The sequence below is a fragment of the Amblyraja radiata genome, chromosome 1 (assembly GCF_010909765.2).
Source record: "Amblyraja radiata isolate CabotCenter1 chromosome 1, sAmbRad1.1.pri, whole genome shotgun sequence".
NCBI lineage: Eukaryota > Metazoa > Chordata > Chondrichthyes > Rajiformes > Rajidae > Amblyraja > Amblyraja radiata.
The window spans coordinates 89,708,851-89,770,496 of record NC_045956.1 but is presented as its reverse complement, the minus strand read 5'-3'; the positions used below and the strand labels follow the sequence as shown (position 1 = coordinate 89,770,496).

The following is a 61,646-nucleotide window of genomic DNA, read 5'->3' as shown; positions in this document are numbered from 1 at the left end:
AGGAGAGAGAGAGAGAGAGAGAGAGAGAGAAAAAAAAAAAAAAAAAAAAAAAAAAACATAGGTGAGTGCAGAAGGCTCCCATCACCATCGGGAGTAAGTTGATATTTGGCACTTTGGACTTTTAACATCTGTGTCCTGTGTATTTGTAAACATGAATTAAAACTATAAAATTAATTAAGTTGAAACATTTCCAATTAATATTATCTTTATTTAGTTGACTAATGTTCATTCTTACCCATTACATTTGGATACACAGATATGATGCATAGTGCAAGATCAGCACCAACATAAACACACGACAGGGCATTTTATTCAATCAACAATCAACAATCAGTGTGCAATACATTTTTCCACTAGCTTTTTGTTATTTGCAGCAGTTTTGCATTCATTGTGCATCATTAAACTGAAGCCAAACCTCACTTGAACTGAAGCTACTATTTAGTGATACCTTTTTTTACTTTAGTCCATAGTCCATGGATACGCATAGCACTGTGGCTGAAAACTAATTGAAAATTCTTATGATTTGTAACATTTATTTTCACAGAGTGTTTGAAATAAGGCAAAATTGTGCAAGTTATTGTAGCTGTGTTGTTTTTCAAGTGGATACATATTTGCAAAATTTGCAAAAGAATGTAAATTATTAAATGAATGTTCAAATTTACTGAAGAGCAAACAAATATTAGAGCTGAAAAAATCTTGAAAATCAAATAACTCCGATAAATTTGTGGTAATAAATTAACATCTTGATTACTTTATCTGCTTGATAAAGTAATCTGCTTTATCTGCTTGATAAGAACAAATGAAATAGGAGCATGGCCCTTCGAGTCTGCATCATCATTCATTAAGATCACGGCTGATCTGATACTGCAGCACCATTTTGCAGCAACCTTCTCACAACCTTTAATTCCCATAGTGTCCAAAAATCTATCATTCAGTCAGCCAGCATGGAAACAGATTCTTCAGCCCATGGATTCACGCTGATTGCCATTGCCACTCATTGAGAATAATACTACACTATTCCCATTTTAATCTCCCCATATAGGCATCCACTCCCTTCATATTCTGCCGCACACCTGCACATGAGGGGCAAGTCACCGTAGCCATTAATTGACCAACTTGGGGGGGGGGGGGGGAGGGAGAACCATGTGGTTGCATGGAGGACATCCAAACACAAACACACAGCAGTCAGGTCGCTGGAGCTGTGAGGTAGCAGTCCTTTGGGAATGGAGAATTTCAAAGGTTGTAGGAAAGAACTGCTGGTTTAAACCGAAGGTAGACACAAAATGCTGGAGTAACTCAGCGGAGCAGGCAGCATCTCTGGAGAGAAGGAATAGGTGACGTTTCGGGTCGAGACCCTTCTTCAGACTGATGTCAGTGGAGTGGGCGGGACAGAGATAGAATGTAGTCAGAGATAGTAAGAATGGTGGGAGAACTGGGAAGGGGGAAGGTATGGAGAGAGAAAGCGGGCTATCTGAAGTTAGAAAAGTCAATGTTCATACTGCTGGGGTGTAAGCTACCATAGCAAAATATAAGGTGCTGTTCCTCCAATTTGCACTGGGTCTCACTCTGAAAATGGAGGAATGGGAGGGGGAGTTGAAGTGCTGAGCCACTGGGAGATCAGGTAGGTTAAGATGGACTGAGCGGAGATGTTCAGCGAAATGATCGCCGAGCCTACGCTTGGTCCCGTCGATGTATTGAAGTTGACACCTGGAACAGCGAATAAGTAGATGAGGTTGGAGGAGGTGTATCCACTGTTCCAGGTGTCAACTCCCCCTCCCATTCCCAATCTGACCTTTCTGTCCTGGGTCTCCTCCATTGTCAGAGTGAGGCCCAGCGCAAATTGGAGAAACAGCACCTCACATTTCACTTGGGTAGCTTACACCCCAGCTGTATGAACATTGACTTCTCTAACTTCAGATGGCACTTGCTTTCCCTCTCTCTCCATCCCCTCCCCCTTCCCAGTTCTCCCACCAGTCTTCAGAGATAGAATGTAGTCGGAGAAAGTAATGCCCCTGCCCACTTAGGAAACCTGAACAGAAACCGCTGGAGACTTTGTGCCCCACCCAAGGTTTCCGTGCGGTTCCCGGAGGTTGCAGGTGGTTGCCGGAGGTTGCAGGTAGTGAAAGCAGGTAGGGAGACTGTAAAAATCCTCCGGGAACCGCACGGAAACCTTGGGTGGGGCGCAAAGTCTCCAGAGGTTTCCGTTCAGGTTTCCTATGTGGGACAGGGGCATTACTTTCTCCGACTACATTCTATCTCTGACCCGCCCCTTTCCCCACCTCAGACATCAGTTTGAAGAAAGGTCTCGAAACGTAACCCATTCCTTCACTCCAGAGATGCTGCCTGACCCGCTGAGGTACTCCAGCATTTTGTGTCTACCTTCGATTTAAACCAGCATCTGCAGTTCTTTTCTACAAGCTTTGGAATTCTCCATCCCCAGAGGACATTGGAGACCCAGAGCTTGTGTTTATTTAAACTATAGACCAATAGCGGCACAATAACACAGCAGTGCCCGCACTCACTTGCAAGAGAATATCACATCACCGAATGCGTTAAAGATTCACCATCTCGTCGGCTAAATTGAGCCAATTTATCATTTTCTCGTCGATTAGGTATTTCCGATTCAATTTGGTGCAACTGCCAATCACTGTTAACATGTTGAAGTGGGGTCGGGGGAGGAGGTGGTCGCCTCAAATTTGCTAAAAGGAACATGTTTTAACAGAGCGAGGAAAAACAAATTCAGATTCCCGAATGCTCACCCTCTAAGTTAAATTTGAAATTTGAGGAATTTTCTGTGTTGCAAATTTTAATATATATTTTCTGAAATTAAAATAAACCTGGCGGGCACTCCAGTCACATCTCCTTTTCATAGTTACAAGGTCCAGGTAAGTTTTTAAACATGTAGTTATAAATTAATAATGTAGTAATAAACCCTGGAGGAGAGCGGGTCACAAAATCAATACACAGTCAGTCAGTCACTCACTCCCCCAGGGCATGAGGTAAAGCAGCGGGCAAGGGCAAGGGCAAGGGCAACGAGACCCGTCCTGTCAGAAGTGGATATTTTTAAACTCTCGGGAGCCCGCACATTCAATAAATAATTCATTGGACCCTGGGCTGTAATTACTGGCTGATGTCAGCGCTTTCGCCCAAACAGCGCACGGTGCAGAAAGTGGAGGCGCACGGCGGTGTATGGTGAGATCTACCTTTTTAAATGGCCGAGTGTGAGATCGCGTCAAAGGCCAAAAAATGTGTACTCTGGACAGGAGCTTTGTCTTGCTTTCCATGGTCATTGGGATTAGCTTGTTATCCGGTAAAGTGATCGGAAAAGCACCGAAATGTCCTTCTCGATGCAGCTGCACCAAAGATACAATCATGTGTATCGGAACTTCATCTGTCCCAAGGATTACTGCCAGCGATGTAACGTCCCTGTAAGTAACCAGAACCGACCACTCTATATACTTTGTTTATTATTACTGGGAAAGAAATGACAGTCCTTATTATCTCAGCTGTCGGACAATCCTGTTTCAAACGAAACCCGAATGCAGACATGGGAAATAAAGTTTAAATTGAAAGGCAAGCGACAGAGATTGTTTATATTATTGTGTAACTATATTCTACTGCAGTGTGTAACATGGATACAATACTGGTGCATTCAAGACGCTACAGAGAAGAATGCTGAGCGGATCATTTCAGCTCCACAGTACCTTGCAGTCAGCGTACAGCATCGGCCGGCAGTGCAGAATAATCCACCACGGCGTTTTGCGCTTTAAAGGGGTTTTATTTTTTCGCAACGCGTTAACGTTATGAAATTAGGCAGCAGAACGTTTTCTGTTAATTTTCGCTCTTCTGACCCCCCCCCCCCCCAAAAAAAACCCAGCAGCACGATGCCCGGGGGGAACAGCTGCCGCCCCCCCCCCCCTATTTGTTTCATTGGCATCTAATTTTTAAAAATATTGTTTTATTTCAATTAACACATTTGTGGTTTTAAGCAAGAAAATAGAACATTCAAATTTATTCCAAGATTACAAAATATTAAAATTTAAGTTGGGATGTATTGAGAGAGCGTAAATATTTTAGAAAGAGATAGTTGAGCAAAACTGGGTGAAGTATACGAGGGCTTTCGCTGAACAAAAGTAGTCGTATTGTTCGCGGCCTTGAATAAAATAAAGCACATGGTGTAAAAAATGAATACTGAAGAGAATCGATGCCAACTTTGCGGTCAAATCGCGGGCAATCTACATTACCAACGAATGCATCACGGTTTGTTTTAAACTTCTATCTGTAGGAGTTTGGTGAATGGAAGTTACCGCGTAATAACAGAAGGGATGTTTTCAAGCTTACCGTTTTTGCAACTTCTGTGAGTATGTGTGTGTTTCTCGTTGGACTGGATGGATAAACGCCGACACACTCTCCTTGGGCAAACCAACACGAACCTCTGGCAAAATTGTTAAACCGACTAACAAAATGTGCCGAATTATCAAAACAATGTGCAACTCCTAAAAGCTGTGAATATGTGATACGCATTAGTCACAAAATATGTATAAAATGCCGTTTCAAAAAATTAGAATTGACTTTAGTCAAAATATCATTATTGCGATGAACAGATTTGAGATCCATTCCCGGGCGGTTATCATTTTGTAGTTATGTAGAAACAAAGAACTGCAATGAAAACACAAAGTGCCGGAGTAACAGCGGGTCAGGCAGCATCCCAGGAGAACATGGATAAGTGTTCAAAAGGGAACTGCAGATGCTGGAATATCGAAGGTACACAAAATTGCTGGGGAAACTCAGCGGGTGCAGCAGCATCTATGGAGCGAAGGAAATAGGCGACGTTTCGGGCCGAAACCCTTCTTCAGGATGGATAAGTGACGCTTCGGGTCGGAATCCGCTGAGTTACTCCAGCGTTTTGTGTCACAGATGCTGCTGCACCCGCTGAGTTTCTCCAGCATTTTTGTGTACCTTATACAAAGATGGCTTAGTGAAATGAAGGATGGCGGGAACCCACAGATAAATGCGTTCGAATGAAATCCCACTGACGAATCACGATTCAATAAATATTTTAATAGTTAATATTATTCGTACTCGGAAACGTCCCAAGAATTCTTAAACCATTCTTGGCTGAATGGATCATTGACCTCGCTACCGCTGTAAGATCCATAGCACTTGGATGCATTGAGCTAATTCCCATTATCTTTGAGATCGGAGGCCGCTGCCAACCAGTTGTCCAAAGCTTTAGTGGATACAGGGCAACAATATGCTTGTTGATAGGTTGTAGCCATTAGCGAACCTCAATAAGCCAATTTTGACACTATTAACACAACAATATACACAATTGCTTGTACACAATTTTGTATATTAGTATTAACATTACATCCCCCACCCTACTACCCATGATTAAATGTTAGTTTTAAAAGGAACTAGACTAAGTGGGTCCCACATGGGAGGACTGGTCCCCCTATGCATCCCATTCCCCAATGCAATATTCCACCATGGTGTGGGAGAGGGGGTGGGTGGGTGGGGTGGGAGGAAGGGGGACGAACGAGGAAGGGTAAAGGAGGGGTGTGAGTGTGTGGGGGTAGGGGGTTATGTGGGTTGGAGGGAGAGGGGGGAAGGGGGGTGTGTGGGGGGGTGAGTGGTGCGTGGGGGGAGGGACTCCACTCAGCGGCCATTTGCCGCAGCACCACACAGCATCTCCCAGCTCCACACATCGGCTTCCTCGACTCCACACAGCGGCTTCCTCGACTCCACACAGCGGCTTCCTCGACTCCACACAGCGGCTTCCCCAACTCCAATCTTGCGGTCTCAATCTGCACGGCTTGTGGACTCGGCCCCGCCACCGGGGATTTATTCTCCAGTGGGTGTTACCTTCATGGTGCCTGACAGGCGAGAAGACCAATCTGCTGATCTCATGATTTGTTAAACCTTCTTAACTTTTGTAATCTTCCACCAATCGGAACAAAACTTGGAGCAGAGGAGAACAATGAGTAAGGTGGTGAAAATATCCTAGCGATATAGGGTACGGTTCTTGCGCAAATTAAAAAAAAAGCAAACCGGAAGAGGACAAGGTGAGAGTTTTAGTAATAGTATAGATAGAAGATAGAAGATATATATAGAGAAGATAGATAGATAGAAGATTATAAGTAGGACATGTGGAGGGAGCATTGGCTGTAAAAATATTGAATTTTCCCAAGGTTGCATTATTTTCATTTTAATTAAGTCTTAATCATTGCTCAGCATAATTTTGACGTGCAGATATGCAGCAATACATGTTTCATCAGTGGGGATGTACAAGAAGACAGATCAATAACGGGGAATATTAAGAGACATTTATTATATTCATCCTAATATCCCAGATCTTTTGTGATTCAACAGTCTCATCCTGTGACTGCACCATTGATCAGGGTGAACAATTAAATGAGAACATAGGTTCATATGATTGGTACAGGTTATTAAAACCCATTAATATATTCCATTGATCAACTTAAATCGTGGCTCATCTATACCTTGGCTCGTATACCTCCCTTTGCTCTATATCCTATGTTACTCATATCCAGCAAAATAATCTATAAATCTTAAACATAGAATATCGGTGCAGGAGGCCATTTGGCCCTTCGAGCCTGCACCACCATTCATTGTGATCATGGCTGATCATCCACAATCAGTAACCTGTGCCTGCCTTCTCCCCATATCCCCTGATTCCGCTAGCCCCTAGAATTCTATCTAACTCTCTGTTAAATTCATCCAGTGAATTGGCCTCTACTGCCTTCTGTGGCAGAGAATTCCACAATTTCACCTGTTTCTGGGTGAAAATGTTTTTTCTCATCTCAGTTTTAAATGACCTCCCCTTTATTCTTAGACTGTGGCCCCTGGTTCTGGACTCCCCTATCATTGGAAACATGTTTCCTGTATCTAGCTTGTCCAGTCCTTTTATCTATAGAAATAAAAGTCTCATCTTCACCACTTCCTGTTTGCACTGCGCTTTGATTTTAGAAACATCGCTACCACATATGGCTGTGATTTTTTGGCCATCTTACTCCGCTGCTGGAGTCCTCCTCCGCTGCCCAGGCCCCGAGGATTTTTCCCATCAATGAAAAATAAAATACTTATTAGTGTTTAAAAAATCTTGAGATTCCCTCTCCTGTCAATCACTGCCATGAAGGCCACGCCCCTTCCGGTGGGAGGGGGAGGGATTATAAAACCGAGAAGTGTGGGCGTGGCTCAATCTGTCTGCAAGATGGCAAGGGAGAGGTCACGACTCTCTGTCTGTGCTGGGAAACTGCAGAACACTGCGAGTATGCAATGTACTTGAATAAATGATTTGTTAGCCCTTAATGAAAATGAAATGAGTTGTTTGGCCTGCCCTGTGCTTGAAAATGCAATGGCAATGGAAATGAAGTTAAAATGCAATCAGCTGTTTGGCTTGAGCCTGCCCTGTGCTTGAAAGTACAATGGCAATGGAAATGAAGTGAAAATGCAATCAGCTGTTTGGCTTGGGCCTGCCCTGTGCTTGAAATTGCAATGGCAATGGAAATGAAGTGAAAATGCAATCAGTTGTTTGGCTTGAGCCTGCCCTGTGCTTGAAAGTGCAATGGCTATGGAAATTAAGTGAAAATGCAATCAGCTGTTTGGCTTGGCCTGGCCTGTGCTTGAATCTGCAATGGCAGTGGGAGTGAAATGAAAATGCAATGAGCTATTCGGCCTGCCCTGTGCTTGAAAAACTGCAATGCAATTGGAAATGAAATGAAATGAGTTGTTTGGCCTGCCTGAAACCACAAATTTCGGCCCACAAAGCCCCTATTAGCTGAGAAACCAATCCCTTTTGCCCAAAATGCCCATATTAGCCCGGGAGGAGCATTTGGGCCCAAAAGGTCCATGCCCGGCCAGGAAAAGTCCACAAAAAGTGCCTTTCACTGAGATTTCACTCAGAAGAGCCCCTTCGGCCCATCAGAAAGTATTTCCCCTGCAAGTATTAAACCTCATCCCAGTATTTTTATCCCTCCCTTCATTTGTTCCCTGTGAGATCCAGGCCAGGATAGACTTTCCTCCTTCATTGCTGTGATCTGCAAAAAAGGAGAAATATGTCTAAAATTGATTCTCCACCCTCCTCCCCTTCTCTCTCACAGAGTCTCTCACCTGTTTTGGGCAGAATTTCTGCCAGTTTCTGAGCTGCCAGCCCACCAGGCGTGAGTGACTGAGCTGCCTGCCCACCAGGCCTGAGTGACTGAGCTGCCAGCCCAAGAATCCATTTGTCCCACAATGACCATACTAGCCCTCTGGAAACAAGTCCCTTCGTCCCACAACACCCATACTAGCGCTCCAGAAAGCCCCCCCCCCCCCCCACTGGTCAGCAATATTGGAATTGGTGGAGAGGTGAAATATTGCATTGGGGGACCAGCCCTCCCGTGTGAAACTGGGACCCAACGGGTCCCACTTAGTCTAGTAATTTTATACGTTTCTATAAGAAAAAGCTAAGTAGTTTAAATCTAAGCTTCAAACATCTTAGCGTGGTGGAATGCAAAACCATGTTTATAGAACTCATTGTCATAATGTAACCCTTGAGCCATGCTAACTCAATGGTGAATTTACATTGCGATGGTATGTTGTTCCCTGACTTCTCACCAAAAATTCTCTTTTCCCACCCAACCATTGTTTCTGGTTGGGAATGTAACACAATTATAAATACATGTATCCTCTGAACTAATAGATCCCGTGCAAATGATTTTTAAAAATCCATTCAATACAACTCTGTTGAAATAAGTCACTCACGTTGCAGTCTTCTTTTTATTACTTTTTGTGTCTTTGTACTTGTTTTTAACAATGCAAGTCATAACTGATTTACCCGTCAAAAACCCATGCTGACCGTCTTGAGCTAAATGTGAGCCAAGAATTTGTCAATGACTATATATCTTGAATGCAACAATAAATTGCTGCACTTGGAGTAGCAACAACAAATTTAAGTATATCATAGTGACTTCCCTTCCTTCTTAATAGATGTTGCCAATTGTATTAAATTGTAAATAAATGTTCTCTGTTTCCTCTCTTTACTGTAATACTTGGCTCGGTTTCCTCCCAAACTCCAAAGAGTACAGGTTTGTAGGTTAATTGGCTTCAGTAAAATTCGAAATGTTGGCAAGTGTGTAGGATAGTGCTAGTGTAGGAGTGATTGCAGGTCGACAGGAACTCGGTGGGCCGGAGGTCCTGTTTCCACGCTGTATCTCTAAACTCCAAAAGACCAAAGTCTACTTAATGTTTCTTCTATTTACTTCTTCTATCTACTTCTATGTTTCTAATGAGAATTTGTTATAAAATTAATGTTGAGTGTATTTGACTGAAATACACCACAATATCAGATATGTAATTCATATTTGCCTAATGCTTTTATATTACTGCCAAAGATTAAAACACTGCCATTTCCAATATCAAACATCCGCTTCCATCTTTCTCCGATCAGGTAAACCAAAGTCTGATGTATTCCATGCCAGCAACTTGCATCATCCTCAGAAGTTCACTTACTATTGCATTTCATATTAAATATCATGTGACTACTTTCAGGCGAGACCAAGCTCAGGCTTGGCGATCGTTTTGCTGAACACCTCTGCTCAGTCCACATTAACCTATCTGATCTCCCAGTTGCTCAGCAATTTAACTCCCTCACCCATTCCTAATCTGACCTTTCTGACCTGGGCCTCCTCCATTGTCGGAGTGAGGCCCAGTGCAAATTGGAGGAACAGCACCTCATACATGTATTTCGCTTGGGTAGCATACATTCCAGCGGTATGAACATTGACTTCTCTAACTTCAAATAGCCATTGCTTTGCCTCTCTCTCCATCCCCTCCCCCTTCCCAGTTCTCCCACCAGTCTGACCATCTCCAGCTACATTCTATCTCTGTTCCGCCCACTCCCCTGACATCAGTCTGAAGAAGGGTCTCGACCCGGAACATCACCCATTCTCTCCAGAGATGCTGCCTGTCCCGCTGAGTTACTCCAGCATTTTGTGTCCACTGTCAGAGGAGTTACTGATTTAGAGAGAGTTTTGTGCTATATCTCTCTGGAGTTATGTACTACTGTCAGAAGGCCCAGAGTTATTCCATATATATTCTTCAAAGTTAAGGGCAATTTCAATTCCATTAATCCACTTTTGATTCATAAAAACAGGCCTCATTATTGAAGCATTAAATTGTTTCACCATCAGAATGATAAGGGCAGTAAAACATTTTGATTTTACTTCTAACGATAGAACACAGTGCCTGGTAGGAACAGTGTTCAAGAAGGAACTGCAGATGCTGGAAGATCGAAGGTACACAAAAATGCTGGAGAAACTCAGCGGGTGCAGCAGCATCTATGGAGCGAAGGTGTTCCATCAGTCTGAAGAAGGGTTTCGGCCTGAAACGTCGCCTATTTCCTTCGCTCCATAGATGCTGCTGCACCCGCTGAGTTTCTCCAGCATTTATGTGTACCTGGTAGGAACATCTTTTTTTAAAGAAAAGTTTTTTTAAGGCAGAGATAGATAGATTCTTGATTAGTACAGGTGTCAGAGGTTATGGGGAGAAGGCAGGAGAATGTGGTTTGGGGGGAGATTTAGATCAGCCATGATTGAATGGTGGAGGAGACTTGATGGACCGAATGGCCTAATTCCACTCCCATCACATGACCTTATTTTGTGTTCATAGAAAAATAGAAACATAGAAAATAGGTGCAGGAGTAGGCCATTCGGCCCTTCGAGCCTGCACCGCCATTCGATATGATCATGGCTGATCATCCAACTCAGTATCCTGCACCTGCCTTCTCTCCATACCCCCTGATCCCTTTAGCCACAAGGGCCACATCTAACTCTTAAATATAGCCAACGAACTGGCCTCAACTACCTTCTGTGGCAGAGAATTCCAGAGATTCACCGCTCTCTGTGTGAAAAATGTTTTCCTCATCTCGGTCCTCGGTTCAGTGTTAACTTCAATTGCAAAAATAGTGTCACTTATTTAAATTCTATTTTTTTTTTGCAGGGAACCAAATTGATGCTATCCTAATCTTATAGCACTAAAAAGGCAGAACTGTCAGATGGGTAGTTTTCATCATTATTTACTGATGGATATTGTAGCAATGATCTTTTTACAGAGTACTAGAACATGAATTATATATCTATATCAATTAAAAAAAACACAGAACTATATATTTTTTAATGCTCAACTAAATGTTTATCGCCACCTCGACAAATACCATTTCATTTTTTTTTTGCAGTTTCCAGAAATGACTTCAGGCACCAGCACACACAATGGAGTCAGGTTTTGGCTGTAATTCTTAAATGCAATCAATACTAGTAAAAGCTCAGAGTTCACCAATCTTTGCTGCTGGCAGAACAGTGTTTCAATCTTTCTGAAATGCTTTGGGTGTTCTGTCAAATTCAAGTATGCTAATGGCACAGTGTACTATTGTAGCATGTTGCTGATCCACATCAAACATCAAATGGGACATGATGGATTTTTAATTCAAACTTCTATCTTTATTAGAGAATAAAACAGAATAAATAGAAGTAAAATAAAAGTATCACTTACAGTATAAACAATATACATATCATAAAAATGAAAATGCAAAAAAGAATTTTGGAAAACAAACAATTGACATAAAGTGTGAGTTTCTAAATTTATGTGAATTGTTAAGTAATTTTTTATAAGAATTAGGAACAACAGTAGGCCACATGCCCCTCAACACTGTGTAGGAAGGAACTGCAGATGCTGGTTTATACTGAAGATAGACACAAAGTGCTGGAGTAACTCAGAGGGTCAGGCAGCATCTCTGGAGAAAAAGGACAGGTGATGTTTCAGGTCTGAAGAAGGGTTGCAGCCCGAAACATCACCCATCCTATTTCTCCAGAGGTGTTGCTTGACCCGCTGAGTTACTCCAGCACTTTGTGCCCCACAACACTGTTCTGGCATTAATGATCTGATCATTAGGCTCTACACCGCCCAGTCACCACCTTCCTTGATTTTGGCACAAATCTACCTATCTCAGCCTTATGTAAGTGTAGGGGCTCCTGCATTCATATTTCCTTGAGGTGGATTCACAACCCGTTAATGCAACCAACAGTAAACCCTTTTCACATAAATGCCATAGCTCTTCATCATTGGACTTCAATTGGATTTTATGTTGGTGACTTTCTTCAAGCTATTCCCAAAATGATTTGCTTTGCATTAATCATAGTCCCATGTAATATTAAAACTTTCTGAACCCAAACCATCTTTCTTCTGTTGGACATTGCTTTGTTAACTGTGTTTCCTAGGAAAGGTGGAAAATATAATTATTCAATTGCAGTCCTTTTTGTGACAGTTATGGAACATGCTTTTCTCTCTCATATTATGCCACTAGCCAACCCACAATTTTGAGTACAGGCTTTGATATGGAGCATCCATTGGTAATCTTGATGCCTATTAGAAAATACTGTTTTATCTTCTGCTTGCTTGAAACCCACCTGTCTGCCTGTTCCAACTTCAGTTCTAATTATAAGCATGGATTTCAGGACGTACACAACTTTAATACTCTCCTTTGGCAAAAAAGCATTCCTAATCTATATACTTTTAAAACTCTGTGTGTGTGTGTGTGTGTGTGTGTGCATTTTGCCTTTGAAACGTATCTCCTCGAAAACCAGATGTAAAAACGTGGAGATTTTTACAATTTCGGTAGGGATTTAACCTGAGTGCAGAAATCCACTCCTTGGTCAATTATTTCCCCAGATTTTGAATAAAATTGTTCACAAAACTCAATTTTTAAAATATAAACGCCGCTCACCAGCTGCTGACGTCACAATGCCCACATGCCTATCAATCCAGGCCCACCTGTGTCCTGGCCCCGCCCCCCCACCGCTGTAGATTAAAGGCACAGAAAAATCGATAAAGTTCTGCAGAACAAAGATTCTACAGCTGCATTCCGCTATAGCTTCTTTGTTCAACAGATCTCAGGGCAGCGACTCCTCACGCGCTGAACTTCTCCTCATAAGTTCCGCTGAACTTTCTCCTCACAGCCGGCGCAGCTCACAAAGCCCCGCCCGCCTGCGCGCCCCTTCCATGCCCTGCGCGCTCATTCCAGCTGTGGGTTTCATAGAGTCAGAAGCCAGTGCTTCTTTACTGTGAACGCTCTCTCCTGGGCGAACACGCCTTGCGTTAGCAACTTTAAAGGGCTGTTGTCAGCTGGCAGTTATCAACGGCTGCGGGCGTCACGAGGCCGAGTTACGTCAACACCCTCCTGCCCTCACTTCACCCCTCCCCTACCCCCTTCCCTCCACCGCATCCCCTCCCCACCCTCCCTCCCCCTCCCTCCCCCCCCATTCCCCCTTCCCTACCCCCTCTCAGCCCCCCTCTCTCCCTTTCTCCCTCCCTCTCCTCCCATCTTTCTCACCCCTCCTCCCCCACCCTCACCCACCCTCCCTCTCCTCCTCCCCTCCACTCCCTCTGTCTCTTGCCCTTCTGTCTCTGCCCCTTTCTCTCTGTCTCCCCATACTCTCTCTGCTCTCACTCTCTCCCCCCCCCCCCCTCCCTCTCTAGACACACGTGCGAGTTGGGGGGCTATGCGTCAGTGGATAGGGCGGTTATGGGGTAAAAGGAGCAAATTAATAATATTAATATAACATCAAGGGGGGTGGTTAGCATGTGTGCGGGGGGGGGGGGTAGTTAGTGTGTGTGATGCTGCATGCCGCCCCCCCCCCCAGCCCCCCCCTCCCCTGCAACCACACGTTGGGGGAACAGACCCAACGGGTCTGCACTTGGTCTAGTCCTTCTATAAAAATGTATTGATTATATTATATAAATTAAATCTGTCAGCTTTTCTTGTTTGGATGCTGTTGCATTGAAAATTATTCATAATACAAATGTAACAGCATAATTTCCATAATAGCACTGCTGGTTTTTATTTCAGGCTGCTGAATTCAGATTCAGTTACATCAATAAACAGTGATGCCTTTGCTGAGCTGCCACATCTTGAGTATTTGTAAGTTCCTCTCGTTTTGCATTTTCTATTCTCTTCATCAATTTACAAATGAGATTGGTCAACCATTTGAACTAACTAAATGTCTTCATGTCTACAGATTCATTGAAAGCAACAAAATTGAGTCGATATCAAGGCATGCTTTTCGAGGACTCAAAAATTTGATCCATCTGTGAGTCTTCGTGTTGTTGCCCTTGTCAAGTTATTGTCAAATCACCACAGTTCTTGAATTCTTATGTCTATAGAAACACGTCACACATAAAATCTAGTCATTTCTCAGAAGGTATTTAAACTAATGAAGTAATGCTTTAAAATGAATTCTTTCTTTTCAGTTCTTTGGCCAACAATGGAATCAGATCCTTACCAAGGGATGTCTTCATTGACTTGGATTCCTTGATTGAACTGTAAGCTTCTCACACTTTTTAGCAATACTTTAATTATTCAGTACAATGAACTGGAACATGTTTCATATGCTATTCCACAAAAGTGTACAACATTTAGTTATAAATTAATCATTTATTTCCAAATGTTATACAACGAACTTACAGAAAATCAATTTGTATACTTTGCAAGAATACATTTGGGCACAGAAAAAATGTGCTTAAATCACTGTACTGATATGAATGTGCTTCTTATGATCTTTGCTTACATGTATGCCTTGCAGAAAAGTTGTATCAAATATTATAACATAAAGATTGATCTTTTAGTTCTCTTTACTTAGATCTAAATCAGAACAACAAATTTGTAAAAAAAAAAAAACCAGTATAGTGCTGGGATATTTGCCGCTGAAACATGCATTTACAGCTTTATGATTTCATAACACGATAAAGTAACTGTACTTCGCTAGACTGCATTTGCAAGAAACATAAAACAAAATTTCAATGTCAAAGACTTAAGTAAGGTTTCTTTATCAATTGTTTTTGTTGAAAAAGAAGGGAAGAAATGGCACAGTTGTGCTTTTCCAAAAATAGTGTCAAGAACAGGGTGAAATGTTGACTACATTTGTGAAAATGAATGATGTGTTATATTAACTGCAATATGTTCTCATTGATGTCTGTTGCTGACGAAAGGTTAATAGGAAAAACTGGTGTGCACATCAGAAGTTAATGACATTAGTAAAGTCCAAACATTATAACTTTAGTTATTTCTATTTATACCACCTATCACTCGAACTGGAGGCACACCTTAGTTTCTTCTGCATTGATTTCTACCTCACAAATTAATTTGACAGCCTAAAGATCACAAATGGTATCAGAGATCACACGTATAGGTAATGTAAATCTACTTGGGCTGAGTAAGTTAAACTCGGATAGTCAGGTAATGAAGTAGACATTAATTTGTCATAAACCTTTCCAGTATTCACCACTAATAATGTTCAATATTATGTATCCATTTGCCAAGTTCACATCCCTCTTCTCAAACATGATTCCATTTAAATAGATTCCACAGTGTCCCTATTCCCTAGTCTATCTAAACTTAATTGATTAAATGCTATACAGAGTTAGAATATGCAGCTGACATTTAAAAATAAATCTCAGACTTGACCACATACAGAAATGATTAATAGAAATCATTCTTTCATTTGAGGTTGCATTTCATATTTTTGGAAATAAATAATGTGGAATCAAATCTGATTAATTCAGAAGAGGAAAATAGTTTATTTAGTTCTAAATGTAAAAGAGTTCCTTAAATACAAATTTGATGCATTTGATCCGGTAGAAAAGTGAAAGAGCAAATTTCTTCTATGTTTGAGCTCCTCCAATTCAGGGGATCTTCTGCTGGGCTACACTTCAGCCTATACCTTACCTCCACCAGCACCTTCCACCCCAGAAACACATAGCATATTCTCAGCCTCTCAATTACTTTCAAGAATTAGTGCGTGTGAGATCACCATTGGAGTCATCCGTCATGTGTGTAATGTTCCAGTTTTCACGTTGGTGATACTAGATTTCCTCACATTGAATGAGTCATTAGTGCTGGATTTACAGCTTACGTATCAATTGCTGGGTTTATTGGCACACACTGTTGTTGATGTGGAAGTCATTTAGCGATTAGGAGCATCCAATGAACTGAAGAATGCCTCAACTTCCTAGGATATGTCCTACTTGACTGTTAACCTTGCAGAAACCACAATTTGTTCCGATTTTCCAAACATCTAAGATGGCGCCTGCCTGCGGCATGTTGCCAGCGGCACAACTTCAAATCGAATGGAGGGGAATCCCCGACTTCGCGGTGGCACGCGGGTACAGTAAGTACTGTACCTGTAAACACCGGGGAGGCCTTCATGGAGTCCGGAATCGAGGCCGTTGGGCAGGATCTCCCAGCAACAACGGAGCTAGAGGCCGACTATAAGGGAATTCACGATCTCAGGGGAATCCCCGACCTCGCGGAGACTCCCAAGTACTGTACCTTTAAACACCGAGGAGGGCTTCATGGAGTATGGAAACGTGGCCGTCGGGCAGGACTACAAATAAGACTGAAGCGGAGGGGACTTTGGCCCCCTCTCCCTACTATCCTACTGGCCAACGTACAATCACTAGAAAACAAAGTGGAGGACTTAAGGGCAAGGCTGCTTTACCAAAGGGAGCTGAGGGAATTCTCTGTGTACTGTTTCACAGAGACATGGTTCACCCCCAGCTCCCCAGACTCAGCGGTCCAGCCTGAAGGGTTCTCCAACCACACGCAGGCATCTGGGAAAGGGAGAGGAAGGGGCGTCTGCCTCATGGTCAACTCTGCATGGTGCTCAGACATGGCAGTCCTATCCAACTCCTGCTCTCCACACCTCGAACATCTGGTGGTGAAGTGCTGTCCCTTCTACCTACCGAGGGAATTCTCCTCCATCATCCTGACTGCGGTCTACATCACACCTCAGGCAGACGTCCGTCTGGCACTGGAGGAGCTGCACGCCTTGGTCAACAAACATCAGACAGTTTACCCCGAGGCATTTACCACCGTAGCCGGGGACTTCAACAAGGCCAACCTTAAGAAATCACTCCCTAACTTCCACCAACATGTCTCCTGCAGCACTAGAGGACCAAACACCCTCGACTATTGCTACACCACCATCAAGGATGCCTATCACTCTATCCCTCGCCCTCACTTTGGTAAATCCGACCATACTGCTTCTTCCTGCCTACAGGCAGCAATTGAAGAGCGCACCCCCAGATGTGAGGACTGTACAGAGCTGGTCGGGGGAGTTGGGGGGGGGGGGGGGGGGGCAGAGGAACTGCTCCAAGACTGATTGGAGTCTGTAGACTGGGCAATGTTCAGGGACTTACAATACACAATACAATACCGTTTATTGTCATTTGAACCTCAAATGAAGTTCAAACGAAATTTGGTTTCTGCAGTCATACAACAAGAAAAGAACCAAGACACACACCAACACAATTTACACAGACATCCATCACAGTGAATCTCCTCCTCAAAATGATGGAAGGTAAATTCTTGTCTCTCCTCTGCTCTCCATTCTTCTCCCGATGTCAAAGCCCCCGGCGGGCGATGGTAAGTCCCGCAGCCATTAAGGCCGCGCCGGGCGATGCAAGGCCGCGCTCCGGGTCTTGATGTTGGAACTCCTGGCGGGCGTTAGCAAGTCCCGCGGCCATTAAAGCCGCGCCGGGCGATGTAAGGCCCCACTCCAGGTCATTTTCAACCCCACAGTTCGGGCGGGAGAAGTTGCCGTTGCGGGAACTCCGAAAAGCAGTCTCCCACCAGGGACCCGCGAGCTCCCGATGTTACCGTCCACCGGGCCTGCGGCTGGAGCCTCCGAAGCTCTGAAATCGGGCCGCAGCCGCGCACCACCGCAGCTCTCCACGCTCTGAAGCCGGCCAGCCGACCATGAGGCCAGATGGTAGGTCCGCAGGCTCCGCGACTGGAGCCCCCAGATCGTTCCGGTTGGAAGCCGCTCCACGGTGCTAGGCCCCAATGACAATGGAGATCCGACAGGGAAAAGGTTGGGTCCCCTGTACAGGGAAGAGATTTAAAAGTTTCCACCACCCCCCACGCATACACAGTTAAAAACAATTTTTTTTAAATTAATTTTTTTTTTTTAAAACCCACTACAAACTACACTCAACAGGACAAATTTTTTTTTAAAAGGCAGACAGACGGCAGAGGCCGCTGCAACGTCCATCGCGCCGCCCACATATGCAACGGACCTGATTGAATACGCTACAGTCGCTACAGACTTCATAAAGAAATGTGTGGAGGACTGCATCCTAACAAAAACCTTCCGAGTGTTTCCTAACCAGAAGCCTTGGATGAACCATGAGATCCGCATTCTTCTGAAGACCAGATCCCGGACATTCAGGTCTGGAGATACAGAGGTCTACAAGAAGTCCAGATACGACCTTGCTAAGGCCATCAAAAAGGCCAAAAGTGATCTGCTCCAACCTGGAGGATGAGACGGATGTTCGGCAACTGTGGCAGGGCTTGAATGCAATCACCTCCTATAAGGCGAAATCATGAGGCTGCTCAAATGTCAGCGAAGCATCACTCCCTGACGAGCTCAATGCGTTTTACGCACACGTTGATAGGGAGAACACTGATGTGCTTTCCCGATCCCCCATTCGCCGTGATGGTATTTCGGTCACAGTCACAGAGGCCAACGTCAGAAGATCCTTCAGCGGGGTGAACCATCGGAAAGCACCTGGACTTGATGGTATACCCGGGCGTGTTTTAAAAATCTGAGCGGCCAACTGGCTGGAGTTTTTACGGACATTTTCAACCTCTCAATTCTGAGGTCTAAGGTTCCCACCTGCATTAAAAGGGCATCAATAATACCAGTGCCCAAGAAGAGCAAGGTGACGTGCCTCAATGACTATTGACCAGTGGCACAAACGTCTGTGGTGATGAAGTACTTTGAGAGTGCATTGAGAGACTAGGTAGTGCATGTCGGCACAAACGATGTCGGAAAGAAGGGGATGAATATTCTGCAGCGTGACTTTAGAGAGCTCGGAAAAATGCTGAAAAGCAGGACCTCCAGGGTTGTTATCTCCGGTTTGCTTCCAGTTCCTCGTGCTGGCGAGAGCAGGAACAGGGAGATACGGGACCTGAACGAGTGGCTGAGGAACTGGTGCACGGGGCAGGGATTTAGATTCTTAGATCACTGGGATCTGTTTTGGGGTAAGGGGGAACTGTACAAAAGGGACGGATTGCATCTTAACAGGTGTGGGACCAGCATTCTGGCAGGCAGGTTTGCCACTGCTACACGGGTGGTTTTAAACTGAATAAGGGGGGTGGGGTGTTGAATGGGCTAGTGGAGGATGGAGTTAAAGGGAAAGGGTTTCTTAAATGTGTGAGCGTAGAGACAGAGGGGTGTAAAATGAGGGTAGAAGCAATAGGTAGCAAGGTGAAAAGTAAAAGTGTCAGGCCGGAAAATCCAGGGCAAAAATCAAAAAGGGCCACTTTTCAACAAAATTGTATAAGGGGTAAGAGTGTTGTAAAAACAAGCCTGAAGGCTTTGTGTCTCAATGCAAGGAGCATTCGTAATAAGGTGGATGAGTTGAATGTGCAGATAGCTATTAATGACTATGATATAGTTGGGATCACGGAGACATGGCTCCAGGGTGACCAAGGCTGGGAGCTGAACATCCAGGGATATTCAATATTCAGGAGGGATAGAGAGAAAGGAAAAGGAGGTGGGGTAGCGTTGCTGATTAGAGAGGAGATTAACGCAATGGAAAGGAAGGACATTAGTTTGCAGGATGTGGAATCGGTATGGGTAGAGCTGCGAAACACTAAGGGGCAGAAAACGCTGGTGGGTGTTGTGTACAGGCCACCTAACAGTAGTAGTGAAGTTGGAGATGGTATCAAACAGGAAATTAGAAATGCGTGCGACAAAGGCAAAACCGTTATAATGGGTGACTTCAATCTACATATAGATTGGGTGAATCAAATTGGCAGGGGTGCTGAGGAAGAGGATTTTTTGGAATGTATGCGGGATAGTTATCTAAATCAACATGTAGAGGAACCAACGAGAGAGCAGGCTATTTTAGACTGGGTATTGAGTAATGAGGAAGGGTTAGTTAGCAGTCTTGTTGTACGTGCCCCCTTGGGCAAGAGTGACCATTATATGGTTGAGTTCTTCATTAGGATGGAGAGTGACATTGTTAATTCAGAAACAATGGTTCTGAACTTAAAGAAAGGTAACTTTGAGGGTATGAGACGTGAATTGGCCAAGATTGACTGGCAATTAATTCTAAAAGGGTTGATGGTGGATATGCAATGGAAGACATTTAAAGACTGCATGGATGAACTACAAAAAATTGTTCATCCCAGTTTGGCAAAAGAATAAATCAGGGAAGGTAGTGCATCCGTGGATAACAAGGGAAATCAGGGATAGTATCAAAGCGAAGGATGATGCTTACAAATTAGCCAGAAAAAGCAGCATACCGGAGGACTGGGAGAAATTCAGAGACCAGCAGAGGAGGACAAAGGGCTTAATTAGGAAAGGAAAAATAGATTATGAAAGAAAACTGGCAGGGAACATAAAAACTGACTGCAAAAGTTTTTATAGATATGTGAAAAGAAAGAGATTAGTTAAAACAAATGTAGGTCCCTTGCAGTCAGAAACGGGTGAGTTGATCATGGGGAACAAGGATATGGCGGACCAATTGAATAACTACTTTGCTTCCGTCTTCACTAAGGAAGACATAAATAATCTGCCGGAAATAGCAGGGGACCGCGGGTCAAAGGAGTTGGAGGAATTGAGTGAAATCGAGGTTAGCCGGGAAGTGGTGTTGGGTAAATTAAATGGATTAAAGGCCGATAAATCCCCAGGGCCAGATAGGCTGCATCCCAGAGTACTTAAGGAAGTAGCTCCAGAAATAGTGGATGCATTAGTAATAATCTTTCAAAACTCTTTAGATTCTGGAGTAGTTCCTGAGGATTGGCGGGTAGCAAACGTAACCCCACTTTTTAAGAAGGGAGGGAGAGAGAAAACGGGGAATTACAGACCAGTTAGTCTAACATCGGTAGTGGGGAAACTGCTAGAGTCAGTTATTAAAGATGGGATAGCAGCACATTTGGAAAGTGGTGAAATCATTGGACAAAGTCAGCATGGATTTACAAAAGGTAAATCATGTCTGACGAATCTTATAGAATTTTTCGAGGATGTAACTAGTAGCGTGGATAGGGGAGAACCGGTGGATGTGGTGTATCTGGACTTCCAGAAGGCTTTCGACAAGGTCCCACATAAGAGATTAGTTTACAAACTTAAAGCACACGGCATTGGGGGTTCAGTATTGATGTGGATAGAGAACTGGCTGGCAAACAGGAAGCAAAGAGTAGGAGTAAACGGGTCCTTTTCACAATGGCAGGCAGTGACTAGTGGGGTACCGCAAGGCTCAGTGCTGGGACCCCAGCTATTTACAATATATATTAATGATCTGGATGAGGGAATTGAAGGCAATATCTCCAAGTTTGCAGATGACACTAAGCTGGGGGGCAGTGTTAGCTGTGAGGAGGATGCTAGGAGACTGCAAGGTGACTTGGATAGGCTGGGTGAGTGGGCAAATGTTTGGCAGATGCAGTATAATGTGGATAAATGTGAGGTTATCCATTTTGGTGGCAAAAACAGGAAAGCAGACTATTATCGAAATGGTGGCCGACTAGGAAAAGGGGAGATGCAGCGAGACCTGGGTGTCATGGTACACCAGTCATTGAAAGTGGGCATGCAGGTGCAGCAGGCAGTGAAGAAAGCGAATGGTATGTTAGCTTTCATAGCAAAAGGATTTGAGTATAGGAGCAGGGAGGTTCTACTGCAGTTGTACAGGGTCTTGGTGAGACCACACCTGGAGTATTGCGTACAGTTTTGGTCTCCAAATCTGAGGAAGGACATTATTGCCATAGAGGGAGTGCAGAGAAGGTTCACCAGACTGATTCCTGGGATGTCAGGACTGTCTTATGAAGAAAGACTGGATAGACTTGGTTTATACTCTCTAGAATTTAGGAGATTGAGAGGGGATCTTATAGAAACTTACAAAATTCTTAAGGGGTTGGACAGGCTAGATGCAGGAAGATTGCTCCCGATGTTGGGGAAGTTCAGGACAAGGGGTCACAGCTTAAGGATAAGGGGGAAATCCTTTAAAACCGAGATGAGAAGAACTTTTTTCACACAGAGAGTGGTGAATCTCTGGAACTCCCTGCCACAGAGGGTAGTCGAGGCCAGTTCATTGGCTATATTTAAGAGGGAGTTAGATGTGGCCCTTGTGGCTAAGGGGATCAGAGGGTATGGAGAGAAGGCAGGTACGGGATACTGAGTTGGATGATCAGCCATGATCATATTGAATGGCGGTGCAGGCTCGAAGGGCCGAATGGCCTACTCCTGCACCTAATTTCTATGTTTCTATGTTTCTATGAGAGGCTGAACATGGCGCAAATCAACTCACACCTCGACAAAAACCTGGACCCACTGCAGTTCGCTTACCGCCACAACAGATCTACGGTGGATGCGACCTTGCTGGTTCTCCACTCCGCTCTGGACCACTTGGACAACAAAAACTAATTTCAGGCTGTTATTCATTGACTACCGCTCAGCATTTAATACCATCATCCCGTCCAAGCCGGTTACCAAGCTCTCAGAACTGGGTCTCTGCGCATCCCTCTGCAATTGGATCCTCGATTTCCTCATCCACAGACCACAGTCTGTCCGTATTGGTGGAAATGTGTCATCCTTGATAACAATCAGCACGGGAGCATGCTCAGCCCCCTGCTGTACTCACTCTATACTCATGACTGCGTAGGCGGACATAGTGCGAACTCCATCATCAAGTTCACCGACGACACCACTGTTGTGGGACAAATCACTGAGGGTGACGAGCCAGAGTATAGAAGTGAGATCGACCGATTGACCAAATGGTGCCAGCACAATAACCTGGCCCTCAACACCAGCAAAACCAAGGAACTGATTGTGGACTTTGGAAGGGGTAGGATGGGGACCCACAATCCCGTTTATATCAACGGGTTGATGGTGGAAAGTGTCAAGAACTTCAAATTCCTGGGCTTGTATATTTCTGAAGATCTCTCCTGATCCCAGAACACTGATGCAATCATAAAGAAAGCACATCAGCGCCTCCACTTCCTGAGAAGATTACGGAGAGTCGGTCTGTCAAGGAGGACTCTCTCGAACTTCTACAGGTGCACAGTGGAGAGCATGCTGACCGGTTGCATCGAGGCTTGGTTCGGCAACCTGAGCATCCAGGAGCGGAAAAGGCTGCAAAAATTTTGTAAACACTGCCCAGTCCATCATCGGCACTGACCTCCCTACCATCGAGGGGATCTATCGCAGTCGCTGCCACAAAAAGTCTGCCAGCATCACCAAGGACCCACGCCATCCTGGCCACACACTCATCTCTCCGCTGCCATCAGGTAGAAGGTACAGGAGCCTGAAATCTGCAACATCCAGGTTCAGGAACAGGTTCTCCCCACAGCCATCAGACTATTAAACACAACTTCAAACAAACTCTGAACTATAACAGCTTATTGCATTTTATCTGTTTATTTATGTGTGTATATATATATTCCATGGTATATGGACACACTGATCTGATCTGTATCTATGCCTACAATATTCTGTTGTGCTGCAGCAAGCAAGAATTTCATTGCCCTATCAGGGACACATGACAATAAACTCTCTTGACTTGACTTGAGTTTTAAGAAAGGGTGGCATAGTGGCGCAGCGGTAGAGTTGTTGCCTTACAACGCCAGAGAACCGGGTTCGATCCTGACTACGGGTACTGTCTGTACGTCCTCCCTGTGATCTGCATGGGTTTTCTCCGGGATCTCTGGTTACCTCCCATTCTCCAAAGACATACAGGTTTATAGGTTAATAGGCTTTGGTAAAATTGTAAATTGTGCCTAGTGCATGTGTAGGATAGTGTTGGTGTGCGGGGATCGCTGTGGTTGCAATGGGCCACAGGCGCTGCATTTTTAAAACTAAAACAAAAAAACCCTAAATTGTGGTATCTGTAATATTATCAATTATAATAGATCACATAGTTAAGGCAGGTTGTTAACCATATAAGCACCTTTTAGTTGAGCCTTCAACTCTCTGGCCCAAATGGAATAGTTGAATCCATTGCATCTATAAATCCAGGAGTCAGAAGGTTTAATTGTCTCGTGCACCAGAACAGAACAATAACATTCTTACCTGCTGCAACTTTACTGACCTATTTACACAATAAAACAATAAATAAATATAGAATAATCAATAAGACAATAAATTATCAGTAATACATCTGGTATCCTAAAAAGCATCCATACTATTTAAACCTGTTGTCATTCCTCAGCTGGCTGGATGGGGATGAAAATGACAACATTGTTGTGGCAGCAGGGTGGTTCATTCACTCTATAACACATCTTGTAAAGCGTTCAACAAGGTTCTGCATGGTAGGCTGCTCTGGAAGGTTAGATCGCAGGGGATCCAGGGAGAGATAGCTGAATGGATAGCAAATTGGCTCCATGGAAAGAAGCAGAGGGTGATGGTGGAAGATTCCTTCTCAGATTGGAGGCCTGTGACTTGTGGTGTGCCTCAGTGTTTGGTGATGGGCCCGTTACTGTTTGTCATCTACATCAATGATTTGAATGAGAACATACAGGGCAAAATTAGCAAGTTTGTTGATGATACAAAAGTTAGTGGTTTTGCAGCTAGTGAGGATGGTTATGAACGATTGCAGCAGGATCTGGATCGATTGGCCAGGTGGGCGGAGGAATGGTTGATGGAATTTAATACAAAGAAGTGTGAGGTGTTGCATTTTGGGATGTCGAACAAGGGCAGGACCTACACATTAAATGGTAGGCCTCTGGATAGTGTTGTAGAGGGATCTAGGAGTACATGTGCATGGTTCCTTGAAGGTCGAGTCGCAGGTAGATAAGGTGGTCAAAAAGGCTTTTGGCACTTTGGCCTTCATCAGTCATGAGTATAGAAGTTGGGATGTCATGTTGCAGTTGTATAAGACGTTGGTGAGACCCCTGTGTGGACAGGACGTCGAAGGACGAGAAGCCGAAGCCAAGAAGCCGAAGCCAAGATGCCGAACGTACATCACGCCGAAAAGCCAAGATATCGAACTGACACGACGTCTAAAGGATACGAAGTCAAACAGACATTACACCGAAAGGATACGAAGCCGAACAGACATTACACCGAAAGGATACGAAGCCGAACGGACAAGATGCCGAACAGAAATGACGTCGAAAAGCCATGACACCGAACGGACAATATACGTCTCCGGGGACGGGATTGGTCCAACATCTTGTCAGTCATCGACAAAGGCCAGCGATTGGTCCAGACCCCCGCGTCCATCACATCACTGGCCGCGGGGAGATGGGAGGGTGGGGGTTGAGCTTGAGCTTGCGTTTGTAAAATGGTGGCAGTGACTCCAAGCTGCTGCAATTGCCACAGAGGTAGTGGTGTGGTGGACGTGGGGGTCTGGACCAATCGCTGACCTTTGTCGATGACTGACAAGGTGTCAAACCAATCCCATTCCCGGAAACGTACAAGGTACAACAATTTTAAAATGTGACAAGGAACAACAATTCTTGCAGCAAATATAGATTTTTTAAAGTGTTTCATACCTATTTATCATTTCGGCTTCATGTCCGTTCGGCGTCATAAATTTTCGACTTCATGTCCGTTCGACGTCATTTCCTATCGTTGTCGTGTCCGTTCGGCGTCCTGTCCATTCGGCGTCCTGTTCGTTCGGCGTCTTGGCTTTTCGACATGATGTCCATTCGGCATCTTGGTGTGGGCGAATTGGGCCGAAGGGCCTGTTTCCACACTGTATCACTCTATGACTCTATGACTCTTTGACACTAGTTGGTAGATTACACATGGAATTTTACAGTCCTAGGAAGCCTGAACATACAACAACTTTAATAACAGTAAAAAGAAGACTTGTTATCCATAATAATGCAATAGATTACTACAAGCCCACCCAGTGATTCACCCAGGATACTAAATTTAATGAAAATCAAATTAAATAGAATTCAGAACTGGTAGTTATTATCAGAATAAAATCACCTCATTTTGTTGAATGGTATAATTCAAGGGGCTGTACATACAGTTCCGTTTCATCAAATATTTTTTCTGTTCACCTTAACACCACCAATAGTTAAACTAATGGAACATATACTGTATCCAGTTGTTAATGAATACCAGTTTGCATTTCTATAAGTAGCTTTCCTGTTTTTAAAAATTATTTGAAACCGTTCTGAGAGAATTTGCATAAAGTCATATTTTATGGGCCAGGAGCTGGAAAATAGGATTAGGCTGGAGTAGCATGAAAAGATGGCTAAATGGCCTCATTCAGTGTTATAATTTTCTGCAGTGCAATAATTCTGAATCCACATTTGGGTTCCACATGGGGCGTGCTGGCGGTCAGGATTGAACCAGGGACTCTGGGGCTTTGAGACAGCAACTCTACAAGCTGCGCCACACCTTGTAACAGGACAGATTATGGGATTGTAAATATTGTGTTTCTCCAATAGACATGACTGGATCTTGTTTTATCGAGTTGGAGCATACGTAAGGCAGCTTTCCCTTCACAGGAAACTTTTGATCTCTATTTCAACTGATAGGGTAACGATTTGAACAGCTTATAATCAAATAGGAGGCATTGCGAACATGTAGAACGTGCCGGAAGGCACATCTCTCCCAGGAACTGGACCATTTACAGTCTCACACTTCCAACCTTCCTGAAGAGAGTTGTTTCAAGGGAGATTGTAACCTTTACTTCATAGTAGAACCCAAGATGTGTATTTTATTGCACCTCTCCATTGGATTTTGGTAGATTTTTTTTAAATGTTCTCTCTTGTCAGAAGCATATAACATTAAGGGCAAAAGGGAATAGCTTTAAAGTGAGAGAGGCGACATTTAAAGGAGATGTGCAGGGCAAATTTCTTTACACAGAGGCTGGTAGGTGCTTGGAATGCGCTGCTAGGGTGATGGTGGAGGCAGTTTTGATAGAGGCATTTAAAAGGCTTAGTCGATCAGGCATATGAATATTCAGGGAATGGGGAGACATGCAGGCAGAGGAGATTAGTTTAATTTGGCATCATGTTCGGCACAGATAAAATGCGCTGAAGGACCTGTTCCTGGGCTACAATTGTTCTAGTAGGAATCTGGTCATTGGATTGTGCTGTTGTTTTAAAGTTTCCATATTGAGAGTTCACTTTGCCACCCACCCTTCATGCCTCAAGGAGATGGGCGAGGTGCTGGTTTGTTTCTGGATCATTTGGATAGGGCGGGAAATATTGAACTTGTCAGCGGGGCCAAATCTTTGATACAAGACCCATGAAAGAAGAGCATGTGAAATATTTTGTTTCTATCACAATATCAAGCCATAAGTTAATCACTCCAAAGGATGTTTATCTGCTGTGAGCTGATGAAGCTTCTCCTGCACTAGTGGAAGTAATTGTATCCTCCGCTCTATTGCCGCAGTTTGTCTCCTTCAGCTGTTTTTCTGAACCTTGAAGAGTTCTTGGCTGTTAGAACAGATCACCTGGTAGATATCTGTAAAATGATCCCACATAAAGCTGGGAGGTGAACTCACTTTTTTATGCCCTTAATCAATGAACTACAAAGAAGCAAAGTTTGAATTTGTCTGATAAGGAGCTGGGTGTTTCCACCTGGGTGGGTTGTAGAATGTACTGAAAGGTGAGGAGTTGAGGATTACGGGGAATTGACACAGAGGGCAATTTGAGGTCTGGTCCATGAGGATTGTCACATTTGCCAATCCTCCAGACATTTGAGATTCTTTCCACACTCCTCCCCTGAGCTTTTAGGAGTTACACCTGCATCTAATCTGCTCCCCTAATCTATCACTTGGTATAAATACCTAAGATCATCCAATTGGGTGCCGACTAATCAGTTCTGCATTCTAGGTCTATCTTTCGGTTCCATTCGTGTTCAGATTTGGGGTTTTCTTCAGTACTTTTCGGTGAGCCTGCATTCGAGTCCTTTCCATTTCTGAGCCTTCTGACAAGGACATTGAATGGAAGGGAAGGTGCTCCTGTTTTCTGGTATTCTTGGAGTGGGCTTCTGGCACCTGCTTCACCTGGTGGGGTCGATAGTGGGGAGACGGGACCTGTGTGACAGACTTGGCTACACCCACAACTCTCTGCAATTCTGCAACTCTCTTGGACAGAGCTGTTCCCAAATAAGCTGTGATGCAACCCAACAGTATGCTTCCTACAGTGCATTTGTAGATGTTTGTAAGAGTCGTTGGAGATATGCTAAATTTCCTCAGCAGACATAGAGGTGTTGGCGTGCCTTCTTGGTTGTGACCAAAAGCATTACATTTACTTTAGCAGTTCAAAAAGCTAAGTGAGTTTTAAGTAAGGAAGCCATGATTAGCCGGAATATGGATCTGATATAGTGTTGGCATGATTGTTCACATTCGGCATTTATTTTGTCTGCTCACTTGATTTTCATTGCATGTGAACTGATAAGCAATTACATTAAACAAGCTGTGGTCTGTGACATGATGCCAAGTACATTTACTTTTTTTTCTTTCGAAATGACATGTGGGCAGTTTCACACTGAGCTGTGGGATAATTCTGTAACTGGCTTATTACCACCGTTAAGGATAGAAAATAAATGCTGGAATTATCACGGCATCCTAAACTTGCCGGCACCTGTCATAGTCGCAGCAGGTTGCCGAAAATGTTCAACATGTTGAAAATCCAGCAACGACCAGAAAAAGGTACAACTCTTTGGGCGACTAGAACTAGTGTGAATGGGTGATCAGGGGGTGGGGAACCTTTTCATGGTGGAATGCCGCATTAAGTTAGCTGTAATCTAATAAGGCCGCATCCAAGAAACTTCAATTAGATATACTTCAAAATGTACATTATTTTGTTAAAATAGCCCTCATGACTTACTGATGTTTTAATTGTGGCCGCCAGTCAGGGAAGATTATTTTGTTGAATCTTCTTTTACCCTTTGGTATTTTAAATACATTCATTTTAAGATTAAAATTAAAATAATTAAAGACGAACAAAAACATATTAATAAAAATAAAAGGTAGACAAAAATGCTGGAGAAACTCAGCGGATGAGGCAGCATCTATGGAGCGAAGCAAATAGGCGACATTTCGGGTCAAGACCCTTCTTCAGACCTGACCAGAAGAAGGGTCTCGACTCGAAACGTCGCCTATTTCCTTCGCTCCATAGATGCTGCCTCACCCGCTGAGTTTCTCCAGCATTTTTGTCTACCTTCGATTTTCCAGCATCTGCAATTCCTTCTGAAATAAAAATAAAAGGATTTGTTCTACAAAATTTGGATTCATTCAAAAGGCCGCAATTAATGGCCTAGAAAGCCGCATGCGGCCTTAAAGCCGCAGGTTCCCCACCCCTGCTCTAAACTAAACTCCATGTCTGTTTCTACACATCAATTGTTTGAAGACAGTTTGCTTTATGCATGTAGAAACAAGGAACTGTTGATGCTGATTTACAAAAGAAGTCAAAGTGCCGGAGTAACTCAGCGGGTCACTGAACAAGATTGTGAAAAGACTTGGGATTTCTATTCTTTCACTTTTTTTCACAAACAACCAATTTATTACAAAGATGTGGGGTATTAAAAACAGGCATACACTTATTGGGTTCTCTAACTTTATTCAGTACAGTAAGTTCCAAATAGGATGCTATGTAAAAGGGAGATTATTTTGCATGGAAAAAATAATGGTCCACATTTTGTGTGATATTGATGGCAAACCTTTCAGCAGGGTTATAATTGGCAGCAGCCTTGAGGTTTCCATGCAAATCCCAAAGCTGCTGTCAACAATTCAAAACTGGTCAGCAGTTACCTTCAATTCTTAGAGCTCAGCAAGAGAGTGAAATGCTGCAACCTGCATGGGGGTTACAATGCTGCAGCAAGTCAGAGGAGGTGCAGAGAGCAGCCATGTGGATTGGAATAAAGGAGAATTGTGAGAGAACCAGGTGAGTATTTGTTAATTTTGAAAGTGTGTTTTAATGTGTTCAATTGTGTTTTAAAATATATTAAAGTATGTTCAACTTCTAAAATTTAAAAATAATTTTAATAGCTTTCGATTACTTTTATGTCTGAAACTTTTGACAATATTAGTTCCATTCAATTCTGGGGGAATTACTTAACTTGCTGCAAGAACATTTCCTCCATTTTGTGCTGGGTTCAGGTCATTCCACTTGATTTATTTTTGGTGCTAAGCCTCACAATGGGGATATTACTAACTTCTCCTCCAAGATCGCAGGGGTGATTGCTTTAATCATGTATTAGTATCATTGCCAGATGTACCAACTTTCCTCGCATCACAAATCCATTCTATTACTTTCAAAGGAATCTACCATAGTGATAGATTTTCTATTCCAATGTATGCATAATAGTGTATAGCAAGGGAATAATATGGACTTTGGGTTTATCCCAAGAGTATTTTCTTATTTTAACAGTGAAACTAATTTTCAAAAGGTCGCACCACTATTTCATTTTTACGATATTCAATTTAATTTTCATTTGAAAGTTGTGATTAAACTTAATACAAGGCATGTGTTGTTGGGATGGCATTGTGCTGAAAATGGAACTTGAGGACATTGTCAAATAGATAGATGAATACATGGATAGATGGATAGATGAATAGATACTTACTTTATTAATTACTTTATTAATCCCCTCAGGGAAATTCAGATGTCCAGTAGCCAACACAGTCAGAACATAAAGCAGACAATACATAAAATACGGACAATACATAAAAGCAATAAATACTTAAAAATAACCCAATAAATAACTATTAAAAGTGCAAAGCATCCCCAATGGCTGCAGGGGTGAAGGATCTCCTGAACCGCTCACAGCGCAGGGAGAGAAGCCGGTTGTTGTTCCGTGTGCTCCTCTGACCCTCCAGAGTTTCCTGGAGGGGATGCCCGGAGTTGTCGAGGATGACCTGCACCTTGCTCCTCATACACCTCTCAAGCACAGCCACCACAGAGTCCACTCTCCCCCCCAGCACTGAGCTAGCTCTTTTCACCAGCTTGTCCAGCTTCTTGCTGTTTTTATCAGTGATGTTGTTACCACAGCAGACAACAGCGTAGAAGATGACACTTGCAACAACAGTATGGTAAAACAAGTACAGCATGTCATTGCACACATTGAACGATCTGAGCCTTCTGAGGAAAAAGAGATTGCTCTGTCCTTTTTTGTAGAGGGCATCGATGTTGACCGACCAGTCCAGTTTGTTATCAAGGTGCACTCCCAGATATTTATATGTCTGCACCACCTCAATGTCCACCCCTGCAGTGTTAACTGGCTGAAGGGGGAGCTTGGACCTGTCAAAGTTAACAACCATCTCTTTCGTCTTGAATGTATTCAGGATGAGAGTTCTCTTTACTCCAGACACAGAAAGCACTGGTCAAGTCCCTGTATTCCTCCTCATGTCCGTTCCTTACACATGCCACAATCGCTGTGCCATCAGAATATTTCTGAATGTGGCATGTGTCAGACTTGTATTTAAAGTCTGCAGTATACAGGGTGAAGAGGAACAGGGCCAAACCCGTTCTCTGTGGGGCTCCAACATTGCACACCACTGTCCCGGAAACACAGTCCCCCAACTTAACAAAATGTGGTCGTCCCGTCAGGTAGGTGTGTATCCAGGAGGTAAAGGTGGAGTCCACCCCCATCTTCTCAAGCTTGTCTTTAAAAATCAGGGGTTGGATGGTGTTGAGCGCACTTGAAAAGTCGAAGAACGTAATCCTCACGTAGCCACCTGGTTCGTCCAAAAAGGAGTAAGTTCGGTGCAGCATGTAGAGGACTGTGTCATCCACATCAATGTTCAAAAGTCAAAAGTCAAAGTAGCCTTTATTGTCATTCAGACCTTGCGGTCTGAACGAAATTTCGTTGCCTTGCAGTCCTACATATAGTAAAAAATGGCAAAAACACACAAAAAACACAAATTAACATCCACCACAATGAGTTGAATACTCCTCACTGTGATGGAAGGCAAAAGTCTTAAGTCTTTGTCTCTTCCCTTCTTATTCTCCCTCCGCGCCGAGGCGATCCAGGCTTCGGATGTTGTGACCCCGCCGGGTGATGGTAAGTAATGTCAGTCCCGCGGCTGAATCCAAGCTCCGCGAACGGGCCGGTTCAACCTCGCGGCCCGGGGTGGTCGAAGCTGCCGAAGCTGCGGCCCTCCAGTCCAGAGGACGCAGCTGTTGTCGCGGGAGCTCTGGAGAACAGGTCACCAACCTGCGAGCTCCCGACGATGTCGTCCACCGGGCCCGCGGCCGATCCTCCGAGGTCGGATCACTGCTGCCGCTGCCTCTGCCCGCTCTGAGGTCGGGTCGCCGCTGCCGCAGCCGCTGCCTGCTCCGAGTTCGGGTCGCCACTGCTGCTGCCTGTTCCGAGGGCGGGTCGCTGCTGCCCCAGCTCCGAGGCCGCCAGCTCCGCTATTAGGCCTTGGCGCAGGTGGAGACGGGGGATACGACAAGAGAAGTCGCATCCCCCCGAAATAAGAGACCAAAAACATGTTTTCTCCCCCCCACCCACACACATACACAATAAACCAAAAATGAACTAAAACAGGACAAAAGAACAACACAAAAAAGAAAATAAACAGACGGACTGCAGGCGAGCCGCAGCTGCTAAGGCAGCGCCGCCATCAATGTTCTCCTGGTACGCAAACTGTAGTGGGTCGAGTGCGTGCTGGACTTGTGGTCTCAGGAGATGAATGAGTAGCCGCTCCATTGTCTTCATGATATGAGATGTGAGGGCCACCGGTCTGTAGTCGTTGATCTCGGTCGGCCGCCCTGCTTTGGGAACCGGCACGAGACATGATGTTTTCCACAGACTGGGTACCCTCCCTGAATGGAGACTCCGGTTGAAAATGGTCTGGAGAGGCTCCGCCAGCTGAGCCGCACGGTCTTTCAGTAGCCTGGGTCATAGACCATCAGGGCCAGCTGCTTTACCAGGGCGCAGCCTCCTCAGCTCAGCTCTCACCTCGTCCACCGTGAAGAAAAGTTGGGGGGATGCCGGCATAGGAGGTGCTGCAGCTGTGGTGTTAGGGGGGGCTGCCTCGTGGAGGTGATGGTGGGGGAGAGGCTGCACCTGCAGAGGTGGGAGGGGATACCAGATCAAACCTGTTATAAAATAGGTTAAACTCATTGGCCTTGTCCATGTCTCCTGACGGCTGGCTTCTCTTATCCTTGAAGCCAGTGATGGTCTTCATTCCTCTCCACACCTCTTTGATGCTGTTGTGCTGCAGTTTCCTCTCCAGCTCCCTTTTGCCTGCTTCAAGCTCCTTTTCAGGTCATGCTGTACCCTCTTGATCTTTTAACCGGTCACCAACCTTGATAGCCTCCTTTTGCTTGTTTAGGAGGCTCTTGATGTTGCTTGTAATCCAAGGTTTGTTGTTGGGAAAGCAACAAACAGTTCTTACTGGCACAACAACATCCCTGCAGAAGTTGATGTAGTCCGTTGTGCATCCAGCCATCCTGTCGATGTCCATACTGCTGTTGAATTCCTGTGGCTCTATCAGTACGTCCCAGTCTGTGCATTGAAAGCAGTCCCTCAGAGATTCACTGGCCTCTGGTGTCCACTGTCTAAAAGACCGGGTGCTTGTAGGCTGTCTCAGTACACAGGGTTTGTAAGAAGGCCTTAGATAAACCAGGTTGTGATCTGATTTGCCAAGCGGTGGAAAGGCTAAAACACTATAGGCTTCCTTGACATTGACATAGCACAAGTCCAGAGTCTTATTGTGCCTTGTGGGACAGTCAACATACTGAGAGAAGCCCGACAAGTGGGGGCTGATGTTCACATGATTGAAGTCACCTGATATGGCAATGGGTACGTCCGGGTGTCGGGTCTGTAATTTGTGACGATCCTGATTTAGCAATGATTAAGATTAATACCTGGGGAATCTTTGCACCTTGTACACTGCTATTGATGTCAGTTCCATCCTGGGAGCATCCTATCTTGAAATAATTCTGCACTTAATTTTTAACAAATGTTGCTGCAAAAGTCTGTATTTTGAGATGTTGGGTGGTGTAAAATTCATGAAAACACATGGATGGTTTAACATCTCACTTTAACATCTCAGATATATTCCTATTATTATTCACTTTTTAATTTTAGGAATCAAAAATGTGAAAGAATTCCAAGGAGCAAATTAACAAAAAGTATTATTAAATCTCTGGTCTAGCAAGGCTAAGATCTTTCAGCTAAATGGTGGCCCTACGTTTTTTTTTTTTGCAGGGTTGACAGACATCACATTTTATTATTCATTTTGAAGGGATGATAGGGATGAAGTTGTTGGAAAGAGTAACTTCAATTGCCCAAGACCTTGCATCATCCAGGATTTGCTGCAGGCAAAGCGCAGAAAGATTTGGATAGGAGAACATAGCTTTAACGTGAGAGGGATAGAGTTTAAAGGGAATGTGTGGGTGTCTGGTACACGCTGCCAGGGGTGCTGGTGGAGGTAGATATGATAGTGGTATTTGAGGTTTTTACTATGTAAATGATAAAGGAATACTGTATAATCATCCTATGGAACTGTCAGTGATACATTCTGCACCAGCCAATCGTTGTGATTAGTTCAATGGGTAGATTATCGAGAAGGGATTTTTCCTGATTTCTTTGGATAAATTGTACAGAATCTATCTCAAGGTTGTGGTATCACATGATACAATGGGCTATGGGATGTTGATTATGGGCACCTGAATCCTTGTTTGCCTCAATGCTATAAAGACAAGGGGTGCATACAGTTTAGTTTAGTTGAGAGATACAGCGCGGCAAGTTATTGCTGAGGACTCCCAGCTGAGTGCCAGCCACGGTGTTGCAATCTCTAATGAGGTGGGTATATGGAACAAGCTGCCAGAGGAGGTAGTTGAGGCTGGGACTATCCCATTGTTTAAGAAACAGTTAGACAGGCACATGGATATGAAGTTTTGCAGGGATATGGACTAAGCACAGGCAAGTGGGACTAGTGTAGCTGGGACATTATTAGCTGGTGTGGGCGAGTTGGGCCAAAGGGCCTGTTTCCACACTGTATGACTCTATCTTGTGGAGCTGAAAATCCTTGGGCCTACCAGCACACTCCCAATCCAACACAACAGAAATATGGGGAAAGACCCAGAAAGTATTCATGATGGTAACCTCATAACTCTGATGGAATTGCATAGCATGTTGCAATGCCTTCACTGGCCTAGTGTTTGCAGTGGTCTTAGAATTTGACTTTGGACTTTATGAGCGCCACTCACTTCCCTCCAATCTGTAAAAATGTTGACAGTTTTGGACTGTCTGCCCCATCATGATGTGGAGACTTCTAAAGAAACAGAGCCAGGAAAAGGGTCAAGACTCCTCTACCTTTCAAAAAGATCGTGGCTGATTCACTATCCGGCCAGATTTCTATCCCTTTAACTCTTGATTCGCTTGGTGCCCTATGTTCTGTTACATGGGTCGTGAATGTGTGAGATTTTAGTAAATACATTTCTCCTCATTTCTGTGCTAACTGGCAAACCACATCCAAAGCAAGCCCCTGTGCCCAAAGATGAAGGTGTCTCCACGGACAATGAAATGCAGTGAATTTATGCTGCAAGTATTTATTCAGTATTTTCTTTTAACTGGCCAGGGATTTGCGTGGAAACATGTTCCAATGTGACTGCAAAACAAAATGGATGATGTCTTGGTTGAGGATCATAAATGCCACTGTGACTGATGTCTTCTGCGCAGGCCCATCAGATCATGCAGGAAAGAGGCTAACTGACTTGGCAACCTCTGCCTTTGACTGCATGTCAACAGGTATGTTAGTTTATATATTGTATTGTATTGTAATTGTCTTATAATGTACAGTTGTCAGTTATATCGGTAATAGATCATAGGAAATCTTTATATGTTTAAGAACCATACACAGCCTCTAACACGCAGTTCATAAAAAGCACTGTTCTATTCTTAATTATCCACTGATCATCTCTCAGCGTGTCAGCCTATTTAGCATGTAAACACAAATAAAATAATCAATGTAGAGAATAAGAAAGTGGATTATTGTATGGATATGTTTTTATTAACTGATGCTAACTACTGATTAAACATAAGGACTGCTGGTCAATTGCTTTTGGGGTAAAATGTACCATTAGCTTCAATCTCTCATTGAACTGGATCTGCAATAGGTATTTGGCAAATGGACCCAGTATTTATTGATTAAGAAAAGCTTAAAAGAGCCCAAATTTCCACTACTGCTCACTATCTAGTAACCCCTACTTGGAAATACATGTTATTAACTCTTTTCCAAAGCCACTAGTGGACATCATGATGCGGTTGTACAAGTCGCTGATGATATCACATTTCGAGTACTGTGTGCAGGCTTGCTTGCTCAGCTATAGGAGGGATGTTAAGTTGGAAAGGTGCAGAAGATATTTACACACAAAATTACATGGGCTGCTAACTTGAATTATAGGTAGAGGTTGGATAGGCTGGAACTTCTCTTTTTGGTGTGCAGGAAGCTAAGCCTTGAGTATTAGAAAGGTGCTATATAAATCCCATCCATTATTATTATTATTATTGAGGTGTACAAGATCATGAGGGGCATGAATAAAATGAATGCTCTCAGTCTTTTTACCAGGGTGGATGTCTCTAGACGGCATAGGTTTAAGGTGAGAGGGCTGGTATTTAGAATGGAGCTCGGGACCTGTTTTTTCACTCATAAGATAGTCAGTATCTGAAATTAACTGCCAGAGGAAGCTATGAAAGCAGATACAATTATGACATTAAAAATACATTTGGACAGATATATATGGAAACGAAGGGCTTAGAGAGCCAAGGGCAAAATCTGGCAAATGGCACCAGCCCCAATAAGCCAGCTTGGTTGGCATGGACAATATGGGCAGAAGGGCCTGTTGTTGAGCAGTACAGCTTTAAGACTCTATGACCCTAAAGCCAACCTACAGCATACCAAAAATATCTATACAAAAAGGACCAAAATTCCAAATGAAAACAGTCCCAGTGATTGTAAGAAATTAATTGATGAGAAAGAAACAGACTTTAGACTTTAAGGGCGGCACAGGGACCCAGTGGTAGAGTTGCTACCTTACAGTCCCAAGAGACCCAGGTTCGATTCTGAGTGTGGGTGCTGTATGTACGAAGTATGTACGTTCTCCCTGTTACTGCGTGCGTTTTCTCTGGTTTCCTCCCGCACTCCAGATGTACAGGTTTGTGGGTTAAAGGGCTTCTGTAAATTGCCCTGAGTGTGTGGGATAATGCAAGTGTATGGGGTGGTCACTGGTTAGTGCGAACTAAAGTCTAAATGGAAACGCTGGAAATTCTATTCGTTAACTTCTGAAAGAGAAGGACATCTCGCCCTCAATATTAATTTGGAGACGGCTTCCAACTCAAGAGGTATTTTATGGACATTGAGAGCAAGGCTGTTGTTCTGGCACCACACAATCGTATGATCGATCTGCCCCCCATACACTGACTCGTCATCACTTGTAATTCGTCCAACAATGCTCATATTGTTGCCGAATTTAAAGATGGAGTTGGAACTGTGTCCAGCTACATATTCATGGGTATCGCTAAATCAAGAAATGTATCGACATCTGTTTCGAATACACTCAACGACTGAGTTTCCACTGCCCTCCAAAAATTCACCACCGACTGCTGGAAGAAATTTCTCCTCAGCTCAGTCCGCGGCGTTCTACCCTTTATTTTGAATGTTATCCAGCTTGGAGCCCTTAAGGCAGTTTGTCGTTGTCTACAACCTCGCTCTGGCAGCTCCTGCAACGGCGCTGGTGCCAAACTGTAACGGCCCTGCTGTTCTTTTGGATCGATCAGCGACGTGGAGAGGGGTGACGTGCTGCATGAGCAACAGCCTGTCCTCCATATGACATTGCCCAGGCCTGCATCCGGCCACACATCACCTGCAAACTAGGATGCATTACCCATAGTCAGTCATGACCGAAGGGGGCCTACTACTATCCCAGCTTCTAAGCGAGGAGAATAAAAACCCTCCATGAATCGAGTGTGTACAGCCCTATAAGAGTGTTTTGAGATTCAATGCGAACTCCTTTTCTCATTGTTCTGGATTCTAAACTCATCCTTCTAAACTCTAGAGAATAAAGATGGAGTTGAAGCAATCTCTCCTGCTCAGGCAAACCCACCATCTCTGGAACTGGTTTTGTGAACCTTTGCTACATTTCCCTTTGGCAAGTACATTCCATTTCAGATAAGGAGTCCGAAACTGGAGCCGGTGCTCCAGGTGTTCTCTTGCAAAGTCTCACATCTTTATTCCTTACTCAAATCTCAAATGAAGCGGAGTAGACTTGATGGGCCGAATGGCCTAATTCTACTCACTCCTTATGAAGGCATGTTCATTTCACACTGCTTGCTGTTATTACATATTAGATTTCTTTGAATTATGATGCCTAGACCTAGGATGCTAGGTCTCGTTGAGCAGCACCATTTCCCAATTGGCCACCATTTAACACAAACTCTGCACTTCTGCCTGAAGCCTCAAAGTGGGTGACCTTATATGTTTCTGAATTGCACTCCATTTACAATGATCTCAGCCATTCATTTAGTTTGTCCATTTCCCTCTTTGCACTATGCCAGCTTTGTATCATCAGCTAATTTAGAAATATAACGTTTCATCCCCTCAACAAATAATTGATAGAGATTGTGAATAGGTGGAGGCCAAGTACCCATCCCTGCAGCACCCCCCTGGTTATGTCCTGTCACAATGAAAAGGAAGATAGACACAGGAAGGTGGAGTAACTCAGCGGGTCAGATAGCATCTCTAGAGAAAAGGAATAGGCAACATTTCAGGTCAAGACCCTTCTTCAGACAGAGTCAGGAGAAAGGGAAATGAGAGATATAGATGGTGATATAGAGATATAAAACAAATTAATGAAAGATATGCAAAAAAAGTAACAATGATAAAGGAAACAGGCCATTTTTAGCTGTGGGCTAGGTGAGAACAGTTACAATGCAACTCGCCAGGACGGCATTGAAACTAGTACAACGACTTGGGTGGGGGAGGGACGGATAGAGAGGGGATGCAGGGATTACTTGAAGTTAGAGAAATCAATATTCATACTGCTGGGTTATAAGTTGGCAAGCGAAATATAAGTTGCTTTTCCTCCAGTTTGCGTTTGGCCTCGCTCTGACAATGGAGGAGACCCTGGAAGGAAAGGTCAATGTGGGAAGAGGAATTAAAGTATTTAACAACCAGGAGATCAGGTAGGCCCAGGCAGACAGAGCGAATGTGTTCAGCGAAACGATCGCCCAGTCTGTTTATTCTCACTCTGATTTCTGTCTATTAATCAGTTCTTAATCTTTGCCAGTACATTATCTCCACTTCTATATGCTCTAACTTTGTTGATCGGTCTCCTGTGTGGAATTTAATCAAAGTTTAAACACCACATTCATTAGATTTTCCATACCAATTCAAACAGTCACATTCGGAAAGAATACCAATACATTAGCCACACATAACTTCTCTTTCATGAATCAACGTTGATTCTGTGACCACTCTTATTCTTTTTGAGGTATTCTGCTATTACATACCTCAATTTAGATTCTACCATTTTCCTAATGACTTGAATGTCTCTCCCTCCTTAAATAGATAGGCTCTATATGCTAACCCCCAATCTATAAGAACCAACCCAGAGTCTACAGAATTTTGAAATATGATAACCAATCCATCTTTTAACTCTAGCTATCTCTATCAAAAATAGGATATTGATCACTGTCAGAGATTTGATCATCCTCACCATCCTCTTGCTGTTTATTTTTAACTTAATACTAATATCCTTCAGTTCCTTGCTTCTCTAGGTTTTATGACAGGCTTTTCTGTCTTCTTCGATGTAGACAGACATAAATAATTTGTTCAATTTCTTTGGCCTTTCCTTTTCCTCCAGTCTACATTCTCCCAATAATGGATTCACATTAAGCCCTCACTAGTCGTCCCCTTTGCACATAGCAATGGAATCTTTTACAGCCTTTTTAATTAAGTTCCACCCAGGAGGTTGATCAACAAAGTTAGAGGGCATAGAACTGGAGATAACATGCTGGCATAGATTGAGACCAGGTTAAAAGACAGAGAGCAAAGTGTGCGAATAAACGTGCCCTTTTCAAGCTGGCATGACAATACCAGTGACATGGGGATGTGTACTTGGACTCCATCATTCACAATCTACATCAATTATTTGTTTTATTCTATCTGCTCTTGATCAGTGTGATAGCTGGAATAACTTAGAGGGACAGCCAGCATCTCTGGATGGAAGAAATGGGTGACGTTTTGGGTCAAGACCCTTCTTGAGGCTCGGTGCTGGGATCCCAGCTATTTACAATATATATTAATGATTTGGACGAGGGAATTGAATGCAACATCTCCAAGTTTGCGGATAACACGAAGCTGGGGGGGCAGTGTTAGCTGTGAGGAGGATGCTAGGAGACTGCAAGGTGACTTGTATAGGTTGGGTGAGTGGGCAAATGCACGGCAGATGCAGTATAATGTGGATAAATGTGAGGTTATCCACTATGGTGGCAAAAACAGGAAAGTAGACTATTATCTGAATGGTGGCCGATTAGTAAAAGGGGAGATGCAACGAGACCTGGGTGTCGTGGTACACCAGTCATTGAAAGTAGGCATGCAGGTGCAGCAGGCAGTGAAGAAAGCGAATGGTATGTTAGCATTCATAGCTAAAGGATTTGAGTATAGGAGCAGGGAGGTTCTACTGCAGTTGTACAGGGTCTTGGTGAGACCACACCTGGAGTATTGCGTACAGTTTTGGTCTCCTAATCTGAGGAAAGACATTCTTGCCATAGAGGGAGTACAGAGAAGGTTCACCAGACTGATTCCTGGGATGGCAGGGCTTTCATATGAAGAAAGACTAGATAGACTCGGCTTGTACTCGCTAGAATTTAGAAGATTGAGGGGGAATCTTATAGAAACTTACAAAATTCTTAAGGGGTTGGACAGGCTAGATGCAGGAAGATTGTTCCCGATGTTGGGGAAGTCCAGAACAAGGGGTCACAGTTTAAGGATAAGGAGGAAATCTTTTAGGACCGAGATGAGAAAAATATTTTTCACACAGAGCGTGGTGAATCTGTGGAATTCTCTGCCACAGTAGGTAGTTGAGGCCAGTTCATTGGCTATATTTAAGAGGGAGTTAGATGTGACCCTTGTGGCTAAGGGGATCATGTGGTATGGAGAGAAGGCAGGTACAGGATACTGAGTTGGATGATCAGTCATGATCATATTGAATGGCGGTGCAGGCTCGAAGGGCCGAATGGCCTACTCCTGCACCTATTTTCTATGTTTCTATGTTTCTGTTTCTTCAGTATCGATCTTCAGTGTAAATCAGCATCTGCAGTTCCTTTCTACTCTCTGTATTTTGGTTTGGCTTTGAGTTCTAAAATGCTCTTTAACCTTAGAACCAATGTGATTTACCGCTGCAAATTGCCAATAACCAGCCTTAGAAGCCTTGTCCTTTGATTTAATACTATCTCGCTCGTGTAAGCCATAGAAGGATCACCTTGCTTGTTACGTTTTCGTACCTTGTAAGAGAATATTGTGTATTATTTCTTGACACGCTGATTATTCTCACTGACATATCTTAATTACACAATCAACTGCGGCCAATTTCCCCCTTATTTCAAAGGTCTTTTGTTGTCACATGTACCAATTAAGGTACAGTGATATGCGATTTACCATACAGCCATACAAAAAAAAGCAACAAGGCACAACTGCATAAGTGAACATAACCATCCACCACAGCGGATTCCCCACATTCCTCACCTTGATGGAAGGCAAAAACGTCCAACCTGCTTCCTCTTTATTCTCCCGCGGTCGGGGCAGTAGAACCATCCGTCGGGGCGATCAAAGCTCTCGCGTCGGGCAGATCGAAACTCCCGCGACTTTGAGTTCCCAAAGTCGGTCTCTGACCAGAGGCTGCGGGCTACGTGATGTTAAAGTCCGCAAGCACCCACGGTTGGAGCTCCGAGGTCGATCCCTGGCAAAGGGATCGCGAGCTCCGTGATGGTAAGTCCCGTCGACTCTCCGGGGTGGAGCTCTCGAAATCGGTCTCCAGCAAAGCTTGCCAACTCCTGATGTTAGGCCGCAGTGAGATACGATACGGAAAAACATCGCATCTCCATCGAGGTAACAGATTAGAAAAAGTTTCCCCAACCCCCACCCCCCACATAAAACTAAAGCTAAAGAACCCTAAAAACATACATTTAACACATACTATTAAAACACAAAGAAGGAAAGGACAGACAGACTGTTGGCGAGGCAGCCATAGCTGAACATCATTGTAAACCCCTTGTTGACAAGTACTGGACACCCCTACCTGGGACCCTGGAGCATTCCTTCAATATTCTAGTGAGTTACTTTTGAGCACTCCTTCTGTGTCTGTCACAGTGCTCCTGCATGAGGTTTCTCATGGTTATTCTAAGATAGATTTAAGGATGATATTGGTCTTCCTAGAAGCAGCACACCAGTCAGTCTCCCAAAATGAAAAGGACTGAAATGTGGGGCCTTTACAGTATAAATGCTCCTAGCGAAACTGGTACGCATCCTCATGCAGTTCAGCTGCATGTGGGAGAATGAATATCCTTTCTGGTTTATAAAAGGTTCTGACTGCAGAATAGTTGCAATTGATGGCACTCTGTATGAGTTTGAGTACTTTCCCCTTCTTGGAATGATCATTGTGGGGAAATTTACCTGACTCTCAGTTCTGACAAACTATCCATCTGTCCTACGCACTTATTTTAATGGGCAGCTGGGCCTTTGATATGTATTGGTTAGCAAACTGCAAGCAGGCAAAGAAGAAATGATTGATGGCAGAGAGTAACCTTTACAGACACTTTACATGCACCCAATAGGTCCTCAATCTGGAGATGTTCCCCCACCGCCTGCCGTGACTCCCTTAGTGTATGGAGCACCGCGGCTCTGCGGGATAATCAATAAATGGTGAAATTAAGAAAATATTAAGATTTATTAAGTAGTATGAAGTGAACTGCAAAATATTTTCAATGTGGTTCATTGTTTTTAACATCAGCGTGGATACTGTAAATTAGTTTAGTTTAGAGATACCGCGCAGAAATAGGCCCTTCGGCCCACCGAGTCTGTGCCGACCAGTGATCCCTGCACACTAGCATTAGCCTACACACCAGGGACAATTTACATTTTTTAACCGAAGCCAATTAACCTACAAACATGTTTGTCGTTGGAGTGTGGGAGGAAACCGGAACACCTGGAGAAAATGAGAATCCCGGGTCTCTAGCTTTGTAAGGCAGCAACTCTCCTGCTGTGCCACAGTGCCATCCCTGTAAATGCTCCTTTCATGTCACTCCCAGCAAGATATATTACAAAATGCAAATTTCATATTTTGTTCAGCAATGTTTGGCTTTAATATTGAAAGAATCTTCTGTGTAATTCTAACTGTGTAAGAGATAAATAAAGGGCATATATTATTGCTGCACTTCACTTTAAGGCTGAGTAAAGCTATCAATATCAGACACCCGTAACGTCACCCATTCCTTCTTTCCAGAGATGCTGCCTGCCCCACTGAGTTACTCCAGCTTTTTGTGTCTATCTTTGGTTTAAACCAGTATCTACAGTTCCTTCCTACACAGAATGTTCCAACCTGCTCTTTAAACGGGGACGACAGATGGTGCAATGGGCTAAGTGTTCGGCTGGCAACCGGAAGGTAGCTGGTTCGAATCCCGCTTGGAGTGCATACTGTCGTTGTGTCCTTGGGCAAGACACTTCACCCACCTTTGCCTGTGTGTGTCCTTGGGCAAGACACTTCACCCACCTTTGCCTGTGTGTGTGGATGTAATTATGTGAAGCACTTTGGGGTCAATGCAAGTTGACTAAAAATGTGCTATATAAATAAAGAAATTTAATTTAAAATCGCCCTGGCATTGTTTTATAGTAGGTACACAAAATTGCTGGGGAAACTCAGCGGGTGCAGCAGCATCTATGGAGCGAAGGAAATAGGCGACGTTTCGGGCCGAAACCCTTCTTCAGACTGATAGGGGGTGGGGAAAGAAAGAAGGACAAAGGGAGGAGGAGGAGCCCGAGGGCGGGCGGATGGGAGGGTGGGAGGAGACAGCTAGAGGGTGAAGGAAGGGGAGGAGACAGCACGGGCTAGCCAAATTGGGAGAATTCAATGTTGATGCCATAGGGACGCAAGGACCCCAGACGGAATATGAGGTGCTGTTCCTCCAATTTCCGCTGTTGCTCACTCTGGCAATGGAGGAGACCCAGGGCAGAGAGGTCGGATTGGGAATGGGAGGGGGAGTTGAAGTGCTGAGCCACCGGGAGGTCAGGTAGGTTATTGCGGACTGAGCGGAGGTGTTCGGCGAAATGGTCGCCCAACCTACGCTTGGTCTCACTGATGTAAATCAGCTGACATCTAGAGCAGCGGATGCAGTAGATGAGGTTGGAGGAGATACAGGTGAACCTTTGTCGCACCTGGAACGACTGCTTGGGACCTTGAATGGAGTCGAGGGGGGAGGTGAAGGGACAGGTGTTGCATTTCTTGCGGTTGCAGCGGAAAGTGCCCGGGGAGGGGGTGGTGCGGGAGGGAAGGGAAGAATTGACGAGGGAGTTGCGGAGGGAGCGGTCTTTGCGGAAGGCAGACATGGGGGGAGATGGGAAGATGTGGCGAGTGGTGGGGTCACGTTGGAGGTGGCGGAAATGGCGGAGGATTATGTGTTGTATTTGCCGGCTGGTGGGGTGAAAGGTGAGGACCAGAGGGACTCTGCCCTTGTTGCGTGTGCGGGGATGGGGAGAGAGAGCAGTGTTACGGGGTATGGATGAGACCCTGGTGTGAGCCTCATCTATGGTGGCGGAGGGGAATCCCCGTTCCCTGAAGAACGAGGACATTTCCGATGCCCTGGTATGAAATGTCTCATCCTGGGAACAGATGCGGCGTAGGCGGAGGAATTGGGAGTAGGGGATGGAGTCTTTACAGGGGGCAGGGTGGGAAGACGTGTAGTCCAGATAGCCATGTGAGTCAGTGGGTTTATAATGTATGTCGGTCAGGAGTCTGTCCCCTGCGATGGAGATGGTGAGGTCAAGGAATGGTAGGGAAGTGTCTGAAATCGTCCAGGTGTATTGGAGTGCCGGATGGAAGTTGGTGGTGAAGTGGATGAAGTCAGTCAGTTGTGCGTGGGTGCAGGAGGTGGCACCAAAGCAGTCGTCAATGTAGCGGAGGTAGAGGTCGGGGATGGGGCCCTGGTACGCATCGAACTATTCGCATCGAACTATTGTTTTATAGTGTTTGCTCTGAAATGCACCATAGATTCTTTGTTTTACCAAAAATGTTGTGCACAGTTGGCTAAAGGTTAGGCAACTGATTGAATTACCTTTGTGATCTGAAATACAATATTTTTATTTGCAGAGTTTGTATTGCACCAGATTTTACCGTACGAGTCTGTATCTGTGAACACATTCTCTTTTAAGGATGATGTTTACGTAGCAATTGCACAACCAAATGTGGGAAACTGCAGCGTGCTCGAATGGGACCATATCGAGATGAATTTTCGAAGTTTTTACAATATTACTGGTATGTACAAATCTAACTAACATTTGCTGTTTTTTAAAAGTGAATTTCTCATTTTCCTAACATTCCTCTGATAGTCAACCGTGCAAACTGCGAATGTCAGGCAAGGGCGGAAACCATGATTCATCAGCTCAGAATTGATTCGCACTGAGCTGGCTTAAGAATCAATGACAGATAAGTTTGAATGCTGTTGTCCCAGGTGGGAAGGGCAAATTCTCTAGCGCTGATTTCTAGTCACTCCAGTTAGAAAGTCTCCATTCAAAAGAATTCACAAGGAGAAATAAATTTGCCCTTCATGGAGAGGCGTCTCATAATTGCTGTATAGAGCTACTGAGGGGGAATGGTCACTTAGGCGAAAGAAAGAGGTCCAATGCACAGTAGCCTACAGTAAATTTCTGCCATGAGCAGAGGCTGGGCAAAAAATAATATCAAAGGTATTTCCTTTCTATCTGCTTAGATACTCGTTCAGGATCATAAATTTGTGCGTGTTTATAAAAATAAAACCCAGTGATATGACAGTGCTCATTGGTGCAACAAATCTATTGATGGTTGGCTGCCTATTCTGGTCAAGGATGTGATTCGAACTCTGATACACTTGACTTTATCATGATTTATCACCATTACGTTATTTCTCTGGTTTTACTGTCATAACATGAAGTGGGAACGTTTAAGAATAGCTCAATTTAGTTTTTCCAGATGCTTAAATTTTGATATGTAAAGCAGTTAAACAATTAGACAAGTTTTAATAATTAAGCACATATGAAAAGGATGAGACACAACTTCATATTAGCGGTGACATCCCCACAGAAGGAATAGAGTTCAGCTTGAGTTGAAATTTTCAATAATTTCATTTGATATTTTCATTGGGCTTCATGATTAATATTTTATCTGTGTATCAACTTTAACACAGGATGACTGCAGAATGGACCAGGTACTGTGGTGGTATGTTGTGTACTGCATGTACACCATGAAGATCAAGAGTGCTTTCCACTGGTCAATCCAGTCACCAAGCTAATGTCCCCAACAATCAGCCCACCACCCATGTCACCTGGTGTCCCCTATACCCTCTCGAGTCTGGCGCAATGCCGCCCTACCATCTCCAAATCTCTCGTGCCACCTTACAATCTCCTCCCTTCTTCCACTAATTGATTTATCCACAACATGGATAACCATATAACCATATAACCATATAACCATATAACAATTACAGCACGGAAACAGGCCATCTCGGCCCTACAAGTCCGTGCCGAACAACTTTTTTCCCTTAGTCCCACCTGCCTGCACTCATACCATAATCCTCCATTCCCTTCTCATCCATATGCCTATCCAATTTATTTTTAAATGATACCAACGAACCTGCCGCCACCACTTCCACTGGAAGCTCATTCCACACCGCTACCACTCTGCCCTCTGCTCTCCCATTTTCTCAACCCACTTCCATTCATGTTCTTAGCTCCTGACTCCTGATCTTTCCCTCACTTTTCTCTCGCCCTAGGGCGCAGACCAAACGTCCCAATGGTCATCTAGTTTCGCAATCGATGTGTTGACTGAAAAGAAACAGATTCGAAAAATGCTAAAATAAAAAGTCCTGCCATAAAATTGGACAGGGCCTCGAGGTAATTTGTGCAGTTCTGGCCATTGCTACACTGGTTATTTATTTTGTCTCTACTCTGAAATTAGATGAGATTTCAGAGAAACAAAATCTTAAATAGAAAGAGAAGTTCCATTTGGCAAACCAAAAGCTGCCTGATTATGTTGGTTATTAAATTAAAAGAATTCTGCATCTCAATAGCAAGAAATTGATAGAAATCATTGAACGTGATCAGTGAGGTTTCTACATGAAGAACTTCACCAAATGAATAAAACTAATTTCCACAGAAGGGAATGCCAAAGGACTGATTAGTAGAAACTTTAGTTTTGCCACAATCAAGTCCGAGGTAACAGGAAGCCAGCGGGATGATTTTGTGATTCAATGTGTCAATGCCCTCAGATGCGAGGATTGCCAATGACTCCTGTGGTCTCTGATGACTTCCTCCATTGTCAATGTAATTAATGTTGTCCTACCACATGCGTGTGCACGAAAGACAATTATACAGTATTTGTGCATGTGGTATTTGCATATCCTTCCTGTGAATCAACACATCTGTGCCATGTGGGAAGAGACAAGAGGATGTGGGGAAACCCAGGCATTAACAAGAAGGGTATGCAAATACCACGCATTCAGACCTGCAAATCGGGGTCGGATTTGGTCACCAAAGCTGTGCGGCAGCAGCTCCACCAGGTGCAGTGCTGTGCACCACTATAATGCGATCTCCTTGCAGAGGGGAAACTAATTGCCTCATCTATTTAGGGCAGCAAAGTGGTAGAGTTGCTGCATTACAGTGCCAGAGACCCGGGTTTGAATTACTTTGGGTACTATCTGTACGGAGTTTGTACATTCTCCCTGTGACCGCATGGGTTTTCTCCGGGTGCTCTGGTTTCCTCACACATTCTAAAGACTTGCAGGTTTGCAGGTTAATTGGCTTCTGTAAATTAATGTGTAGGATGGAACTAGTGTGCAGCTGTTCAATGGTCGGCGCGGACCAGGTGTGCCAAAGGGCCGGTTTCCACGCTGTATCTCAAAAAAACTATTGTATGGGAGCTGGAAATCTGAAATAAAAGCCAAACATGCTGAAAGATGAACTATGCAATTTTGTTTGCAACAGCAGAGTCAATGCTTCCAGTCAATGACCATTCATCAAAGCCTTCTTGTATTAGGAAGTCTCCTGCACCTTTCTCTTCCCTACTTTAGCACCTTATTGTAACAGTGGCACATGTATTCTGTCTCTGAAATTCTTCACATTATTTCAAAAATATGAGTTTCACGGACATAGTAGGAATGCTACTGCTGCAATGGTGCACATATAACATTAATGGCAAGGTATTTTCCCAACAAATGCACAAAACCACCCTGCCTCCACAAATCACCAGGTATAAACAGTGGCTCAATATTGATATACATTGATCCACCTTTTAGCTTTGCTTCAGATAACATTGGAAAACGTTTGGGCATAAACTGCAATAATATCCATTGGTGCAGCTGAGTGAATTGTACAAAAGGGATATTGCACAGAGGAGAGGCCATGCCTTCGAATACAAGAGCATTAAAAGACAAAACAATGCAATCAACATTTGTAAGTTTTACTGTAAAATATATCATAGCTTTGATGCTTAGTATTTACGTAAATCATACCAGAATATGAGACGCTCCACATTCTAGCAATAAACCCATGCTTTAGTAAAGAACCCAGAAATAGTGTGCACCACTAATAGTGAGAAATAAGGAGAATGGCTTTCACATTGAATATACCTTCCATGGCTTAATTATTTGAGTAACAAGCACTATTTAATGTCCAGAAATATGCGGTTGTAATTATCCAAAACTGTAAACACCCACCAGCACGACTGTCTAAAACTGACAACTCTCTTCCTCCTGCAAAGGGCAAGTTTCTTCTGTCTTTGCCAATGCCATCAATAAGGAATCAATGCCGAATATGAACATCAAACCTTTCTGTAGTTAAATGTGTCATCGGCTATATCTGCGTTTTTGTCAATTATGCCAAATAGTCCTTATTGCAAACATGGCATCATTCCCCAACTCTTTCTCCACTACATCGATGACTGCATCGGAGCTGCCTCCTGCATCAGTGCAGAACTCATTGATTTCATTAACTTTAACACTAACCTCAACCCTGCCCTCAAATTCACATGGACTATGTCTGATACCTCCTTCTCCTTTCTTGATATCTGTCTCCATCACCAGGCAGAGGCTATCAAGTGACACCTGCTGCAAACCTAACAACTCCCACAGTTATTTGGACTACACTTCCTCCCACCCTGCTTCTTGCAAAGACGCTATGCCCTATTCTCAATTTCTCCATCCTCACCACATCTGCTCCGAAGACGAGGCTTTCCTTTCTAGGGCATCCGAGATGTCTTAGAACATGGAACATAGAATGGTATAGCATGGGACCACAATGTTTGTGCAGACCATGATGCCAAGTTAAACTGATCTCATCTGCATGTACATAATCCATATCCCCCTGCACTTCCATGTGCCTATCTAAAAACTTCTTAACGCCATTATCGTATCTGCCTCCACCACCACTTCTTGTATTGTGTTCCAGGCCCCCACTACTCTCTGTGTAAAATTCTTGCCGCACACTCCTTCATTAAACTTTCTCTCCCTCACCTTATACCCTCTAATGTTGGACATATCCACCCAAATCATTCGTGGATCTAGTACATCTTAATCATCTGGATCAGCCGAACATAAGCCTTACTAAAATCATTGTGTACACATCCACTGCCCTACCTTCAACAAGGCACGACCTGCCACTTACAAAGCCATGCTGGCTATCCTTAATTATCCCATTCTCTTCCAAATGAGAGTAAATCCTATCTCAAAGAATTATCTTCTCATTGGCCTATTGTTCCCTGGATTCTCTCTACTTCCCTTCTTAAACAAAGGAACAACATCGACCACTCTCTGGTCCTTCAGGACCTCGCCTGTGGCTAGAGAAGAAATAAAGATCCTCATCAAGGCTTCCTCCATCGCTTCCCTTATAACCCTCAATAACCTGGGATAGACCTCATCAAGCTCCTGGGACTTAATCACCTTATTCCTCTTCAAAAACCTCAGTCTTACCTCATTCTCGATCTCAAAATGCCCTAGCTTATTTATAATCTCCTCACTTCTCCTTGGTGAATACATATGCAAAGTACTCATTTAGTACCTTACCTACATCTTCTGGCTCCTACTGCAGATTCCCTCCTTTATCCTTGAGAGGTCCAAACCTCTCCCTTCCCACCCTCTTATTTTTAACATGCGTTTTATTTAGTAAAAGTGGTTTCCCCCTGTTCTCATAGATAGTTGGACCTGTGTCACCTCTGTGTCCTGCAGTTCTGCTCTTGCTCCCCCTTCCCGCAGACAGAACAAGGATAGAGTTCCCCAGGTCTTCATGTTTTACCCCACTAGCCTCCGCATCCAACACATTCTCTACCCACATTTCTGTCACCTCCAATGTGATCCCACCTCGAGTCACATCATCACATCCCCACCCCTTTCAGCCTTCTTCAAGGACCGCTCCCTCCATAATTCCTTGGTTCTATAGTTCAATGTCAGATGTGTAAAGCGCAATGACATTTTTTTCAAGTCGCCAGATTTGGCACACTTTCCAAAGTCCGTTCCGTGTGCTAGGTCTTACAGAGCGGTGCCTGATCCAGGCAAGTCCCTGGATCGTTCAGCGTACAAACGTTCCTCTTCTCGTCCGGTCGCCTTTGTGACCTGGAGTGGTCTCCCGCAGCCAACCTTGAGGGTGTGGGAGGTAAGACCCCAGTTAACTTGCCTACTGCCCTTGCTCCTCTTGACCATTGTTGCCGGCTCCCTCTCCCTCTTCCTCTGTACCCAGTCTTCAGGGGATGAGCAGGGGCCAGGCTCTGCTGCTTCCCCTCTACAGGCCACAACCCACTGGGTCTTTCTGCATCTTGCCACATGGGCCACCGGGTCTTTCAGGTGGTTCCCAGTTTGCGGCGGGTGAACCATCCCTACTGTCAGGAATGACCGTGACTTACCGGGATCCTCCTGGTTCATTTATCCTGCTCTACCTAAACCATCCCTCCCCAGGTACTTTCCCATGCAACCACATGAGATGTAACATCTGTCCCTATACCTCCTCCCTTGCCTTCATCCAGGGACCCTAGCAGTCCTTCGAGGTGTGACTGAGGTTCACGTGCACCTCCTCTAATCCACTCTACTGTATCCGGTGTTCTCAATGTGTCCTCTGTGTAGACTTTGTAATCAACTGAATAAAAAGTTAACCATTATTTTTGCTTTATGTTCCTTTGGTTTGGAAAATGTTTCATCTCATTAGCTGTTCGGCCTGTTTGTTGACATCCTTGTTTCTGGGTGTTTAGTGGCTGGCTGGAAGGCAAGTTTGGAAAGAGATAATTGCCATACTCCTGTTAAAAACTTTTGTGGCTGGCTTTCTTTAGGAATAATTGGTGAGCCTTGGCTCTCCACAACACCCAGACAAATACATTACAGTTTTAAATCTGATTCCCGATGTATGAAGGTTGGTCGAGTCGTTTGATTCCAGGAGCATTCATCATAGTTGAGGTGTTCTGATTTGTGAGTTCCCTGCTTTACCTCGCTGCATATTATATGAAATAACAACAGTATGCTCTATTTGCAGGTCAGTCCATAATTGGATGTACGGCAATAACAATTGAAGAAGAGGTCTTTGTTGTGATTGCACAACTCTTCGGTGATTCTGCCATTTACAAATATGATGCGAACTGGACCAAATTTGTAAAATTTCAAGAGATTGGTGCTTCTAAAATTTCAAAGCCGAATGACATTGAGGCATTCCAGATTGACAACGAGTGGTTCTTCATTATAGTAGATAGTTCCAAAGCTGGGTTATCAACAATATATAAGTGGAATGGCAAAGCTTTCTATTCCTACCAGACTCTGCACAAATGGTTTAGAGATACAGACTCCGAGTTTGTTAGTGTAGATGGGAAATCTTGTTTAATACTAACAAGTCGGTCACAAAGCCCAGTGATCTTCGAATGGAACAGGAATACAAAGCAGTTTGTGCAGCAAAGTGCTATGCAAGCTATGGAGGATGTTATTGCTGTGAAAAGTTTTAGAATTAAAAACGACGTATTCATTTGTCTGACAAGGTTTATTGGTGACTCTTTAATAATGAAGTGGAATACAAAGCAGTTTGTTGAAGTGCAGGATCTTCCCTCACGGGGCTCGATGCTTCTCCAGCCATTTTCATTCAAGGACCGGCACTATTTGGTTGTAGGAAGTGACTACACTTTCTCTCAGATTTACCTGTGGGACAGTCAAAAGAAAGGCTATGCAAAATTTGAAGAAATCTACGTCCAGGCGCCCCGATCTTTTACTCCGGTATCTACAGATCGAATGGATTTTTTATTTGCTGCAAGTTTCAAAGGAAGTACTCAAATCTTTAAGCATGCAATTATTGATTTGAGCCTTTAACTTGATGAAAACAAAATGCTAAATCAAAATCAGGATCAGTTAGCTTGCAAACGGATCCTTGGTGTCTTGGAAGCTGGAACAAACTGCTTCAAAGTATTTAACTACAATCGGACAAAAAATAGCCCTATAAAATCATAGTGGGCAGGGAGTCTTTCTTTCTGTCTTTAAAAGGTGAAGGCCTTGACTTTTAACAACAATGCAACGGTATTATTTCTCTGTCCTCGTGTAAATTGCCATATTCAAAATCAAGAAACTACTCTAACAAAATCATTTTTATAAACTGTCTTCATTTACTGAGGCACAGTAGTAAGAAAATAAGTATTTATGAAATGTGTTCTAGTTCATTATTAATATATATTATGCTATACATAATAAAATCCTGACTTGTAATGTTCATTAAGCAATAAATAAAGATGCCCAAGTTTTATTTAATCATATAATATGCAACAGAATTAATGCTGTGCCTTCATTAATAATGCGTATATATTGGTACAATTTTCACGGACATAACTTCAATAGTTATGATTTGTGGCTACCTATATTCGTAACTTGCACTGCTGAAATGAATGTGTGATATATTATACTTATACTGCAGAGCAGTAGAATTGTAGCTTTAATGGTAGAATTAATACCTTGGGAGAGATCTTGCTCAGCCAGGTATTGTTTTAGGGAAAATATGTTTTAGCATTAGACATCTGTTGTTGCTCCAAGAATGTTGCAAAGGAGTTTAGTGTTGTTGTCAGGAACTTCCTATGTACCAATAAATGGAGTATATATAACCGTGGCCATTGCAAGTGATACATTATAGAAAGCTCTAAAAAAAAATTAATAACATTGCTGACTGTTAGTGTCATCTTGAGCGAGGCATGCAATTTCACCAGTCATTGAATTGGTAATCTTGATAATCAGTTCACCACTTTAGTCATCATTTTTAGGGAAATTACAGATCATTTCCCCAGATATTCATTTGCACTGCTCTATAACAAAACAATGTTATGCAGTTGTAGCTGGAATAGAGCAATTTTGCATACATTTTGACACATTCTTTGCCTTTGTCTTGAAAATCAACTCCTGATTTCATTTTTGAGTGAGTGGGATTTTCATCTTTGTTTGTATTTATTTCTGGCAAAAACTCTGGAAATACATGTCATCTGTGGTGAGATTTCCAAACTCACTGCTTTGGGGGGAAAAAAGACGGTACTTATTAACTTTGGGAACGATGTTATTAACTCCATTTCTCCTCATAGCTTACTCTTAAAGAATCACTCAAAGAGCCACGACTCAAACTGCATTCTTCACCTTCTGACATCTGTAATTTTCTGTGACCTCCATGCAGCTTCACTCAGGCAAGTGCCTGGACTACTTTGCCCATTATGGTCATGATCATTCTCATTAGTGGAGCATCAGAACCATCACAGGCTGCTGCTCTTGATCTCTGTCACATCTCACAGTTTGCTGCTCACTACTGCGATGGAATCATCAACCAAACTTTATCCTCAAGGAAGGGAGCCTCCACCTAGTTTCACTTCAGCCCACAAGAGCAGGCAGAATAGGCACTGCCATTGCCCTGCACTGCAGGATTTCCAAAAGTGCAAGCATTCACAGACCACGGCTCGTCCTTCCAGAGATCTCCTTGTCAAACTCCTGCACAAGAGTTTGGCTGCAGCCCTGGAAGGTCAGCTTAGTGCCCTTGCACGAGTAATAGGCCCCCTTCAGACACTGCGCTTAGCTAATTTAACCAGGTCCCTCTGATGCTTTCACGTAATTCCAGCATCCATTTTTTTCAGTAGCACATTTCCTTTAACTGCAAGAATTATGGCATTTCCCTATAAGATCTAGCATCAATGATCGCACCTGCTGGACTGGATTCAGACAGCTGTGAGAACTTGCAAGTCAAGAATCCAGTCAAAAGTGTTTGATTGTCATATGCCTCCAATGGAACAATTAACTTTGTACTTGCAGTCCTGTAAACACAATACAAATAGAGAACAAGTAATAAACAAAAAAACCCCCCATAAATTCATGACCTTGATATGAGAATAGGAAACAACATGCTGAAACGTACAATTCCAATGCAGCATGATAAAGGGAAAATTATGTACATAATGAAACCTCGCAATTCAGGTTTTTGCATTTTATTTGACTTGCATTACAAATAGAGTGAGCCACAATGCTGTTTTAATGCCATCAAAAGGTAATAATCAAACCAAGGCCATTTCATTCTGCAGAAGAACTGCGGTATGCTGAAAATAATCATGCTATCAGAGCATAGAATTTGTTTGACGTAACTGAAACTGCATTAAAGAAAATAAAGAGACATTTTTTATATAGATAGGAAGAGAACGAGAGCAAGAAGAAACTATTCAAAAAGAACTACTAAAAATAAAAATCCCTGTTGGGCAAGAAAATAAATGGGTTCTGCAAAACAACTCGTGTCAATGGCCAATCTACACATTTATAGTATCTTAATGTTTATGAATGCGGGTTTGCATTAACATACATCTGCTATCTGTCATTTAAATATATTAAACCAGGAGTTAATAGCTCTGTTATTGCTGTGTGTGCTGTAACAAAAATGTACATATCAAGCTTCCAACATTCTCAGCTTCCAATAGCTCCAAGTACAAACAGCATGACACAAACATATGTTGGATTTTAGATTGGAAGTGAGACTGTCAGTGACATCTCGTACTTTGGGAATTACACCTTACACTTTATTTTATGAACAATATAAAAATGTTGACCATGTTAACTGATACATAAGATAACTATTGTATATTCATGCATATAATTCTTTTTTTATTGCAGTCTTAGCTAGGAGTGAACTAACAATTGATCAATTGTTAAAGGCACTGTTGACCTTGTCATTAAATGGCACTGACATAGAAATATAGACATAGAAAATAGGTGCTGGAGTAGGCCATTCGGCCCTTCGAGCCAGCACCGCCATTCAATATGATCATGGCTGATCATCCAAAATCAGTACCCCATTCCGGCTTTTTCCCCATATCCTTTGATTCCTTTGGCCCTAAGAGCTAAATCTATCTCTCTCTTGAAAACATCCAGTGAATTGGTCTCCACTGCCTTCTGTGGCAGAGAATTCCACTGTGGCTGAGAATTTCCTATCCCTCAAGTTGCCAGCAGATATCTTTGACCAATTCAAAGAGTTACCTTATGCACCAGCAAAAAGGCTTGATGAAAGTGCATGCTTGATACTGTATATATGACACTTTTAAAGGTATCTGACAAGGCACCTTGTGAATGATTCTGGAAAACTCAAAATTTTAGAATTAATAAGCAGTATCCTCCACATGCCCACAGCCTTTTTAAATAGACTACAACAGGTCATAAGGGCATAATTTCACATTTTGCCTGCGAAGCAAAAGTTAGAGATGTTATAAACAGTAATGATGATATGGTCATTTATGAAATGAGCAGAAACCATCAGATGAAATTGGCTCAGAAGAAGGAAGTGATGTAATTGTTGACTGGTGGTTTGTGACTGGATGATTGTTAAAGTGAGGTTCTTCATGGCTCAGTTCTTGCTATTGGATGTTGGATGTTATTCCAACATTATTTCGATTTTTAAATAAAAAGATGTTGCACAGTAGAAAGTGAAAATGGTCCAGTGAATTTATTAATTGTGAAGTTCAATTTCAAGGGGGCTGAGAACTAGGTGAATTGAAGTGAAGAACCAGGGCCTTGGAGAGTGGGATTGCAGCATGGGAGCAAGACTGGTGGATGGGAAGGGATCTTGGAAACAGGCCTTGTGGATGAGAAGGGAGCTTGGAAACAGGCCTGGTGGATAGGAAGGGAGCGCGGGAACAGCACTGGCAAGTGGAGAAGGGTGCACAGGAACTGGGGCCCCAATTTTAATGGAAAATGTACAAAATTTGGTAACACAAATACGAATCTGGTTTCTCCAGATGATTTAGTTAAGTTGTTAATGATTCTATTGCTGAAAGGATATGTGTTAATTCATTACAACTATTTGATGTATGTCATTTTGACCTTCCGCCATTAAATGACTTTTACATAATGAAACATTTGTATAGCATAATCTAAATCACCTGATCTTATAGAGTGTTTATCTAACAACTGCTCACAGATCAGGTAAGTGCAAAAGTCATTCTGTTAAGTTCAATAAGCAAAACACATCAACAATAGTTTATCATAACAACCTCATAACAATTGCTGTGGGATAGAAATAGAAATTTGCTGATTGAAACATTCCATTCAAATAGTCTGAGCATTTCGATGTCCAAGTATTTTAATCCCGAATCAAATGCTGAGATAAAAATGTGCCCTAGGTATGCAAATAAAATTAAATGAAACCATTTTTCCACGTTGCCAATCATGAGTAGAATCTTGTGATCAGGTTTGAATGAGGCTGGATTTATTGTGCGACTCAGAACAGGTACTATTCAGGATTGAACCTGTGGGAAGTGTCTCAGGATAGCTTATTCTTATTGTATGGATTGTAAACATTGGAACTCTATGGGAGGACCTGATGGATTCAGCTCCAGGTTCACACACGGCGGTATCTATCAGAATCTTACTGCAGCTCTATCATTTTTACAAATTCCCCATGAAAGATGCTGGATGCTCCACAGTGGGCGGTAGAGATCACATACAAACCTCTGAGTAGCATTGGAACAAAGGGGCATTACAGTTTAAAATAATTAATCTGTCTCACGAATAAATGTGCTGCACAAATGTCACCTAGTCCAAACCCATTCCATTGTTTACTTTCTATTAATCTTTAATAGCCCTACTTAACAAACAATTTTATATTTAATTAATCGCTTTCGTACCAGGTTGTATGAATAAAACTATTCTCCCCTTTTGCCCTCTTTGTGTTATCATAATTTTGTACTAATTCATTATAATGTCACATAATAGTGGAAAGGATTAATCACTATTTCCTTCATCATAATATTCAAACATTAATTAGGTACTCCATTTACCTTTCAGATAATTCATTTTACATCCTGTAATAAAGCTGTTCAAAATACCACAACAGCTACTGAAAGTTAGCACAATACTTATGCAATCTTTTCTATTAGATATAAAACCAAGTCAAGTCACTTTTATTTCTATAGCACATTTAAAAAACACTTTGGTCTCGTTGACCAAAGTGCTTTACATTGGTGGAGGTACTAACGTTATACAACAGTGGTTCATAGATTAAGTACATACATAAATACATACATATAGCCCTCACTCAGAGGACGTCAAGAAAGGCTTGAGAGTAAAGATGAGTTTTAAGTCTCGACTTAAAAGAGTCGATGGAGGGGGCAGATCTGATGGGAAGAGGGATGCTGTTCCACAGTCTAGGAGCTGCAACCGCAAAGGCACGGTCGCCCCTGAGCTTATGCCTAACCCCAAGTCGGCCGATCTGAGGTACCTGGAGGTGGTGTGGTGTGTAAGCAGACTTTTGATGTAGGTGGGGACAAGCCCGTTAAGGGCTTTGTAAACATAAAGAAGGATCTTGAAATTTATTCTGAACCGCACAGGAAGCCAATGGAGAGAGGCCAGAATCGGGGTGATGTGGTCCCTTTTTCGGGTGCCCGTCAGGAGACTCGCTGCGGCATTTTGGACCAGTTGCAGGCGGGACAGGGAAGATTGGCTGATGCCAGTGTAAAGGGAGTTGCAGTAATCTAGGCGGGAGGAGATAAATGTATGGATGATCTTTTCGAGGTCGTCAAACTGGAGGAATTGTTTTATTTTTGCTATTGTCCGAAGCTGGAAGAAGCTAGCTTTTACCACGACATTGACTTGTTTGTCAAATTTCAATGCTGAGTCAAATATTATGCCAAGATTTTTGACGTGAGGTTTGAGTAATGGGGTAAGGCTTCCAAGGCTGCCTGCTATCATTTTGATTGAGTCCGAGTGGCCGAGAAGGATGACCTCAGACTTACTCTCGTTTAGTTGGAGGAAGTTCTGGGCCATCCAACACTTTATATCCTCGAGGCAGTGGATAAGGTTAAGTAGATTTGATTGGTTTTTGGGCTTCAGGGGGAGATAGAGTTGTGTATCGTCTGCATAGCAATGGAAGGAAATGCCGTGCCTTTCAATGACTTGGTCTAAGGGGAGCATATACAGGGAGAAGAGAATGGGGCCAAGGATGGAACCTTGTGGAACCCCACAGCAGAGGCTAGCTGGGGAGGAGTAAGCGTTGCCTCTGTTAGTAGAGAAACTCCTATCTTTGAGGTAGGTGATGAACCAGCTCAGGGCAGTGCCATCAATACCAACCCCGTACTGGAGACGGTCAATTAGGATGGTGTTGTCGACAGTGTCAAATGCTGCATTGAGGTCGTGAAGGAGCAGGATTGCGCAGTCGCCGGAGTCAACGGTGAGCAGTAGGTCATTATGTACCTTCAACAAGGCAGACTGTGCTGTGGTGGGCCCTGAAACCTGATTGGAAAGTTTCCAAGATAGTATTTTGGTGAAGGTAAGGCATGTTGACTTAAAATTACCTTTTCAGGGACTTTTGAAATAGATCTGTAGTTGCTCGGCAAGGCGGGGTTGAGGTTAGTTTTTTCAGGAGGGGCTGGACCACTGCATGCTTGAAGCAGGTAGGAACAGTGCCAGTGGCCAGAGAACTGTTGAAGAAGGCAAGGATGCTGGGACCGGCTATTGTAATGACATCCTTCAGAAGAGCAGAGGGGACAACGTCGAGGGAGCAGGAAGTAGGTTTCATGGTGGTGACCAGTTTTACAAGGGAGGGTAGAGTAACGGGTTGGGAACAGTCTAATTTTGAAGAACAGACCAATGAGACATCCAGGTCACGGATGGGAGGTGAAATATTCGATCTGATGTTCTTAACTTTGCTGGTGAAAAATGTAGTAAATTCCTCGCACTTAGCAGGGGACCCAGTTAAGCTGGTGCTGGGGGCAGGACATATCATAGAGGTGATGGTACTAAAAAGGACATTGGAGTTATGAGCATTTTTGGAAATAAGGGCAGAAAAGTATTTTGTTCTTGCAGATTTTACTGCTTCCTGGTATTTGTGAAGATTGTTTCTCAGAAGTTCAAAGGAAATTTGAAGGTTATCAGATTTGTACGTTCTGATTTTCTGCACTCTCTTCTTAGGGCTCTGGTGGTGTCATTGAGCCACGGTTTGCCTTTAGGCTTAGGCTTTTTTCATTTTAAGAGGAGCAACAGAATCTAGGATGGAAAAGCAAGTAGTATTGAATAGAGAAATGAGGTCATCGTTGCTGAGATGGAGGGGAGACGCCTCAATAGTGCAGATGTCGGGGGCGGCTATCAGAGCTTCAGAGAACTTACTGACAGTCGAAGAGTTTACGTAGTGGGAGTAGCGAGCAGGGAGATCGGATTTTGAGGGAGAGAAAGGCAGAAATGCATCGAATATAACTGCGTCAAAGTGCAACCAGGCTGCAAGTCATCCAAGTTAGCTTTAACCCGTGCTCTCTCTCACTATATCATTGCTCTGACGGACATACTGGGTGAGTAGAGAGACACACACTGCTATCCCTCTGGTCTACAGACCTTGCTGTCGGGGGGAAAAATAACGTTAATGTTCAATTTACCTAATCTTTTTGTTAGAAGTTTACCAACGTTTTGATGAGAGATAAATTAAGGGAATAAAACAATCTTACTGGACACAAAAAGCTGGAGTAACTCAGCCAAGCCGGCAGCATCTCTGGAGACAATGGTCGAAACGTTATTTCAGTCTGAAGAAGGGACTCGACCAGAAACGCCACCCATTCCTTCTCTCCAGAAATGCTGCATGTCCCGCTGAGTTACTCCAGCATTTTGTGTCTATCTTCGGTGTAAACCAGCATCTGCAGTTCCTCCCGACACAAAACAGCCTATGCCTTTCAATGATTGATGCCAGACCTTGAACAAATGCAGTTCAAATGGACTTTTGAATGCAATTTTGGAAGGATTGTTTCTTGAAACAAACTGCTCTAAAAGTTTGAAGGAAGGAATTGCAGATACTAGTTTAAACCAAAGATAGACACAAAATGATGGACTAACTCAGCTGGTCAGGCAGCATCTCTTTAGAAAAGAAATAGGTGATGTTTCTGGTCGAGATCGTTCTTCAGGCTGGGTCTTTTTATAGTGAAAAAAAAACTTTATGATGTAATTTTTATCATGTGATGATTTTTCCACATGTCGGTAGTCGTTGTTGGCTCAAGGGTAACTCGGGAGAGGAACTTGGTAACTCGGGAGTGGAACTTGGTACATCTCGCAGAAATGAGAAGTAAATGGCAAATTTAGACATACACGTGGGAACTTGTTTAAACTCGTGAACATAAACTTGGAATCTCGTACACAACCACAAGTTTGATTTTTTCTTCCACTCGGGTTCACTCGTGGGTGAACTCGCACTGTGAGACAGGGCCATCAGATTGAAGGACTCAACCAGGTTCATAAATTCACTCACAAGAGGCTTTGTAGGACAGCAGACATGAATGTTAAAGTCATCAAGAACCAGGTCCCAGTCAAATTTGGGCAACAAGCTAGCGATAAGATCAGCAAATTGTGAGATAAAGTCCTTTTGCATTTTTGGTGGGCGATACACAACAATTAAAAGTGGACAGATTAGACCAACTATGATTTGCTGATGTTCAAAACTGGAGAAATGATCAGCGTTCAGGAGGTGGCAGTTGAAATTCTTCTTAAACACAATGGCTAGGCCCCCACCACGACCAGAGGGCCTAGGCGAGCTGAAAAAGTTACAGGTAACAGAACAGAGCTCCACGAGTGGAGCAAGCTCCCCAGGATTAAGCCAGGTTTCTGTGATCAGTAGGAAGTTCAATCCACGTGCGGTGAAGAAGTCATTGAGGATGAAAGTTTTGTTCAGCACGGATTTCCCGTTGATCAGGGCCACTTTTGCAGGAACTGCAGGTGAGTTGTGGTCCATTAGCGGCTCCCACGCCAGCGGGCGGAGGTTCAGGGAGACCACGCGGCTGCGTTTCACAGATGGTCTTGCTGAGAGCCCGCGTGCCGACAGACTTGGGACCGGGAAGATCGACCGAAGAAAAACATACCTGGGCTCGAGGGACCGCCGATGGATGGAACGGTAGGGCCGATCTGATCCGTCCTCACAGTGCTGGGCGAGGT

General features: G+C 43.5%; 1 protein-coding gene and 1 long non-coding RNA gene across 2 annotated transcripts; both read left to right on the top strand.

The window, feature by feature from the left end:
- Window positions 1-3,063: 3,063 nt before the first annotated feature.
- lgi2 (leucine rich repeat LGI family member 2) lies at window positions 3,064-53,737 on the top strand. The gene is made up of 8 exons (XM_033026414.1): window positions 3,064-3,428; window positions 4,286-4,357; window positions 13,904-13,975; window positions 14,073-14,144; window positions 14,305-14,376; window positions 35,560-35,729; window positions 45,341-45,505; window positions 51,736-53,737. The coding sequence occupies exons 1-8, from the start codon at window positions 3,247-3,249 to the stop codon at window positions 52,551-52,553; spliced, it is 1,623 nt and encodes a 540-aa protein (XP_032882305.1). The 5' UTR covers window positions 3,064-3,246; the 3' UTR covers window positions 52,554-53,737.
- Window positions 53,738-55,547: 1,810 nt separating this feature from the next.
- LOC116976530 lies at window positions 55,548-56,597 on the top strand. The gene is made up of 2 exons (XR_004412963.1): window positions 55,548-56,167; window positions 56,335-56,597. It is a non-coding gene; the product is annotated as an uncharacterized LOC116976530 (long non-coding RNA).
- Window positions 56,598-61,646: the final 5,049 nt, after the last annotated feature.

Coding starts and splice junctions, on each gene's coding strand:
- lgi2 (XM_033026414.1), top strand. CDS start 3,247: ATGTGTACTCTGGACAGGAGCTTTGTCTTGCTTTCCATGGTCATTGGG. Junction 13,976..14,072: donor CTGCCACATCTTGAGTATTT/GTAAGTTCCTCT, acceptor TCATGTCTACAG/ATTCATTGAAAGCAACAAAA. Junction 14,145..14,304: donor CTCAAAAATTTGATCCATCT/GTGAGTCTTCGT, acceptor CTTTCTTTTCAG/TTCTTTGGCCAACAATGGAA.